The sequence below is a fragment of the Lampris incognitus genome, chromosome 10, assembly GCF_029633865.1.
Source record: "Lampris incognitus isolate fLamInc1 chromosome 10, fLamInc1.hap2, whole genome shotgun sequence".
NCBI classification, from domain to species: domain Eukaryota; kingdom Metazoa; phylum Chordata; class Actinopteri; order Lampriformes; family Lampridae; genus Lampris; species Lampris incognitus.
In genome coordinates this window covers 5,184,686-5,256,774 of record NC_079220.1, presented here as the reverse complement: position 1 = coordinate 5,256,774, position 72,089 = coordinate 5,184,686, and the positions used below count along the sequence as shown (strand labels likewise).

Here is a 72,089-nt window from a genome sequence, read left to right as displayed (position 1 = left end):
AGGGAGACAGACTCCAGAGTTTGGGGGTCAGACAGCCAAACGCACACAAACACATACACACACTGATGTAGGGATGTGTATGGACACAAACACACTGTAGAAGTAGGAGGACACACACCACAGGGGCAAAAGGCAGACTGGATCAGGCCAGATGTGTACTCTGGCCAGACAGACAGACACACACACACACACACCGCTGAGCAGAGGAAGCTGGGGAAACTATAGGAAGCTATAGTGACAATCCATTTCCCCTTTTAATAATTACCAACCACTCAACTTTGCACAGAACTCCATTATACCGTCCGGCCCCTGAACGACATTTGGAAGTGCTTTAAGGGCCTGTTCAGGACGGGACTCTGTTGTTGTTACTGTCGTTTATATTGCTGTCATTTACCTCATTCTCCATCCTCTCTCTCTCCAGCTCTTTGCATGCTGGGAGCTGGTGTATGAGTGAGTGGGTTTGGGTGAGAGCGACCTGCTGTTAGTAAGTTTAATTTATTCGTCCGTTATTATTATACTTTTTTTTTGTCTTTAGGGCTGATGGTGCTGGATTGAGTTTGTTTATTGTTTGTGGGCAACTTGTGTGTTTGTCGTAGTTTGTTGTTCATTGTGAGAGGGACGGTGTCTTCCGAGACGCCTTCCCTCTCTATCCGACATGGAGTGTGGGTTCAGCCCGATCCATCTGTTCTGGTAGAGGCCGTTTCTCCTGGCTGTGGGAGACCATGTGGGACATGCCAACCTGTCCTATGCCTCCAGGATAAACAGAAGTGTGGTTGTTTTCCTGAAAGAGGAGGGTTTTGTGGCTGAGCCAATAGCGAGTGGCGTCTGTCTGAACGGCGTCTATCTGCAGGTTTCCCCGCTCACCCTGCCCTCCGTCCAGGGCATCGTCTCCGGCGTTCCCCTGTTCATTCCCAATGAGTAGTTTTAGAATTGTGTGGTTAGGCTGTAAAAGCGATAAACTGAAACATGTCTAATCCCTCCAGGGACAGGTGTTCATGTTTCTGATTTGTCCATCACAGATACTGGAGGCTCCCTTCAGAGTGAAACATGGGGAGGGACATTACATGGCAGCATTACACGCCAACATAGGCAGCATTAAATGCTTCGAGTGTGGGGATGTGGGGCACAAGCGGATCGCTTGTCCTAACAGGCTGGTCGAGGGGTGCCCCGAGCCAGGGGCCGGTCCGGCTGAGCTGTGTACTAACACTGGTGCTTCGCTGGATGCAGGGATGTGGCGCCCCACCGACTGAGCCCGAGACAGGAGAAGGATACAGCAGCCAGGCACACAGTCAGACAGGGGAACAGTGAGCTGATTCAAGCAGCGAGAATGTAATTGATGACAGCTCGGCTGTCCCGATTGTCCCAACAGAAGAAAGGAAAGGAGCAGAGGAAGCACCGGCAGCAGGAAAAAACAGCGGAAAAGGATCAGCAGCTAAACCTGACCAAAATCAAGCTCGTGGTGCAAAAGTGAGAGAGGGAGAGCCGTGTGTTATGGAGAATATTGCTGGTGAGGATAAGGTGGAGGAAATAGAGTACGACACTGACTCTGTCTGTATCTCTGTTACTGACTCACAGTCACACAGTGGAGATCTGTACATTAACGGTTACCTAGATGAAAACTTTGAAAAATCTGTGAAAGCATCTGAGTATTTTCCAGGTAAAGGAAAATTTATTAAAAGCATGTTCACTTGGGGCATCTGGATAATGTAGCAGTCTATTCAGTTGCATACCAACACTGGGATTGACGGTTCCATTTCCTGTGTTACCGCCGGCTTGGTCAGGCGTCCCTACAGATACAATCGGCTGTCTGTGGGTGGGAAGCCGGATGTGGGTATGTGTCCTGGTCGCTGCACTAGCGCCTCCTCTGGTCGGTCAGGGCACCTGTTGGGGGAGAGGGGGAACTGGGGGGAATAGCATGATCCTCCCTCGCGCTACGTCCCCCTGGTGAAACTCTTCACTGTCAGGTGAAAAGAAGCAGCTGGTGATTTCATATGTATCGGAGGAGGGATGTGGGAGTCTGCAGCCCTCCCCGGATCGGCAGAGGGGGAGGAGCAGTGACCGGGATGGCTCGGAAGAGTGGGGTAATCATCCAGCTACAATTGGGGAGAAAAAGAGGGAAAAATCCAAAACAAAAAAAAAAACAAAAAAAAGAAAAAAGCGTGTTGACTTTGCAGAAAGTAGCTGGTGTTGATTTGTTAGATGAAAAAAAACCGTTTCCATTTGAAAAGACGCATAACAGATCAGATAAATGTTTTAAGACTAATAAAGGAAAAGGTTCAGAAAGATTAAAGACTTCATAAGTAAGGTCATGAGTGTGTTGCACTGGGTGATCTTCCTCTTACTGTTTTCTCCAACTGTTTATGGACAATATTTTTCTCATGAGAGATTTATTTAACATTTGTAAATTTTGGATTTATATCATTAGATCAGGAGAAAGCATTTGATGGGGTTGACCGTGGTTTTATTTTTCCATTTTAAGAGCTTCTGGATTTTGGAGATGGTTTTGTGTCACTGCTGGGTTTTTTGGATAAGGAAGCTTTCTGTTTGGTGAAACTGAAGGGTGGGCTGAGCTGTCCAGTACAGCACAGGTTCAGAGAAGCATTAGACAGGGATGTCCTATCGCTGGACAGCTATACTCTTTAGCAATTGAACCTCTTCTGAATAGATAAAGATCCAGGCTATCAGGACTTATGCTACCAGGGTTGCCTCAGCTCCCCTTGCTGGTGGTGTCAGCATATGCTGATTACATTACTGTATTTGTCAGAAACCAGAGAGATGTGGGGGTTCCTGGGTAGTAGTTTAGACATGTATGAAATGGCATCTTCAGCAAATTAACTGGGAAAAAAGTGAAGCTCTGCAGGTTGGGCAGTGGGCAGACAAGGACAGGCCAAAGTTACCAGGACACCTCAGATGGGGAAGGCAGGGCATGAACATTTGGGGTGTTTTTCTGGGAACAGAACAGTTTCAGAGGAAGAACTGGGAGGGTGCTATGGACAGAGTGCGTGCCAGACTTTCTACATGAAAATGGCTGCTACCTCAGCTTTCTGGCAGGGGAAGGGTGCTGATCATGAATAACTTGGTTGCTTCGACCCTTTCGCACAAACTGATAGTCTTACCTCCACCAAGGGTCATGACTGAAGAATTCAGAGGGCAGTTGTGGATTTCTTCTGGTCAGGGCAGCACTGGCTGAGATCAATAATACTGTACCTGCTGGTAGAGGAGGGAGGACAGGGCCTGGTAGACATCAAATCATGGATCAAAGCTTTCAGGCTGCACACAGCTCAGAGACTGCTTTACAGCTTTGGCCTGCAATTGACAAATACTGCCTATTTGCTACCAAGGAGGGTTGGATGCCTAGGATACGACAACATTTGTGCCTGCTTCAGCCCCAGTCCATGGATTTAACTGGTCTGACACCTTTTCACCAGTCTGTCTTACAGGTGTGGCAGGTTTTAACATTCCATCGGGAAGCTGTGATGACACCAAGGATGTGGTTCTTTGAGGAGCCCTTGTTTGGAAACAATCTCATCTCTTGTTTTGCCTGAGATCCAGACTGAGAGAGGCCGGCTGTGTTAAGCTGGGTCATCTCAGGAAGACATCCATCACCCATCTAGCTAAACTGCTCAACATCAGATCCAACAGACTGCTGCTCAGGCTGGTGGAGGAGGTCTGTGCCTCCCTGCCAGAAGCCCTTAGACCGTTTGCTGAAGATCGTACTCTATCTGACCAATGGGATAATGAATGAGTAAGTCTTTCCTTCCCTGATTGCCCATCCTGCCGTGAGACAGTGGCAAGCTAAGGAGGACATCCTGCTGTCTCTAAAGGCCCTAGAGTTGGGAGACTTTGAGACTCTAGAGAAAAAGGCAGCCAATTAACCTTGTTTTAGAAAAGTGGTAGATAAATAGTTATTAATTATTATTATTATTATTATTATTATTATATCAGTGTGGAGGTTTCAAACCTGCACTCCGTGGCAGGGGTGAAGGTGTCGAGGTAGAGATTTTTTGGTGTGGGATCGTCACCAAGGGGCTATTGGTGGTCACTGTACAAACCTTCTGTTAACAAACGGACAGGTGACCTCCAGTGGAGGATTATACATGGGCCCGTAGCTACAAACAGGTGTCTGGTGTGCCTCAATCCTGGCACAGGGGACGGCTGTCCTTTCTACTTGCAGACAGAAACAATATACCATCTGTTTATTCAGTGTTCTAGACTAACTAGACTATTCAGCCTACTACAGACATGGTTTCAGGGTTTAGGAGAAAATTTTTCTTTTTGTCTTTTTATCTATGGTCCACACAACTCTGCAAAGAAAAAAATCTGTACACACATTAATGAATTTCACTTCAGAACTGGCCAAATTAGCTATTTGGAAAAGAAGGAAATACTGTGTGAGGGGCAAGAGGTCATAAGACGTGGTTCTGATGATGACAGGGCTGCTGGCAGCTCGGCTCAGAGTGGAGTTTGAGTTTTACAGACTGACAAAAAAAGACAGAAGTTTCTGTGAACATTTGGGGTGTGCAGGATGTGCTGTGTTCAGTCAGAAAGAATTCTTTGGTTCTAAATATCTGAGATTTTTTCTTTGGTATTTCGTTGTGGGTTTTTGAATTAATTTGATTTGTTGTAATTTTTGATATTGGATAACTTGTGTAAGTGGAACCAGATAGAAATAAAGGTCTGTTTTAAAAAAAAATCTCTCTCTCTCCCTACTCTTGCACCTTTCTAAAGGAACAGATACAAAATAAAGTCCTGGCCAAATCTGGTATTTGTTTCTGACCGGTGTTACATCTGTATGAGAAATCAGAAACCCTGTTGATAGCACTTTTCCCCTTTTCACAAAGAGCTGTCTGTCATGATGAACTCCCCAGTTAACAAATATAAAAGTCAAAGAATGAGTGTAACGTATGCATGTCTCTTCTTTCAGCTTATTCCCTGTTTCCCAGGGGTCGCCACAGTGGATTTTACAGTTTCCATCGCTACACTGTGAGGGCACGGCACCAATGGCGGCTGTTGTTAACCAGGGCCTTGACCAATCTGGTATGTAGCCTCAGCCGATCCGGTATGGTCTTGTCAAGCTGCATACTGATTTGGCAAAATTTTACATCGGATGCCCTTCCTGACACAACCACTAACCTTATGGCCGGGGGCACAGGTAAAGCGCTGGATGCCATCCCAGTATTCATGGACTTGTGCCCATGTCTGTCGCTACCTAATGTATGCATGTCTAAAGCATACAAAACCTTGTCAGACAATTAGTCCTTAGGTAGGGAAAACAAGGCAAAATATTTGCCTGTAAGACAAGCCTCTTAATATGTTTCAAAAAAAGTTAACATGTATTTACAAGACAAGAACAAGAGTTGCTATACATTGAAAATGATTACTCGCTATTCAGAATTCTCTTTGAACCGAATCCATTACAGACAGTCCTAAGAAAACAGAAATACGTGAGATAGAAAAGATATATGAGGTATCATAGATAGAATAGAAATGGATGTAGCATTTATCTGTGAAACACTACAGTTAACAGGAGGGAAAAGGAACACTCCATTTGTCATTTCACTTCATGCACTTGTGTACATGAAAAGAAACAAAATACCATTTCCCCCAGTCTACAGCAGTACAACACTGACAAAAACGCATCCAAAAACTACAAGAACACACATATCCAAACTAACACATATATCAAAAGGGAATGAACACCAGCCAGGATGACTGTCGGAACTGCCGGTCTGCATGGGCTAGCAGTTAGCTTAGCCTGCCCCGCTTCCGTGCCCTGTCAGACCACCCTCGGCGTTTCCTCCTCGGGCGCAGCTCAAGGCAAGGGCCGTGGTCTCCAGGCCCACCAGATGAAGCAGACCAAGCCCTCCCAGCCAATCCAGCACTAGCTCTCCCAGCCAGACAACATCGACACACCTCCCCGCACTCCTCACGACAACATCAAAAACACCACAGGTAAGGCCAGGTGTTATCCGAACTGCTGGTCTGCATGGGCTAGCAGTTAGCTTAGCCTGCCCTGCTCTCCCAGCTGATCCAGCGCCAGCTCTCCCAGCCATCAAATGAAGACAAAACTTTAGATGCAGATGTGGATGAAGACACTGCATGGATGGTATTGGGTGAGGCCGCCACAAATGGGAATTTGCGCCGCCATCTTCCGACACCAGAAGCGGAAAAGTAGAACAGCATAACTATCTGCCCTGACAAGTCCTTGGGACTGCTTTGGAGATAAACGTTGATGAAAAAGGACATTTAGAGGGCTTTACTAGTCCTGATGCCACCACAAATCTAATATGTGGATAATATGTGGAAAAGGGATAGATGGATTACAAAAACTGTTTCATGATGAATATGGACACATATAAGTGGTGAAAAGGGGGTAGCTATATTTTCAACTATATGATAATATTAAAGAAGGGACCCACCAAGAAGAAGCCCAGTGTCACATCTTGCCCCCAGACCAATATTTGCCAGCAGCAACCCTGTCGATGAAATATCCGTTTAAGTATGTATGTACTTATTTTGTTTGTTGGTTGTTCCTGATTTTGGCAGTTGTTTTATCTTTTGTGTCACTACAAGTTGCTTGGCTTCATATTCTGAATGTAAAAGCTGAATAAACAGCTAGCCAGCCCTACAGGCATCCAGCTGTAACCTGGTGTGATGGGGAATGTCTAGTAATGGTTTCTAACGAGCAGCTCAGCTGTGCGTGTGCACTTCTGTCTAATGGTGATGACGGATGTAAGCGGACATCTTTTTGGAGAGTCTGGTTAACAAATGGAAAATAAGCTTTTGTAGACTTGTGAAATGTCATTTCATATTTCACTACAGTGTTTTCAAATATCGCAAATTTATGTAAGCCCCTTGCAGTCCAAATACATATCAGCCCTTTAATAAAAGCTCAGGAAATACATTTCAGATTGAAGGTTGTTTTTTTTTTTCAAATAAATTATAACTACATAAGCAAAATCTATAATTTGACAAGAGTATTTCAGCCAGGGTTAACATATTATAGTTATGGATTGGGCCTAAAAACATGTAGGTCCGGTGAATCGGCTATACTAAATTGTCCCTAGGTGTGGATGTGTGTGTGGGCCCTGTGATGGCCTGGCCACCAGTCCAGGGTGTCCCCCCCACCTGCCACCCAATGACTGCTGGGATAGGCTCCAGCATCCCACAACCCTGAGAGCAGCATAAGCGGTTTAGATAATGGATGGATTGGGCCTATTCTTTTTTAAACTGAAATCCGCAATTTTTCCTCCATTAATTAATAGCTAATTCCTCCATGTGTATGATGGAGTCAGGTTCCATTATACCAGCAGTCATCTTTACCATGGTTGGAGACATTCTCCAGTCTCTGTATACTGCTGCTGAAATGTTTTGACTGGGTAGGACGAACACTGGTTCAGCGGTAAAAACGTTCCTACTGAAACAGAAAAAAAGACTGACACGTGATGCTGATGTGGTCATGACAATTAATATGACTGTACAACAGTGTTCCTATATAGTCTGATGTAGTTTGTAATACATTAGACTGTCTATGTTAGCTTTGGTTCCAGGATCCATTTTTTTACAAGGGTGGGAACTGTTTACTGCTGAGCTGATGGCACACCAGCCGCAATGGCTGCTACACCTGGTTTGTAGTCCCAGAGAATCAGAGTCCATCCATCCATCCATTATCCAAACCACTTATCCTACTCAGGGTCGCAGGATGCTGGAATCTATCCCAGCAGTCATCTGGCGGCAGGAGGGGAGACACCGACAACAGGCCGCCAGTCCTTCACAGGGCCAACACATTCACACCGAGGGACAATTTAGTACGGCCGATTCACCTGACCTTCATGTCTTTGGACTGTGGGAGAAAACCATGGCACCTGAAGGAAACCCAATAATAATAATAATTAGTAGTAGTTGTAGTAGTTGTTAACCCAACAACCGAGGATGCACAAGCCAGTGCATTCTTAGTGCCAGTCCCAAGCCCTGGTAAATGGGGAGGGTTGCGTCAGGATGGGCATCCGGCGTAAAATCTTTGCCAAATCAAATATGTGGACCGTAAATCAGATTTCCATACCGGATCGGTCGAGGCCCAGGTTACCAACGACCGCCACTGGTACTGTTGGCCAGCGCGGTACCGGTGGAAACTCTACTACTGTTGGGCGAAGGAGACGGAGAGAGGGAAGGCATGTCCAGAGGCAGCGGGAGAGGAGGAAGGGTAGGAGTGTGGAGGTGAGAGTCGGAACTTTGAATGTCGGCGCTATGACTAATAAAGGGAGAGAGCTGACTGATACCCCCCAAAAAAAAAAAAAATCAATGATGATGAAAATCAGTCAACGGGTCTGTTTCTCTCTGCCTCCTACATCCAACTATATCACAACACTGTTCTACTGGAATAATGACTGTCTGTCCAGCAGAACAGACACATAATCATCGTCACGATTATGGATAAAATAACCACTTATTAATGCAGAAAAGTTGCATATTTCAGTTTTAACACTGTTCATTGCTTTCTCTCTGTCAAGATGGAAAACGTGAAAATGGCATCTTTACTCACTCAGAAAAGGTCGACTCCACATGTATTCTGACTGACGGAAGTCCTTCCTCATATTCTCACTGGTCGGAAGAAGCTTGGTTCTTTCAGTTGAATCAGTCAGGGTGTCTCAGGGAATCCAACTTTTGAGCCTTTTTGCGTTCGAACCTTTCACTGCCCACAGTTTTTCAGTTGGCCCAGGACATGTGCATCGATGCATGGATTTTTTTTTTTTTGGGGGGGGGGTCTCCAAATTGTACTTGGCCAAACACCCCACTCTTCCGAGCCGTCCCGGTCGCTGCGCCACGCCCTCTGCCGATCCGGGCAGGGCTGCAGACTACCACATGCCTCCTCCGATACATGTGGAGTCACCAGCTGCTTCTTTCCACCTGACAGTGAGGAGTTTCACCAGGGGGACGTAGCGCTGGGGAGGATCACGCTTTTCCCCCCAGTTCCCCCTCCCCCATGAACAGGCACCCCGACCGACCAGAGGAGGTGCTAGTGCAGCGATCAGGACACACACCCACATCTGGCTTCCCACCCGCAGACACGGCCAATTGTGTCTGTAGGGACGCCCGACCAAGCCGGAGGTAACACGGGGACTTGAACCACCAATCCCCGTGTTGGTAGGCAACGGAATAGACCGCTGCTCTACCCAGATGCCCGTACAGACGCATGTTTAACACCGATGTAAAAAGACATTGAACTAAATTTTGATTCCAATATTTTCTGCTGAAAACAAGGGTGAAAAGGGAAGCATAGATTTGTGTTAACGAGCAAAATTACACTTGTTACTGCCAACAGGAAGCTTTACCAAAGTGTTATTATGCCACTGACTTCCAATCCCTCTCTCTCCTTCTCTTTCTCTTGCTCTCTCTCCCACACAAACACACACACACTGGCACAGGTCAACGACACCTCGGGAAAAAGAAAAAGGTGAAGCCCGCCAACCTTTTGTGTCTCGGGCACTCTTTCTTTCTCTCCCTCCCTCCCTCCCTCGCTCTCTCTCTCCCCTCCATTACCCAGATAAGTGGAGGCCGGCGTGGGGAAGGGAGGCTGTGGCTTCCAGCACTCACTGCCTCTTTTATGGGAGGAAAAGTGTCAGAGATTCCCCCCAGCTCTTTCCACTGGTCGCAAAAACACGGGGCCGATGCAAACCGCAAACGAGCAGCACACACACACACACACACACACACACACACAAAACACAAACATGTACGTATACACATAGAAGTACAAAGAAACATGCATAGTATATGCAAACCTACACACACACGACACACAAGCATATTTATAATTCCATTATAATTGTGTTATCCTCTTTCAATGTTGCATTGTGTAAATTGTGTAAACACAACATCCACTGCACGTTGTCCGTCTTGGGAGAGAGAGCCCTCCTGTGTTGCTCTCCCTGAGCTTTCTTCCTATTGTTTGTCCTTGTTAAAGGGTTGTTTTTTTTTAGGGAGTTGTTCCTTATCCGATGCGAGGGTCTAAGGACAGGATGTTGTTTTTTTGTTTCGTTTTATTTTTTCCGCCTTTTCCCCCCCGGTTGTACTCAGCCAATTACCCCTCTGAGCTGCTCCCGGTCTCTGCTCCACCCCCTCTGCCGATCTGGGGAGGGCTGCAGACTACCACATGCCTCTTCCGACACGTGTGGAGTCGCCAGCCGCTTCGATTTCACCTGACAGTGAGGAGTTTCACCAGGGGGATGTAGCGCGTGGGAGAATTACACTATTCCCCCCCAGCGGGATTTGAACCGGCGATCTCCGTGTTGGTAGGCTACGGAATACACCGCTACACTACTCGGATGCCCCGGACAGAATGTTGTCTTGCTATAAAGCCCACTGAGGCAAATTTGTAAATTTGTGATAATGGGCTATACAAATAAAATTGACTTGAAATATACACATGCAAACAAATACTCTCTCTCTCTCTCTCTCTCTCTCTCTCACTCACACACACACACACACACACACACACACACACACAAGACACAAAAAGCATGCACACAACACCCAAAATAACACATAAACACACACAGAGTGCTGAAAAGCAGCTATAGGAGAAGTATCAGGGTGCCACATCAGGAGTAAAATGAGGTCAGAGTCAGATTTCATCTGGGTTCTCCGATGCAGTTCCGGTCTGTTGGCTGCATGGCCAGAGGGACGTGGTGTCTCTGTGCGAGTTTATTTATTTGATGTGTGTTTTTTGTGTGACTCCAATCTGGACAGTGGCTCCTTGTGTTTGCACACGTTTCTATATACATGCCTGTGCATATGTGTGCATGTCTATATGTCTGTGTGTGAGATTTTATCTATGAAAGTCTCTATCTGATTTTCCATGTGTGTGTATGTGTGTGCGTGTGCGCACATGCGTGTGTGTGCGTGTGTGTTTGCTGTCTGGGTGGTCAGGCAATACATTAGCCAGACCAGATGTATACCACAGCCAGCTAATGAGGCACAGTAGCCAAAAAAATGCTGTTTGTTTGTATGCTGATACATCACAATCAAGTCTTCAGACGCACTACCGTAAAGTCTCGTTCTAATGTCAATCCAAAGTACACATCCTCTGTTGCCAGCCAGCTCATTGTTGAAAGGTTGCCAGTACGAGTCCCAAGATCCCTGCGAAGATCTGGGACCTGGAAGAGGAATTGCTCTCGCTTCCTTCGTCATTTCATCACTGTCACGCCAATAAGACTCAAACAGAAACATGAGGTCTGCAGATCAAGAATGTTTAGTCATTCCTTGGGCTCACCTAAAATCCAAAGTAGGTTGTGCTTTCCTTCTGGTTGCCCCTTAAATTATGGAATAGTCCTTCCCTTGTTGTTAGACGACCTGTACCAATGGCAAACTTGAAAAATTTCCTGTTTAGGGTGTCCCCTTGCCTTACACCCAATGCCTGCTGGGAACCCCCATGTGATCCCAAACTAGATTAAGCGGGAATTTATGACTAAGGCCGGGCATCGTTTGGATTTTAACGATTCTGATTCCAATTCTGCTTTTCGATTCCGGTCCTTAACGTTTCTCGATTCCGGTTCTTTGAGAGGCGGGGTCAAAACAGGTCACGTGCTTATTTCCCAGAAGAAAAATGTATTTAAAAAAAAACTTTATACGAGCCATTCTGTTTTAACAACGGATCATTCATGTGTGTCTCGTTCTTATATTTACAACAACTGTCTTCATACATGAAGATGAAGAAATAAAGACACAGTCACACCCTGGTCCGGACTACCAGGTATTAAAATCCTTAAATTAGAAACAGTTCTTGTTTAGAAAAATTAGCATATCTGCCTTCTTCTCAGGCTGTATACGCGAGCGTTCAGTGTTGTGTCCTTTAACGTTTATCTTGTAACGCCGCTAGGAGGCGCTGCTGGAAAATGAGAGGTGTGTTCTACGTTAATACAGTGAGAAGAAGAGAATTTACTGCAGCGAATGGGGGGGGGGGCACACACAGGAACTGCCGCGGCCGGGACGCGAACCCGTATCGCCCGCACCGCAGGAGACATCGGGTCAGACCCGCCAGAGAGCGGCCAACATATCCATACACCTCACACTACCCTCCTCCTTCGGGAAGCGCGTCCCCGCGCTTAAGCATATCAGCTTCTTCACGCCTCTGGGCGCATGCGCTTCCGACGGCCTTACGATCCCACCATCCTACTTCTGACACCAATGTAGCGAATTCGGGGGGCGGTCTGGGAGACCGTCGCCACAGCCGGGGCGCGAACCCGTGTCTCCCACTCCGCAAGCGACAACGTTAACCAGTCGACTAAAGGGTCAGATCCCCTTAGTCAGCGGCCAGCGTGTCTACTTATCCATGCACGTTACAATAAGATGGTGGCTACGCACGTAACGTTGAACGCTTATCGCTCTCAGCAAACCTTGTCTTAACATTCCCGGCTGTCCTCACTGAGATCTACTACAAGACCACAAACTGGCGACGAGGACCCCCCAGCGTGTCACCGCTGATTGGCCGACAAAACGTCACATTTCAGTATTTGCATACAGTTTACAGCAGTTCGCTCATGTACAACTTGTTCGCTGTTGCGAAGAAGACAAACGTTATTATTAATGTTCACCTACCCAGTCGCGACGAGGCGCTGCTTGCTGCTTGCTCAGGGCGGCTGCAGAGGACGCCGAGGCGGCACATGGAGACCGGCGCAGCGTGTCCAGCACGGCACACCGGTTCATCTGTACACCGTGGGGGCCAAGGTGTTTGGCCGTATTTGTTGTGCCTCCTCCCACGCACGACATGATTTTGCCACAGGCGTCGCACTGCGCCGCCCCTTCACTTTTCAAGGCAAACGAGGCCACACTTCCGACCGCCGCTTGCTCTGGTCCACGATGGCGCACGTTCCACTTGCGGAGGCAGAAACTACGGAAGCTGCACGCCGCCACCGCGGAAACTAACTTTAGCGCTAGTGACATTTATAGGAACCAATAGGGCAGGATCGAAATCGAATTCCCCTTTGGAATTGGAATGTTGGATGCCCAACCCTGTTTATGACCAATAATGGAATTAGGAAATTAATTATTTAATTGATTAGTGTGTATAACTGCTCATCAGAATGCTGTATTCTTTCTTTGTAAGTTTATTGTCCATGGGGTCAAGATACAGGCAGACAAGTCTAGCAGCGTGTTTATTCAAAGGGATAGTAAATGCAATGTAAATACATGCATGGGTTGGTAAATTATAATACTGAGATCCTGCAACAAAAGTGAGTCCTGTTTGTCCGTTAGCGATATAGTGAGTGTTTCTGTATGTTTGTTTTAATGCCACTAGGAGGCGCCATGCAGTCTGCTGGAAGAGCGATGCGAGTCGTCTCATACTTAAATGTGGCCCTCTCTAGTCTCCTTGATTCAATTGCACCTCTCACTACAGGAACTAGGCGAGTAAAGGGGCCTACACTCTGGTTTAACGACAAGACATGTGCTCTTAAGCAGGCCTGCAGGAGCCTGGAACGTAAATGGCGAAAATATAAATAGGAAGATTTTTTTTACCGATCTTGGCGTGAGTGATTATTGACATACAAGCATGCTTTAGCTGCTGCAAAAGCAGCATATCTCTCACTTAGTCAATATTAATAAATATAATCTCAGATTTCTTGAAGCTGTAGCTAAATTTACTAAAAACTGGAGCATCCGGGTATTGTAGCCGTCTATTCCCTTGCCTACCAACATGGGGCTCGCTAGTTCGAATCCCCGTGTTGCCTCCGGCTTGGTCAGGCGTCCCTGCAAGACACAATTGGCCGTGTCTGCGGGTGGGAAGCCGGATGTGGGTATGTGTCCTGGTCGCTGCACTAGCGCCTCTTCTGGTTGGTCGGGGCGCCTGTTTGGGGGTGGGGGGATAGCGTGATCTTCCCATGCCCTACGTCCCCCTGTTGAAACTTCTCATTGTCAGGTGAAAAGAAGCGGCTGGCGACTCCACATGTATTGGAGTAGTAGTCTGCAGCCCTTCCTGGATCGGCAGAGGGGATGGAGCAGCTCGGAAGAATGGGGTAATTGGCCGGATACAATTGTGGAGAAAAAGGGGGGGGAAAATCAAAAAGAAAAAAAATACTAAGAAGCAGCCGTCTATTAGCCGCTCGCCCTTCACGGCCCACGAGTTTCAAGAATTTCAATGAGGTTGATGAGATCATAAACAAAGTTAGTTCTTCAACTTCAGCTACTCCTGCAGATCTTGTCTTACCAAATTCATATCTGTACAATGAGTCACTGATAGTCCCTGTTAATACAGCTCTTGATACTTGGACTAAGCTCGTATCAGCCTCTAAACCAACTACTTGCCGCATCGAATACGGAACAACTCCCTAAAAAGAAAAAACATTTTTCCCACCAATTGACCTTTCGCAAAGTCCCATCCCCCTTAGTTATTGTTGCTATGCCCGTCAAGCATTCAGAACTATCCAGGAAGTAGCCGGAAAACACCAAAACATGAAGGAAGAAATCAGTGCATTGTGTGGGTAAAAGTAACAGCAATAATACGTTAGCTGTATTAGCTATCAATAATAGCTAGTAGCTAGCTTAGCTTGGAGCAGCCAGGTATTTTTGTTGATCTTGGATGGATTAAGCTGGCCATGGGGTCTGCTATACTGCCAAATCTATTGCTGACACTGCGCTTCTTGCGTTCTGGGTTTCGGGAAGGGAAAGAAAATGACACCCCCTCCAAACTTTTCACATATCTAGTATCCGATTTGCAGATCCCATAGGCACACCGTTTCAGCATTTTGTTGTGTGTTTGAAAGCTTGACGGACCGTTGCTAAGGTAGGGTTGGACAAGCACCGTTCTGGGGCGGTACTTTGCGAAAGGTCAATTGTATCTGGCCAATTACCCCGAGCCGTCCCGGTCGCTGCTCCACCCCCTCTCTGCTGATCCGGTGAGCACCCCGACCGACCAGAGGAGGCGCTAGTGCAGCAACCAGGACATATACCCACATCCGACTTCCCACCCGGAGACATGGCCAATTGTGTCTGTAAGGACGCCTGATTAAAAAAAAAAAACCCTTTTAACGGGGCAAAAAAAGTAGGAAGAAACCTCAGGGAGAGCAACAGAGGAGGGATCTCTCTCCGAAGACGGACAACGTGCAATGGATGTTGTGTTTACACAATTTACAGAATACAACATTGAAAGAGGATAACAGAATTATAATGGAATTATAGAATTTATGAAGAATATGATGCACAGGATGCCAAGCAGTATCCAGATGCCACCAGAACAGCCCAGAACCCGAGCCACACGACCAGTATTACCATGTATATATAAATAAAAAAAGAGATCAAGAAGAGAAGAGATCAAGAAAGCGATTTGTCTCGTGAACAATGGCAAAACACCTTGCCCAGATGGGATCTCTACGGAGGTGATCAAAGTACACCGGAACACTTCCACCAACATACCGTTTGGCCTATTCAGGAAGCTCTGGCAGGAGGGAAGAAAGAACCCCAGAAGCCTGGAAAACTGGAATTATCATCAAAATTCCAAAGAAAGGGGACATACGGGAATGCAGCAACTACAGGGCGATAACACTTCTCCGAAGACGGAAAGGTCTTCAATAAAGTCATCCTTGGGAGACTCAAAACAGCAGTGAAATCCAAGTTGAGAGACCAACATGCAGACTTCTGCCAGAACCTATCCTGCACTGACCAAATCGCCACCCTCCGCATATTAGTTGAACAATCTTTTGAATGAAACTCACCCCTCTATGTCAACTTTGTGGACTACGAGAAGGTGTTCGATAGCCTGGACAGAGAAACCCTGTGTATGCTCCTCCAGTACTACAGGATACCTGACAAGCATGTGAAAACGATGAGAACCAGCTGTAAGAAACCAAGATGCAGAAAGGTACATGCTTACAGGCTCTCCACATCTTTCAAAGCGCTGATGGGGGTTAAGTAAGGCTGTCTTCTATCACCACTCCTCTTCCTGATTGCCATCTACTTAGTAATGAGGGAGACCACCGAAAACAAAAACAACAGCATCCAGTGGTCCTTGTGGACTCAACTGGAGACCTCGACTATGCAGACAACCTGGCCCCTCTGTCACATTACCATCAATAGATGCAAGACAGGACAACCAATCTAAACGACATATCATCATACCTAGGACTGAACATACACAGAAACAAAATCAAAATCATGCAGCCAAATTCCAAGTCCAACAACCCAATGACCAACCACTGGAGGATGTCAGCTCCTTCGCCTACCTTGGGAGCATCGTCACAAAGCATGGTAGATCTGAGGAATACATCAAGGCTAGCATCCAAAAAGGATGAATAGCTTTCATCTCACTCAGAAACATCTGGTGTTCAAGGAAAACCAAAACGCAAACAAAAATCACACTATTCAACTCCAATGTAGAATCAGTGTACATCTATGGCTCTGAAACATGGTGGTCAACAAGAGCAACAACCACAGCAACACAAACCTTCATCAATAAGTTCCTGAGACAGATCCTCCAGATATGGTGGTCAGACCAAGTTAGCAGCATGGACCCATGGGATAAAACCAGCCAGGTTCTTGCTGAAAAGAGATTCGGAAGAAATGGTGGTGGATTGGTCATACACTCCAGAAACCTTCAAAAAACATAACAAGATAAAGCTTGACCTTGAACCCACAAGGGAAAAGGAAAAGAGGTTGTCCACGGAACGCCTAGAGAAGAGGAATAGAAGCAGAGGCAGAAAGAACTGGAGTGACCTGGAGAGGGTCACTCAGGACCAGCTGTGATGGGGAGAAGCTGTCAATAGCCTATGCTCCCCCAGAAGCAACGGGCAAAATAAGTGAATGATTAGCTAGCGCTTCATTTTCAGTCTTAAAAATCATTAATTTATAACAAAATCTAGTGTAATCTAGCATAACTGTATCTTTACCATGGCTTTACTTTTCCTTTCAGCTATTTAGACTGCTCTGTGTGTGTGTGTGTGTGTGTGTGTGTGTGTGTGTGTGTGTGTGTGTGTGTGTGTGTGTGTGTGTGTTAGGGACAGCTATAAAAGCCTTAGAAATAAGATGTTCTGAAAAAAAGATTAAGACATCCAGTAACAATACTGAATGCCAACAACAAACGTTTTGTACAAGCCATGAATAGAAGCAGTTAAAGGTGAGCTTACATGAGAAATTACCTTTCAGTCTTGTGGAGATTGGGAGAGAGGCAGAGAGCGAGAGGGATTCAGGGATTCTCTCTCTCTTTGATAAACTTTGCTAACCACTTGATTAAGAGATTAGAGGAGGAGAGGTGGGATTAGAGGTGATATGGAGGATTAACGTGTGTAAAGATGAGTGTTAACTAAGGTAAAGATTTAATGAAGATAAAACAGCTTTGCTGTCCAACTTCTTTACTGGAGGTGAGGTGCATCAAATGGGCTTTAACTCCTCTAGATGGGGAAAATATTTTACATACATTTGATCGTCTGTAAACCCTTCGGAACGAAAACAACCAACAAACCATACATTTTAGTTAACCATATTCACGCTACTCAATACAGTACAATAAACGGCAAATATTGCTTCCGTTCACAGTACATCAACTTAATAAACTGAGTACACCTGAGTATAAATAATGACAGAGCAATGGAATCAGGAACACTTTGTCATGAAATGAAACGAAATATCATTTCCCCCAGCCCACAGCAGTGCAACACAAAGACAAAAACACATATCCAAAAACTACAAGAACTTCAAGAACACACATATCCAAACTAACACATATAGCCAAACTAAACTTGGGCCCACCGGACGCAGCACACCAAGCTCTCCCAGCCGATCCAACACCAGCTCTCCCAGTCAGACACCCTCGACACACCTCCTCACACTCCATATGATGACACCAAAAACACCACAGTCAACGCCAGGCGAGGCCGCCGCTAGACCACCCTGGGTGTTATCGGAACTGCCGGTCTGCATGGGCTAGCAGTTAGCTTAGCCTGCCCCGCTTCCACGTCCTGTCAGACCGCCCTCTGTGTTACCTCCTCGGTCACAGCACCAGGCAGGGCCGTGGTCCCTGGGCCCACAGGATGCAGCAGACCAAGCTCTCCCAGCCGATCCAGCGCCAGCTCTCCCCGCCATCAAACGAAGACAAAACTTAAACACAAACGTGGACAGACATTGCATGGACAGTACTGAGTGAGGCCTCAGCAAACGGGAACTCGCGCCACCATCTTCCTACACCGGTACTGGGTGAGACCGCTGCAAATGTGAATTCGCACCGCCATCTTCCCATACCGGAAGCAGGTTAATGGACACCATTTGTCATACTGGAACATTAAATAATCCATCCATCCAGCTTCTTGTGTCTGGAGCAACTTCAAACTTCAATCTTGACATGGATGAAACGTATTCATTCAAAATAGTGAACATGTTTCTAGTATCTAGTATGTCACGTTTGGCCCATAGAATGGTAAATGCTGAATCAACTGTATATTTTAGGTTATTATAAATGGATTGTGTAATTATGAGTGTAGTCTACTCTCCATGTCATATCTTGACACTGTCTTCTTTCAATCTCCAACGACATGGACAGTTCTACGTGACATTTATAAATCATCGGATACTGGATGTCGAGTTACGTGTACATGTGTTATCTTGTCCGTGGCATGTCTTGCACCGTCTCTTTCCTGTTTTTCTTGTGTCAGCGTATACTGTAAAAAGTATGTCAGAAGTCAGTGTCTCTGCAGTGGTACCAACAAGACAAACTGCTGTACATTCCTTTTTACCTGACAGGCAAAGTGATTCCGATTCAGATGAATGTTTCGTCAAAGTCTGTCTGTCTTTCCCTGTGTTTGAAAAGGGTTTTGGTTATATTTTGGATTGGAATCTCCTTGATGACGCACCGTCGTGTAAAACAAAACAAAACAAAAATGTTGAGAAAGGGAAATATTTGAAACTGTGTTGAGCTATTGTATATTTTCCCCCTGGTGTGAAGGCTATTCTCACCCCCAGACAGCAGACAGGCCGGGTCTTGCCTCCTCTTCTTCCCAACCCTTTACTTTAGGATTTAAAAGGTGACTGCGCCCATAAATTTTCCCACAGATAGACATAAGAATACACGCACAAAGACACACACACATGCACACGCATACATGCAAGCACACACGCCACACGCACACAGATATTCAAAAACAGGTACCTGCATACATGATGCATGAAAACACATGTAAAATACACATGTCAACATTTATGCAGCCCTGAACTTCTGACTTTAGACACATGACATTATTACAATAACACACACACACACAGACTTTAAATGGTGACAACTAGTGGAAAAAAAGCATGTAGACATTACAGTCAAGATGCATCGATTAATGTGGACAAACAATGCACCTATTGGGGATTTCTTTAGAATCATGTTATATCTTTTTCATCCATTTTGCCAATTATCCATGTCCCAACGTCTCTCTAACAATTTATGTCACCAAAAAAAAAAAGAGAAAAAACCTCAGGCCCGCATTTTACATCAATTCAAAATTCTTCTCCTTCCTGAGCTGTCCCTCTAATACACTTGTTCCTAATCCTGTTCTTCATCACTTCCAATGAAAATCTTAGCATCTTCAACTCTGCCACCTCCAGCTCCGCCTCCTGTCTTTTCATCAGTGCCACTGTCGCCAAACCATACAACATAGCTGGTCTCACTTATAAACCTTCCCTTGGTCTTGCTGGTACCCTTCTGTCACAAATAACTCCTCACACTCTTCTCCACCCTCTCCACCTTGTCTAAACCCTCTTCTGAACTCCTTGTTACCTCGAACAGTTGACCCCAAGTATTTAAACTCATGTGCCTTCGTCACCTCTACTCCTTGCATCCTCACCATTCCACTGTCCTCCCTCTCATTCGTGCATATGTATTCCATCTTGCTCCTACCGACTTTCATTCCTCTTCTCTCCAGTGCATACCTCCACCTCTCCAGGCTCTCCTAAATCTGCACCCTACTCTCACTACAGATCACAATGTCATCTGCGAACATCATAGTCCACGGACACTCCTGCATGATCTCGCCCGTCAACCTTTCCAACCATTGCAAACAAGAAAGGGCTCAGAGCCGATCCTTGATGTAATCCCCCCTCCAACTTGAACCCATCTGTCACTCTTGCATACCTCATCATTGTAACACTGGCCTCATACATATCTGGCACCACTCTTACATACCTCTCTGCCCCTCCCAACTTCCTCATACAATACCACACCTCCTCTCTTGGCACCCTGTTCTGTTCTTCTGTATATGTGAATGGTGTGATATGAGTCTCCCCTGTGCGCACGTGTAGTCTGCCCTCCTCCCAGGTCTCCATGGTAACGGTGGTCACCACCTGGATGCCTCTTGGCATCCCTCTCATCACATTTGTTTTTTATATAGCTTATAGTAAATCGATATAATTTTGTTAGCCTGTTTCAATGTTATATCCTTCTCTCACTCTGACTAATGCTTTTTTCTTGTCTTTTCTCCCGCATATGTGAATGGTGTGACACGAGTCTCTTGTGTGCATGTGCACTCTGTCCTTCTGTCAGGTCTACATGGTGACTGTGGTCACGTGGCTCAGGTCCTCCTAGGCTGTTCCGGTGGAATCTGGACACTGCTTGGCATCCTCCTCATTATATTCTTCATATATCTTATAATTCCATTATAATTTTGTTATCCTTTTTCAATGTAGTATTCTGTAAATTGTGTACACGCAACATCCATTGCACGTCTGAGGTTGCTTCCTATTTTTTCTCCCTGTTACATGGTTTTTTGAGGGAGTTGTTCCTTATCTGATGCAATAAGGAACAACTCCCTAAAATTCCCTGTGTGCACTTTCCTACAAGAGTGAAGGAAAGTGCACACAGGTGGACTATATCTTGTGTAGAAGGCGCGATCTAAAATGGTGGTCTGTAGGATGACTTTGGAGACCAAGAAGAGGAAGTGAGTGAAGGCAGAGCAGAAGATCAAATGGTGGAAGTTGAAGAAGGAAGACTGCTGTGTGGAGTTCAAGGAGGAGTTAAGACAGGCACTGGGTGGTAGTGAAGAGTTGCCGAATGGCTGGGCAAGCACTGCAGAAATAGTGAGGAAACAGCTAGGAAGGTACTGGGTGTGTCATTTGGCCAGAGGAAGGAAGACAAGGACATTTGGTTGTGGAATGAGGAAGTACAACAAATTATACAGAGGAAGAGGTTGGCAAAGAAGAAGTGGGATAGTCACAGAGATGAAGAAAGTAGACAGGAGTACAAGGAGCCACAGCGTAAAGTGAAGAGAGAGGTGGCAAAGGCAAAGGAAAAGGCGTATGGTTGTATGAAAGGTTGGACACTAAGGAAGGAGAAAAGGACTTGTACCGATTGGCTAGACAGAGAGACCAAGCTGCAAAGGATGTGCAACAAGTTAGGGCGATCAAAGATAGAGATGGAAATGTGCTGACAAGTGAGGAGAGTGGGTTGAGAAGGTGGAAGGAGTACTTTGAGGGGCTGATGAATGAAGAAAATGAAAGAGAGAGAAGGTTGGATGATGTGGGGATAGTGAATCAGGAAGTGCAGTGAATTAGCAAGGAGGAAGTGAGGGCAGCTATGAAGAGGATGAAGAATGGAAAGGCAGTTGGCCCTGATGACATACCTGCGGAGGCATGGAGGTGTTTAGGAGAGATGGCAGTGGAGTTTTTAACTTGATTGTTTAACACAATCTTTGAAAGTGAGAGGATGCCTGAGGAGTGGAGAAGAAGCATACTGGTACCGATTTTCAAGAACAAGGGTGATGTGCAGAACTGTAGCAACTACAGAGGTATAACGTTGATCAGCCACAGCATGAAGATTTGGGAAAGAGTAAGAGAAGCTAGGTTAAGAGGAGAGGTGACGATTAGCGAGCAGCAGTATGATTTCATGCCACGAGAAAGCACCACAGATGCGATGTTTGCTTTGAGGATGTTGATCAAGAAGTATACAGAAGGCCAGAAGGAGTTACATTGTATCTTTGTAGATTTAGAGAAAACATGTGACAGGGTGCCCAGAGAGGAGGTGTGGAATTGTATGAGGAATTCGGGAGCTGCAGAGAAGTATGTAGGAGTGGCACAGGATATGTACGAGGGAAGTGGGACAATGGTGAGGTGTGCGGTTGAAATGACAGATGGGTTCAAGGTGGAGGTGGGATTACATCAAGGATCGGCTCTGAGCCCTTTCTTGTTTGCAATGGTGATGGACAGGTTGACGGACAAGATCAGACAGGAGTCTCCATGGACGATGATGTTCGTGGATGACATTGTGATCTGTAGTGAGAGTAGGGTGCAGGTTGAGGAGAGCCTGGAGAGGTGGAGGTATGCACTGGAGAGAAGAGGAATGAAAGTCAGTAGGAGCAAGACGGAATACCTATGCATGAATGAGAGGTAGGACAGTGGAATGGTCAGGATGCAAGGAGTGGAGTTGACGAAGGCATATGAGTTTTAATACTTGGGGTCAACTGTTCAAAGTAACGGGGAGCGCAGGAGAGAGGTGAAGAAGAGAGTGCAGGCAGGGTGGAGTGGGTGGAGAAGAGTGTCAGTAGTGATTTGCGACAGAAGGGTACCAGCAAGAGTTAAAGGGAAAGTTTACAAGATGGTTGTGAGACCAGCTATGTTGTATGGTTTGGAGACAGTGGCACTGACGAAAAGACAGGAGGCGGAGCTGGAGGTGGCAGAGTTGAAGATGCTAAGATTTTCACTGGGAGTGACGAAGAAGGACAGGATTAGGAATGATTATATTAGAGGGACCGTTCAGGTGGGACGGTTTGAAGACAAAGCAAGAGAGGCAAGATTGAGATGGCTTGGACATGTGTGGAGGAGAGATGCTGGGTATATTGGGAGAAGAATGCTGAATATGGAGCTGCCAGGGAAGAGGAAAAGAGGAAGGCCAAAGAGGTTTATGGATGTGGTGAGGGAAGACATGCAGGTGGCTGGTGTGACAGAGGAAGATGCAGAAGACAGGAAGAAATGGAAATGGATGATCTGCTGTGGCGACCCCTAACGGGAGAAGCTGAAAGTAGTAGTAGTAGTAGTAGTAGTAGTAGTTCCTTATCTGATGCGAGGGTCTAAAGACTGGATGTTGTTTTGCTGAAAAGCCCACTGAGGCAAATTTCTAATTTGTGATAATAGGCTATACAAATAAAATTGTCTTGACTTGCCTCCCTTTCATATGCCTTCTCCAAATCCACAAAGACACAATGTAACTCCTTCTGACCTTCTCTATACTTCTCCATCAACACTCTCAAAGCAAATATCGCAACTGTAGTGCTCTTTCATTGCATGGAACCATACTGCTGCTCACTAATCGTCACCTCTCCTCTTAACCAAGCTTCCACTACTCTATCCCATATCTTCATGCTGTGGCCTATATACCTCTCTAGTGGCTACAGTTCTGCACATCGCCCTTATTCTTGAAAATTGGTACCAGTATGCTTCATCTCCACTCCTCAGGCATCCTCTCACTTTCCAAGACTGTGTTAAACAATCTAGTTAAAAACTCCACTGCCATCTCTCCTAAACATCTCCATGCCTCCACAGGTATGTCAGTCACCTGGACCAACCGCCTTTCCACTCTTCATCCTCTTCATAGCTGCCCTCACTTCCTCCTTGCTAATCCACTGCACTTCTTGATTCACTATCACCACATCATCCAACCTTCTCTCTATTTTTCATTCATCAGCCCCTAAAAGTACATCTTCTAACTTCTCAACATACTCTCCTGCCCTAACAGCACATTTCTATCTCTACCCTTCACCCTAACCTGCTGCATATCCTTCCCAGCTAAGTTCCTCTGTCTAGCCAATCGGGACAAGTCCTTTTCTCTTTCATTAGTGTCCAACCTATCATACAACTTGCCATTGTCCTTTTCCTTTTCCTTCATCACCTATTTCTTCACTTTACACTGCATCTCCTTGTACTCCCGTCTACTTTCTTCATCTCTCTGACTATCCCACTTCTTCGCCAACCTCTTTCTCCATATACTTTCCTGTACTTACTCATTCACCACCAAGTCTTCTTGTCTTCCTTCCTCTGTCCTGATGACACACTCAGTACCTTCCTAGCTGTCCCCCTCACCACTTCTGCAGTAGTTGCCCATCCATCCAGCAACTCTTCACTAACATCCAGTGCCCATCTTAACTCCTCCCTGAATGCCACACAAAAATCTTCCTTCTTCAACTTCCACCATTTGATCCTTGGCTCTACCTTCACTCTCTTCCTCTTCTTGAGCTCCAAAGTCATCCTGCAGATCATCATCCAATGCTGCCTAGCTATGTTCTCCCCTGTCACCACCTTGCAGTCTCTAATCTCTCTCAGATTGCACCTTCTGTATAAGATATAGTCCACCTACCTGTCTGTAGCTCCCTCCACTCTTGTATGTCACCCTGTGCTCCTCCCTCTTCTTGAAATACGTATTCGCCGCAGTCATTTTCATCCTTCTTGCAAAATCCACCACCATCTGTTCCTCTACATTTCTGTCCGACAACACACCTACCCATCACCTCGTCATTGCCTCTGTTCCCTTCACCAACATGCCCATTGAAGTCCGCTCCAATCACCACTCTCTCCTCCTTGGGTACCCTCTCCACCACTTCATCCAACACACTCCATAATTTTTCTTTCTCTTCCATCTCACACCCAACTTGCAGGGAATATGCGCTGACAATATTCATCATCACACCTTCAATTTCCAGCTTCATACTCATCACTCTGTCCCACCCTCTCTTCACCTCCAACACGCTCCTGACATACTCTCCCTTCCGAATCATGCGTACCCCATTTCTCCTCCCATCCACATCACTGTAGAAAAGTTTGAACCCGTCTTCGACATTCCTGGCCTTACTCCCCTTCCACCAGGTCTCTTGCATACACAGTATGCCTACCTTTCTTCTCTCCATCATATCAGCCAGCTCTCTTCCTTTACCAGTCATAGTGCCAACATTCAAAGTTCCGACTTTCACCTCCACACTCTTACCCTTCCTCCTCTCCTGCTGCCTCTGGACATGCCTTCCCCCTCTCCTTCTCCTTTGCCCATCAGTAGCATAGTTCCCACCGGCACCCTGCTGGCCAACAGTACTGGTGGCGACCATTGGTAACCCGGGCCTTGACCGATCTGGTATGGAAATCTGATTTATGATCTGCATATTTGAGTTGGCAAAGATTTTATGCCGGAAGCCCTCCCTGGCGCAAACCTCCCCATTTATCCGGGCTTGGGACCAGCACAGGAATGCATTGGCTTGTGCATCCACAGTGGCTGGGTTTACTGTGAGCTAACAATTCGAGTGGCAAAGTGAAACGGTCAACAGTCTGTTATCACGTTCACACACACACAGACAATTGACTACAAATACACACGGCGTTCGTTCTCAGTCACTTTCTCAATACGTACCAAAATATCTCATCCATTAACTCACTCGCTAATCAACTCTGTTTTCTCAGCTATGCCATTCATTCGGTCACCGTTTAAATCACCTTCACATCTCCTCAAATATTCTCTCACTAAGCCATCTACCAACTGACCTACATACTCCCTCATTCACCTGCTAGCTAACTCACTGACCAGCTAGTAAATACCAAACTTACCAAATCACTATTGACTCCCTAACTTTAAAGTACAATGTGTGTGTGTATATCTATATATATATATATATATAAAACTTTGTTAAAAGAAACACTCAACGGTAAGGACAGTGCTCAACAAATAAGGAGCAAAATAATCCAGTGAGTCAAGTAAATTCTTTATGAAGAATTTATAACAAATTTACTTGACTCACTGGATTATATATCCATCCATCCTTTATCCAAACCGCTTATCCTGTTCTCAGGGTCACGGGGATGCTGGAGCCTATCTCAGCAGTCACTGGGCGGCAGGTGGGGAGACACCATGGACAGGCCGCCAAGCCATCACACAGGGCTGACACACACACACACACACACACACACACACACACACACACACACACACACACATTCACACCTAGGGACAATTTAGTACGGTCGCTTCACTTGACCTACACGTCTTTGGACTGCGGGAGGAAACTGGAGCACCCGGTGGAAACCCACGCAGACACGGGGAGAACATGCAAACTCCACACAGAGGAAGACCCCCAAGGTTGGACTCCCCCGGGGCTCAAACCCAGGACCTTCTTGTTGTGAGGCCACCGCACTAACCACTGCGCCACCGTGCCGCCCCATATATATATATATATATATTCTACCTGAGTGCTGGCCTCTACTGTCCAGTGGTACAAATCACAATTACAAATTGAAATAGAAATGCAACTTGGTGCCTCCTCAAAAAAAAAAATTATTCTGAGGTTTGGTTTTTTTTTATATAGAAATGAGGAATTGTGTGTGTATGTGTATGTGTCTGCCACTTAACAACCTTGATATTCACGAGTCATATTATGTTCAAGTACAGCAGATATTTTACACGTTGCACCTTTAACTCGGCTGTCCCGGTCCTGCTGACAGTATTTGAGACAGCCTTGTTTGTATAAGATCTGTGAGACTCCGGGTTCAACTCCTGACAGGCTGACGAATGATGGCAATTAAAGCTTTCTCATTAATGTTATTTTTAATTCAGTCCATCCACGTAAGACATTCATCAACTCCTGTGTGTGTGTGTGTCTGCATGCATTTGAGCAAGTGTGTTTTCATAGTAGCAAAAAAGACAGGAGGAAAAGAAACAAAAAGAGGGAGAACGAGTGTGAGAGAAAATCTACGAAAGAGCGGCGGTATCCGTCTGACTCCACAGCCTTGTTTCTTTTGGCCTCACGTCTGTTACATGAGTTGAGTGGGAGAGGGAAAGTGTGAGGAAATTGCTCAACTTCAACGGACGCACATATGGTCACATGTGTGCAAAAACACACACACACACACACACACACATGAACACAAACACACACACATGTATGTTCACACATGCACTTATACATATTAACAGATGATCATGTCCACACAAACACTGACACACACTGATACACACCAAGCACACAGACACACACCTGTTAATGTTGTGTCTATGTTATGGTTGCAAAAAGAAGGCCATGTTTTCTTTTCCTCTCCTCTTCACGGGTTTTCAGTCATCTGTTATTTTGTGAAGGTGATTCATCGATGAGTCACAAATGATGATGATGGTGATGATGATGACGGCAATCTTTAAATTTCAACGAGAAAGATTGATATGCAAATAGAAATGAGTTTTCAGTACTTTCTATCGCTGACATATTTATGACATAAACTAATCTATAAATTTTGAAAACCTGAACACTTTTGTACTTGCTCATTTGAATGGGGACTGTTGGGTAGAACATTTCCAGTAAAAATGATACGGTGCAGGGGCGTCCGGGTAGCGTGGAAGTCTACTCCGTAGCTTAGCCAACACGTGGATCGCCGGTTCGAATCCCCGTGTTACCTCTGGCTCGGTCAGACGTCCCTACAGACACAATTGGCCGTGTCTGCAGGTGGGAAAATGGATGTCGGTATTTGTCCTGGTCGCTGCACTAGCGCCTCCTCTGCTCAGTCGGGGTGCCTGTTCAGGGGGGGGGGGGGGGACTGGAGGGAACAGTCAGGTGAAGAGAAGCGGCCGGCAACTCCACATGTATCGGAGGAGGCATGTGGTAGTCTGCAGCCCTCCCTGGATCGGCAGAGGGGGTGGAGCAGCAACCGGGACGGCTTGGAGGAGTGGAGTAATTGGCTGGATACAACTGGGGAGAAAAAGGGGGAAAAATCAACAACAAAAAAGGAACATACAGAGCATTCTGTCTTACATCATCACCACAGCAGCCAAATGAAGAGGAAGAAGAAGAAGGAGAAGAAGAAGAAGAAGACAATCTAACCAGGTTTCTGTGACTGAGGTCATATTTGAAGTATTAATACTGTAATTATGTGAAAGTTTGCAGACTAAGCCTGTAGGTTATGATGAGATGGCCTGTTTGCTTTAAACATTTCAGACTTTTAGACGAAGCCCTCATCCAGACCGAGTTACTGTACCCTTTCACATGTTGTCCAACTTGAGTGGAATACCTCGAGCAGTCAATCATTACAGCCGGTTCTGTTTGCGTGCAGCCGTACCGCCAGATGGGCGTTTCTTGCGGCACATTAGCAATGCACATAATCATCATAATCATAATATCAAAGAAGGACAAGCAAAGGCAACGGGTTGCCTATCTACACCCATTATGTCAAGCCCTTTCCCCTTTTGTGAAATGTCTCTTTATCCTGTCCTCGGAGTCATCGTCGGCTTAATCCTCTCCACCGGGCGGACGCGCCCTGACAGCCACCATGGTGCATTGTTGTGAACGTGCTCACCATCGATGATCACACACACACGTGCATGGGTGTAAACGGGAAGGAGCAAGTGTGTGTGCTCGGCCTATGGTGTGTGCACACACCTTGACCTGTGACGATGTTAGAGACGTAAATAAACAGCAAGAGCAGGAAAACCCCACACACGTGAACACACAAACGGGCAAATACGAACAACTCAGTGCAGAGATTTGACTTTTGGCTGTGTCTGATATGAAACGGAGACCTTAGGGGAAATGCTGTTTGTTTAACGTTACATTTGGTACACTCATATAACCTGGGAAAGTAAACATCATGACTGAACACACAAGTGAGAATAACGGCCATCATGCACAGAACAACTATTTGATCTATTCTGTCCGAAGACATGTAGGCCAGGTGAATCGGCCGTACTAAATTGTCCCTAGGTGTGAATGTGTGTGTGTATGTCAGCCCTGTGATGGTCTGGCGGCCTGTCCAGAGTGTCTCCCCACCTGCTGCCCAATGACTGCTGGGAGAGGCTCCAGCATCCCCGCGACCCTGAGAGCAGGATAAGCGGTTTGGATAAATGATGAATCGAGGTTATAAAGACGAGCACACGTGACGATATGTTCGAATTTGGGAATCACTCTTGACACTTGTTCAAACATTTGGCTTGATATGGGGCAGAGATGAAGATAGATATCTAATGGAATGTAAGCCCTCCGCAAAACAGTCTCTCAGAGCCACAGACTACATGCAGGTCTATAGGAGAAAATCTGTTACTAGTATTTTGAAGTTGACCTCTTCGTGCTTCTCTCATTTTGGTTAATCTCTACTGCCTAACCTGCGGATGTTTGACCCGCCACACATCTACTGCACCTGATTCTGAAATCACCTGTGATAAAGTGGTGGATGCCTCTAAGTGGGGTTCTTCTCCTGTTCTGTCTAATGTAAAATTTGTAGTACAATTCCAATCTCCCCCCATCACTACACATTTGCCCTGATCACGCTGTTTTAAGAAAACCTTTATTTTCTAAAGGATGTCTAGTCTGTCTGAGCCCTAATTTGGAGCATACAGTGCATCCAGAAAGTATTCACAGCCCTTCACTTTCCCCACATGTTGTTGTGTTACAGCCTTATTCCAAAATGGATTAAATTCCTTTTTTTTCTCATCAATCTACATACAATACCCCATAATGACAAAGCGAAAAAGGTTTTGTAGAAATTTTTGCAAAAAATAAAAAACGGAAATATTGCATGTACATAAGTATTCACACCCTTTACTCAGTACTTGGTTGAGGCACCCTTGGCAGAGATTACAGCCTCAAGTCTTCTTGGGTATGAAGCTACAAGCTTGGCACACCTATATTTGGGGTATTTCTCCCATTCTTCTCTGCAGATCCTCTCGAGCTCTGTAAGGTTAGATGGGGAGCGTCGCTGCACAGCTATTTTCAGGTCTTTCCAGAGATGTTCAATGGGGTTCAAGTCTGGGCTCTGGCTGGGCCACTCAAGGACATTCACTGACTTGTCCCGAAGCCACTCCTTCATTGTCTTGGCTATGTGTTTAGGGTCGTTGTCGTGTTGAAAGGTAACCCTTCGCCCCAGTCTGAGGTCCTGAGCGCTCTGGAGCAGGTTTTCATCAAGGATCTCTCTGTACTTTGCTCCATTCATCTTTCCCTCGATCCTGACTAGTCTCCCAGTTCCTGCCGCTGAAAAACATCCCCACAGCATGATGCTGCCACCACCATGCTTCACTGTAGGGATGGTATTAGCAAGGTGATGAGAGGTGCCTGGTTTCCTCCAGACGTGACGTTTGGCATTCAGGCCAAAGAGTTCAACCTTGGTTTCATCAGACCAGAGAATCTTGTTTCTCATGGTCTGAGAGTCCTTTAGGTGCTTTCTGGCAAACTCCAAGCGGGCTGTCATGTGCCTTTTACTGAGCAGAGGCTTCCGTCTGGCCACTCTACCATAAAGGCCTGATTGGTGGAGTGCTGCAGAGATGGTTGTCCTTCTGGAAGGTTCTCCAATCGCCACAGAGGAACGCTGGAGCTCTGTCAGAGTGACCATCGGGTTCTTGGTCACCTCCCTGACCAAGGCCCTTCTCCCCCGATTGCTCAGTTTGGCTGGGCGGCCAGCTCTAGGAAGAGTCCTGGTGGATCCAAACTTCTTCCATTTACGAATGATGGAGACCACTGTGCTCTTCGGGACCTTCAAAGCTGTAGAATTTTTTTTGTACCCTTCCCCAGATCTGTGCCTCGATACAATCCTGTCTCGGAGGTCCACAGACAATTCCTTTGACCTCATGGCTTGGTTTCTGCTCTGACATGCACTGTCAACAGTGGGACCTTATATAGACAGGTGTGTGCCTTTCCAAATCATGTCCAATCAATTGAATTTACTACAGATGGACTCCAGTCAAGATGTAGAAACATCTCAAGAATGATCAGTGGAAACAGGATGAACCTGAGCTCAATTTTGAGTGTCATAGCAAAGGGTGTGAATACTTATGTACATGCAATATTTCAGTTTTTTATTTTTAGTAAATTTGCAAAAATTTCTACAAAACTTTTTTCACTTTGTCATTATGGGGTATTGTATGTAGATTGATGAGGAAAAAAAAGGAATTTAATCCATTTTGGAATAAGGCTGTAACATAACAAAATGTGGGGAAAGTGAAGGGGTGTGAATACTTTGCGGATGCACTGTATATGTTAAAGAAACAGAAAGACATGTCCTGGATTTTTGCTCTGACCACTAAAGCCCTATCTGTGACTATCTCTTGGTCGAGATATCAACATCAAGCCCTGGAGAAACTAGAGTGGCTACACCAGCAGAGAAAATACCAGCCCTTCAGCGTCTGGGTAGCGTGGCGGTCTATTCCGTTGCCTACCAACACAGGGATCGCCGGTTCAAATCCCCGTGTTACCTCCAGCTTGGTCGGGCGTCCCTACAGACACAATTTGCCGTGTCTGAAAAGCCAGATGTGGGTGTGTCCTGGTCGCTGCACTAACACCTCCTCTGGTCGGTCGGGGCGCCTGTTCGGGGGTGGGGGGACTGGGGGGAATAGCGTGATCCTCCCACGCGTTACATCCCGCTGGTGAAACTCCTCACTGTCAGGTGAAAAGAAGATGCTGGCGACTCCACATGTATCGGAGGAGACATGTGGAAGTCTGTAGCCCTCCCCGGATTGGCAGAGGGGGTGGAACAGCGACCGGGAGGCTTGGAGGAGTGGCGTAATTGGCCAGATACAATTGGGGAGAAAAAGGGGGGAAAATCCAAAAAAAGAAAAAATGTTTGGTATGGATGATAGTGGTCGGGACTCAAGTAGAGCCACACATGGAAGCTTAAAGAGAGACAGAAGCAGGAGAGAGAATGAGAGGAGATGACATGGAAACTTTGAATTATAAAGGACATTGGGATGTCTGAGACCCCCCCCCCCAAGAAAAACCCTGAATCCAAAACTGATGTTCATAATGTGATTTGTATGTGATTCATTCTGGTTGAGGCAATAATAAATAAATAAATAAGTACAAAATGCCCCCCCAATCCTCTTTATGTTGCAATGAACTCATGAAAAATGACAGATGTGTAGACGGAAGCCACAGTTTGTTGAGTTTTGACAATTGCTTCCATGTTCTTGCACATCTTAAGCAGTGATGGATTTTGTAGAAAATATTGCAACAGCAGTATATAAGAAACAAAACACTGTAGGTATTTTTATTGATTTACGTAAAGCATTTGACGCAACTGATCATTCCTTACTCTTGCAGAACTTGGAATACTATGGTATAAGAGGTGTCACACAATGCTGGTTAAGAAGTTATTTGAATAATAGGTTTCAATATGTGGAAATTGAAAACACTAAATCACATCTAAGAAGTGTAACTTGTGGTGTTCCACAAGGTTCACTATTGGGACCTAAGTTTTTTATACTTTATTTAAATGATATTTCTATGGTATCTAATCTGTTGAAATTTGTTACGTTTGCTGATGATACAAATTTACTTTGTTCTGGAAAGGACATGAAAGAATTGTTGGAAACAGTAGAAAGGGAATGGAGAACGTTAAAAAATTTGTTTGATATTAGTAAGTTATCACTAAACGAAAATAAACCAAAATGTATGGTGTACGGTGGTTTTAGGGTTAATTGTAAAATAAAACTGAAGTTAAATGGAGTTGAAATTGAAAGAGTATTTGAAACAAAATTCTTGGGATTGATTATAGATCATAAACTCTGTTGGAAGCCACATATAGAATATATTAAATGGAAATTATCTAAATCTATTGCTATTCTTTACAAAACAAGGGATCTGCTGAATAGGAAATGTTTGCATATATTGTATTGTTCATTGATAATGTCATATCTGTCATACTGTGTCAAGTTTTGGGGAAATGTTTATAAAACAAAAATAGACCCTATAATTAAACATCAGAAAAGAGCTCTTAGAATAATAAGTAAAGCTTGTTACCATGAATCTACTAATCCATTATCTATATGGCCCTGCACCTTAAAATTATTAGATATTGTGTATTTAAAAACATTAGAAATACTTTTTCGAGCTAGAAGTAAAAGCCTTCCTGTTTGTATCCAACAATTTCTTAAATTAAGAGGAGGAAACTATACCTTAAAACGGTTGTGTATTTTTGAAACGTGTAACGTGAGAACCAAAGTAAGATACAGATGTGTTTCAGTTTTGGGAGTCAAGCTATGGAATGGTCTTAATGATGAGTTGAAATTGTGTAGCTCGCTGTTGAGTTTCAGAAAATCTTTAAAATGTAAAATAATTAAGGATTCCAATTTAGTATAAATTCTTCCTTTTGTAATTCTGATATTCTAGGTTAATTTAAGGACTGTATACGATAGGCGACAATAAGCCTTGGGCTTCAGCCTATTCCTTTTTTGGTCATTGATTGATTGAGTTTTGTTGTGTGAAATGGATTGATAAAAATATGTACGACGTTGCATATGAACACAAACGTATGACCGAAATAAATCATTCATTCATTCATTCATTCATTCATTCATTCATTATATAGACTATAGAGATATTGCCAGTGAATATATATTGATTCTCACTACTCTTAACAACATTTACTAAAGAGTAGCTGGCACAGGAACACAAGTTAAATGACAACGGCTAGAATAGAGCAAGATTGTGGAGAACAAACAACTCAACAGTCACAAACATACAATCAGAGATAGATATACTCTAGGTTTAGATGGAAAAAAGAACCTTGCCTATAACAAGCACTAAGAGAGATGTTTAGGGAAAGCAGGGTGGCCTACAAACTGTCCCACAACCAGACAACCTCTGGATAAACATAAGCAATGTTTACTAAAATGCACTTGACAACACAGTGAAAATCTGCCCACTCACCCAGTACAGTTTGTTTTGGACAAGAGTGTTCCCTGGATTGTTAAAATTATGTACTGTTAAATAGTGTCATTACCAACCCAGTCCAGGGCCGCTCATAAAATGTGTGTGTGGGGAGGAATACCAGCCACTGGGGGGGGGGGGGCATGGAGGCCAGTAATAATCAAGTTCATCCTAAATACGATGATGATGCCAATACTTACCACTGGCAGTGAACTGGCTAAACAGATGGACTTGAAAGACATTACAAAGGACTTTACATCCAGTAAGACAAGAGAGAAGGCAGTATAAGAGGCAACGATGAAGCCTTAAGCTAAGAAATTACATTTTCTACTAAGAAATGTGTAGTGCAAGTGTAGCAGAACTTTGTGGATCTTGGTATGTTTAAGTATGTCGAAGAGTTCTATTATGGTGTGCGTGTCTGTGTGTGTGTGTGTGTGTGTGTGTGTATATGTGTGCAGCTCCTGTTACTAAGTCTGTCTCAGTTTACATGTGTGTGTTTAGTAGTAGAGAGACAGCATGCACATGTGTTGTTGATATGAGTAAAGCAGGTTGGGGGGGGGGCTTCACTGGACCTTTTCAGGGGCCCAGCTATTACTGTGAGCGGGCCTGCCCCAGTCTCACAGACAGTCAGCATACAACCTATTTGCAATTCCTGAAACTACATGTATGTACTTATATAAAACTAACCTCAACATAACAAATCAAATTCTGACACAGAGCATTTCAATTCGTCGATGAATGAGGACATCTGCTGAGATCATCTACTTTAGTACTATTAGACTAAAGATGGGTAAATTTAGGTATAAGGGTAGAAATAGTTATGTTGGGCGTCCGGGTAGCGTAGCGGTCTATTCCATTGCCTACCAACACGGGGATCACACATTTGAACCCCTGTGTTACCTCCGGTTCGGTCGAGCATCCCTACAGACACAATTGGCCATGTCTGCGGGTGGGAAGCCGGATGTGGGTGAAACGCCTCACTGTCAGGTGAAAAGAAGCTGCTGGTGACTCCACATGTATCGGAGGAGGCATGTGGTAGTCTGCAGCCCTCCTCGGATAGGCGGAGGCGGTGGAGCAGCGACCGGGATGGCTTGGAAGAGTGGGGTAACTGGCCACATACAACTGGGGGAGAAAAAGGGGGAAAAATTTTTTAAAAAAGAAGAAAGAAAGAAACGGTTATGTTTAGGTGGTTAAGGTCAGGGTAAGGATCTGGGAGGCCGGTTTAGCAACACAATCTGGGTTGAGTGTAAATCAAGATTAAAGTCGATCTCTGCTGATGTCCTTTATTACTTCTCCATTCGTTGAATGGTTGGCAGTCAACATATTTTGGGACCTGCAAATAAGTTGTACACATAAAGGTTTGGTTGGTAAGACTGGGCTGATCATTACCAGTGGGTCGGTGCCCTGTTGGTGTGTATGCATCTCCATAGTCACAAGTGTGGAACAGAAGGCTGGGGCCCAACCGGAGCGCTAACACAACAACCAATAAACCCCTCATCAGAGGCTCTCTCACGTTTGGAGTCACATCGCAACGATAAAAGGCGGTGACAGAAACTTTCTGTTATTGGGGGTCCCATTAACAACAGCTGGCATTCCACGGCTGTGGAGGTGCTGCATCTGCACGGCCTCCTCTGTCAGCCGTGCACAGTGACAATTAAGACATACATTAAATTTCCCCCCGAGAACCCCATGAGTAGATGAGTTTAAATGGGATGATAAATGCTCACAGGTCAACCGGAGGGTAAGACTTAGATCTGAGAGCGCAGCTGGGAGACGGAATAGTCTGGGTTTTCTTTTTTTTTTACTCTCTTTCTAGGGCTGCTTTTTTTGAACTGTTAAGTTCAGCTGCTGGTCATCGTGAAAGGTCAGTGAAGAGACATGAAGAGGAGAGAAAAACAACAAATGCAACGTCACAATATGTTTTAAAAAAACAGGGAGATAGTGTAAGGGATCAGATCCCTTGGTCTCTACACAACTCTGATACTGAGTTTTGACTGTCAAGTCATCTGGGGCTCTTTTTGCAATGAGGAATTGTGTCCAACACAATAATCAAAAAGTGAAATGCCTGGCGTCCGGGTAGTGTAGTGGTCTATTCCGTTGCCTACCAACACGGGGATCGCCGGGTCGAATCCCCGTGTTATCTCGGGCTTGGTCGGGCATCCCTACAGACACAATTGGCCATGTCTGTGGGTGGGAAGCCGGCTGTGGGGTACGTGTCCTGCTCGCCACACTAGCGCCTTCTTTGGTTGGTCGGGGCGCCTGTTCGGGGGGGAGGGGGAACTGAGGGGTATAGCGTGATCCTCCCATGCGCTATGTCCTCCTGGTGAAACTCCTCACTGTCAGGTGAAAAGAAGCGGCTGGTGACTCCACATGTATCGGAGGAGGCATGTGGTAGTCTGCAGCCCTCCCCGGATCGGCAGAGGGGGTGGAGCAGCAACCAGGACGGCTTGGAAGAGTGGGGTAATTGGGTGGATACAATCGGGGAGAAAAATGGGGGGGAAATCCCCCCCCAAAAATTGAAATGCCAATATAGGCTTCAGTTTAACTTTAGAGGCCCCCACCCACCCACTCTTTGTTAATTTTTTTGCTTATTTAGGGGAGTAAAAAGGTCTTTCTGGGGTGCGTAGTGCCCCCAGACCCCCATAATTCCCACCCTGGACAGATCTGATAATGAAGCCTACGGCCTTTGAAACAAGTACTGACTTTAGTTAGTGCGTTTGTCAGATGACGAACCCTTTGGCAAGGTTCACTTTTACCACCCACTGCATGTCTATCCATCCTGGAAGAGGACTCCCTCCTCTTGTTGCTTTTCATGATGGTGCTACCATTTTGGTTTGTTTTGGAAAGTTTTTCTTCTGTGGAGTCTTTACTCGTCTGAATCGATGGTCTAAGGATTTGGGGGGGGGGTCGTACATTGCACTTACCGTAACTGTGATTGTAAAGCCCTCTGCGACTAAATAGTAATTTAGGGCTTTATAAATAGAACTGACTTCACTTGACTGTCGGACATCAGCAGGGTCGTCACGGGGGGTGGGGGTGGGGGGGTGGAGGCCCTGCTCATTGACATGCATGCAATGGAATCACAGTCACATAGCTATTTTAGTTCTACTGCACATGAAATATGGGTGCAATACATTTTTAACAAGTAGAATAATACAGCATCATCATGCACACTGTCTGAGCTATGAGGTTTTGCTATTCTAGTCTTTCAAAGGAAAATAATCAACTGTAAATCTATTGACTTTACCTCATCAAGTCAGCTCAGCTGTCACTTTAGTTTGGCATGTTGAGGTATGACGGTATGTTACAACTCAATATTTCTGGTCTATAGCCTCCATGTAATTTAGATTTTACATCATTTTTCATCATACAAGCGGCTGAAATGAGTTTCCTCCGTAGGGTGTCTGGGTTCAGCCTTAGAGATAGGGTGAGGAGCTCGGACATCTGGAGGGGGCTCAGAGTAGAGCCGCTGCTCCTTCGCATCAAAAGGAACCAGCTGAGGTGGTTCAGGCATCTGATCAGGATGCCTCCTGGGTGCCTTCCTTTGGAGGTTTTCCGGGCATGGCCTACTGGGGGGAGACCCCAGGGTAGACCCAGAACTTGCTGGGGGGACTTACATGTCCAATCTGGATTGGGAACGCCTTGGGATCCCCCCCCCAGGAGGAGCTGGAGGGCGTTGCTGGGGAGAGGGGATATCTGGAGTGCCCTACTTAGCTTCCTGCCACCGCGACCCGACCCCGGAGAAGCGGCTGAAGATGGATGAATGAATGAATGATTTTCATCCACCCATTCCATCCATTATCCGAACTGCTTATCCTGCTTTGAGGATCGCGGGGATGCTGAAGCCTATCCCAGCAGTCCATGGGCGGCATACATGGAGACACCCTGGACAGGCCGCCAGGCCATCACACAGGGCGGGGACACACACACACACACACACACACACACACACACACACACACACACACACACACACACACACACACACACACACATACATTCATACCTAGGGACAATTTAGTACGGCCGATTCACCTCACCTACATGTCTTTGGACTGTGGGAGGAAACCGGAGCACCAGGAGGAAACCCATGCAGACACGGGGAGAACATGCAAACTTCACACAGAGGACGACCCGGGACAACCCCCAAGGTTGGACTACCCAAGGACTCAAACCCAGGACTTTCTTGCTATGAGGAGACCGCACTAACCATTGCGCCACCATGCTGCCACAATGATTTTCATCATTTTATTTTTTTACATGGTGATGGTGGTCGCATGGCTCGGGTTCTGGGCTGTTCTGGTGGCGTCTGGACACTGCTTGGCATCCTGCTCATCATATTCTTCATAGATTTTATAATTCCATTATAATTCTGTTATCCTCTTTCAATGTTGCATTGTGTAAATTGTGTAAACACAACATCCACTGCACGTTGTCCGTCTTAGGAGAGAGATCCCTCCTCTGTTGCTCTCCCTGAGGATCCTTCCTATTTTTTCTCCCTAATAAAGGGTTTTTTTAGGGGGTTGTGCCTTATCCGATGCGAGGGTCTAAGGACAGGATGTTGTGTTGCTGTAAAGCCCCTTGAGGCAAATTTGTAGTTTGTGATATTGGGCTACACAACTAAAATTGACTTGACTTTTCAAAGGGGTCATTACACGTAGCCTACGGTCACAGTCACGTGCAGCCGCGAGCTTTGGACACCTGCTCAGCCACCACATCTCTGGAAGTGTTGACAAATTTATCCAGCCATCCTCACACTGACTTACGAAATTCTTCCTTCTTTTTCATTTCTTTTGCTTTTCTCAGCACCCAACTAGTGTTTACGAAATTGGTCGCGATCTCGTTCAGCCGATGTTGTTCCCCCTTCTTCTTCTTCTTCCTAGCAGTGAGCAGCGAGATGGAGCATGCACTACGTAATCACACAAGACTGAAAATGGAAAAACCTGAATAATTTGTCAAGATTTTTTCATGTGACCTTGGCTATGCATAATGGAATTGACAAATAGGAATTTCATTTTAGAAGCATGTTTGATCAAGAACAGTCATGGGGCGTCCGGGTAGCATGGCGGTCTATTCCATTGCCTATCAACACGGAGATCACGGATCGAATCCCCGTGTTACCTCCGGCTTGGTCGGGCGTCCCTGCAGACATAATTAGCCGTGTCTGCGGGTGGGAAGCCAGATGTGGGTATGTGTCCTGGTCGCTGCACTAGTGCCTCCTCTGGTCAGTTGGGGTGCCTGTTCAGGGGGGAGGGGGAACTGGGTGGAATAGCGTGATCCTCCCACGTGCTACGTCCCCCTGGTGAAACTCCTCACTGTCAGGTGAAAAGAAGCGACTGGCGACTCCACATGTATCGGAGGAGGCATGTGGTAGCCTGCAGCCCTCCCCGGATCGGCAGAGGGGGTGGAGCAGCGACCGGGATGGCTCGCAAGAGTGGGGTAACCGACCGGGTGCAATTGGGGAGAAAAGGGGGGGGGGCAGTCATAAAAATATTATACTTTTTTTTTAAAAAACCTTGCAGGATTGCGGGCCAGGCGCGAGGCCTTGTGCAGTCACACACATGCTCAGCCCGTGTGACACTTCTGGACATCAGCAAACCATTCATCTGTCACACGTATGCAACACTTCCAACTGTTTCCCCCATGCTAGCTATCAGAAAATTAATCAAGTTATTATTGAGTTTTAGGTCCACGGTGGTGTAGCGGTCTAAGCATCGGCTTTGTGTCAATGAAGTTGCCCACTGGGGACCGGGGTTCGTGCCCCAGTCTCGTCAGATCCGACTATGGCCGGACTCGACAAAGCAGCAATAATTGGCAACGCTGTCTTTGGGAGGGGGGCGGAGTCGGCGTGTGTTCGTCACATGAATGCGTCTGTGTATGTGTATGTGTGTGTGTGTGTGTGTGTGTGTGTGTGTGTGTGTGTGTGTGGGGAAAAAGCAGTGGTTCGGCCTGGATTCACCTTGTCACGAAAGTGGGGAGGCGTCTCCTTCCAGACTGCCGGCCGGAGTGATGCAGTTGGCGAACGCATGCAGTACGAGGGTGGGTGTTTGAATTAGAACAGGTAGCTATTGGCCACTAAATTGGGGGATAAAAAGGGGAAAATCAGAAATAAATGTATATATATAAAAAAGTTATTATTGAGTTTTGACCACTCAAAAATTAAATTAGAAATTTGAGCAGAAATTCAATTCTTGGTGTTAGAAATTCCATTTTGGATATCCAGAATTATAATTCAAGTTGTGATATCAAATGCGAATTTCATGCAATCAACAATTGGCTATTTAACTTGCCTTGAAATTAAATTTCTGGTCAACAATTTGCAATTTACCTAGTCTCGTTAAAAAGCGAATTTCTAATTAACAATTGGCATTTTACTAGCCTAGTTAAAAAAGAACTTCTAATTACAACAATTGGTATATTCTAGTTAGTTAAAATAAGGAGTTGTAAGTAGTATCAGTAGGATCTGTAATATAGGTAGTATCAGTAGTATAAGTAGTAAGTAGTATCAGTAGTATCAGTAGTATAAGTAATAAGTAGTATCAGTAGTATAAGTAGTATCAGTAGTGTAAGTAGATGTAATTGGGAATGGGGGGCTTTGGTGTTTGGTTTTGTTTCAATCACTACCACTCAACAACCCATGTATAGTTTCTATAGTCACGTTATGCAGGTCAGCTGACGTGTTACACATAAAAAGACACTTATTCAACCCTAAAACCAATCTAAAGTGCACCTCAACCTTGACGTTTTTGCCAACTGAGCTGTACAGTACAGCCGATATAAAGGCCATGGACCTGGACTGGGCCCATAGCCTTTCTCGACTCCCGACTCCTATAGCCTCATGCCTTCAAATCCACGTGAGATCAAACAACCTTAAAACACAATTGTATATTACCATACAATGACACGCTATTGCTCGCTCTCTCACTGACACGCACACATACGCATACATGCATGCATACACACCCATCCCAGTCTCGCTCTCTCACAAACACTCACACACACCCTGTCACTCCGTCACTCCCTCCTTCACACACACACACACACACACGCGCGCAGCAGGGTTGACGCCACGGTGTCTGCATTGCGTTGAGGAGTATTGTCATTAACAGTGAAGTGAATAGAGGCGGCGGCAGCGCCGGGGCACATCCCCTTCTTCTCTGGCTGCTCCAGGGCTGCAGGGCTCGGCTTTGTTCTGCGCTCCATAATGGCACGCCATAATTACAGACTTAGAGGAGAGTCACAGGCAGCGTCCGCCTCATCCCTCTCCTCTCCTCACCTCACCTCGCACAGCAGCAAGGGAGGGAGCACACGAAAAGCAACAGACCTCTCCGCCGTGCATGACCCCCACCCCCACCCCCACCCCGTGCACGTGCTCACGGTACTGTGTCATCTGTCCAAATAGGTGCAACCTCGGAGAGACCGTGCTTCTTGTCCGCTTGTTGTGCCCTGTGATTCCAGTCAGGCCCGCCTCCGCACATCTTCTGCACCCCCCCCCCCCCCGCCCCCCGCATCCTCTCATGTTCTTCATCTTTCATCACTTGTCCTCCGTCAGTTTAGTAGTCCCTATTTGTGTTCAGCCCTGATTGGCCACCTCGGCGGTTCCTCTCTCTCTCTGAAACACTCCAGTGTCCAAACAGCCTCAGCTGCTGGAATCTGTTTTTTTTTTTTTTTTTGTGCAGCCCAGTTAACAGAGTTTAGTCTCGGTACACAAAACTTCACAGTGACGACACCATCTATGGACACAGATTAACAACACACAGCCACTGCAGCACAATGTCACATAGGACAGGACTGAGGCACCTTCTGTCGACGAGACACAAAACAGAATGTAGGCTAAAATCCAGAGATGACGGCCTTCTCCTTCATCTAAAGTCATCCTCTAAGTCGGCACTCTTCCTCCAGTGTAACCACAGTGACACTTCTCCACTAAGTATTTACATACATACAAACACAATCAAACAAGATTTAATGTCAGACATCTGAATGATTAACGGAGTGATACGTCTTCATTTTCTCGTTTTCTTGTCAAAAAATTAATACAAAAATGATGAAATTTGCTCAGGATCCCAGTTTTTTCAATGTCCTGACTGCATGTCATCTTCTCACGTCATCTCCTACCTGTCTCCATGCCTTCTGCGTTCTTTTGGCCTACAGACGCCGGGTTTCTAGGACAGAGGTAGGCCTCCATCTTGTTTGGAACGAGTCTCGGAGCTTTCGCTGCAGCGTTTAGACTGGTCAGAAACGTCGGCGCAGGACGATGAGAGAGTTCTCCGGGGTCGGCGTTCTGAAATCTGTCGAGAGAGGGAAGAGAAGTGAAAAATGATGAAAGCAGAAAAGGAACGGGGTGATATCAGGTTGTGTAACATTTTTTTGTCTGTTTAATTTCCAAACATCTTGGCAGAGATAACAGATAAAAAGCAATTTGTCAAATTCAATGAGTCAATTAATCACTCGCAAACATAAAAAAAAGGTTTAAAATCCAGTGAAATGTAGGATGAATATTCTCCAAGGCTCTTTTTATCCTTTCTCACAACTCAAGACTGCTCTCTCTCTCTCTCCGCCAAGTTGACCCGCATGCCTGCTGAGGTCAGATGTATGTTTTGCCCTGTGCTCATCTGCCCCGTCATGTGTTGACTAGTTGACTGACCACATTTCAACTGCTGCAGGTTGTTAAGCTGTGCAACAGTTCAACCTTGCCGCTTTTTACATGCCGTATGCAGCAACCTTGGTAAGGGAGCGATGTAGCCACTGAAGAATCCCAGAACGTTTTGCACCGCTCTCCACCCTCGAGTGGAGCCGTTTGTAAAATCCCCGCTGTAATAACGCAGAAAATCAGCATCGCCGTGCGCTGCGAGCTGTCGGAGCTCTGCAGATATGATTGGCCTTGACAACGCTCGGCGAGGCGGTTAGTTACCCATTGTGTAAAATTCCACAAGTAGAGGCTTTAATTCAAAATTAATGATTCATAATCGGCACCACATTTAGTCAAGGCCGGCCATTTCTGCTGAGACAAAGCTTCTATGAGGTGAAGGCATGGAGAAGTGATTGGTTCACTGCAAAGAGTCATATTTACAGTCAAGCGTCGCAGTCTGAGGTTGTTTGGTGTCTGAGCAAGAGTTGTACATAATTTCCATCTGTATATGTAATCATTTATTTATGTTAAATTTCATCTTGCATTGCTCAGTACAATTTGCACTTGTTGCCGTCAGTGTTCTTATGGTGCAATAGCTGTTCATATCACGTGGTGCATAATTCATTCATACTTCACAGTAACCACTGTGGTTTGTGTGAACGCCTCCCTGACTGCGGCTATAGGTAAGTATGCACGTACAGCTATGTATGTATGTACAGTATGTGTGGATTTACAGAATGTATGTATGCATGTATGTACAGTACAACCTGGACAGATCGTTCATTACTAACGATGTGTCCAGGTTGCAACACATTGTGTATCAAAGAACTAACCTGTACATATGTATGTATGTAGGGAAGTCTGCATGCATGTATATATGTAGGTATGCATGTACATACAGTATGTCTGCATGTCTGTATGTAGGTATGTGTACGTACATTACAAGAGTTGTAACAGCCAAAGGCAAATTCCTTGTATATGCAAAAGCACATGGCCAGTAAAGCCTGATTCTGAGTGTATTTTGCTGAAGAAAGAAAGAAAGCAAGAAAGAAATGCTATCAGCAATGCCACATTGAGCCATCAATTTTCTGACTTGCACAATTAACGTTTCGACAACAACGAATTATTCCTGTCTACGTGCCCGTCTCTCAGCCCTGCTAGTCGCCCGTCGTTACCGTTTGGGTTTGTGTTTGAAAAAGTGACGACTTGGCAAAAAAAAAAAGAAAAAGAAAAAACTGTCGTTAATAACACGATTCATACAACGGGAGGAGGGCGTACCCGATGGTGAGAGAGGTGAAACGAGGGAGTGGAAGAATGTTGGCTGCAGATTAAAGCGTGCACGCAGGCTGGGATGTGTAATAACTCTCTGACACATCAGCCCCGTCGGTAGAATAACGCAGATCCACAAGATCTGTAGTCCCTCAGCAAGAGACGTGCCAAAACATCTCTCTCTCTCTCTCTCCCTCTGTCTGTCTGTCTGTCTGTCTGTCTATCTGTCTATCGGTCTATCGGTCTATCTGTCTATCTATCTATACGTATCTATCTGTCTATGTGTCTGTCTATCTGTCTATCAGTCTATCTATTTATCCGTCTATCTATCTATCTATCTGTCTGTCTATCTATCTATCTATCTATCTATCTATCTATCTATCTATCTATCTATCTATCTATCTATCTATCTATCTATCTATCTATCTATCTATCTATCTATCTATCTGTCTACTGTCTACTGTCTACCTGTCTATCTATCTATCTATCTATCTATCTATCTATCTATCTATCTATCTATCTATCTATCTCTCTGTCTGCTTATCTATCTATCTGTCTATCTATCTGTGTATTTATGTTTTCCATTTATGTTTTCATCCGCTTCCTCTTCTTCCCTTTTCTGTCTCTTTCTCACCTTCCCTCTCTCTCCCTCATGTCAGACAGATCAGACAGATCATTCAAAAAAAAAAAAAAAGACCCAATCCTTTTTCGTCACTTTTTTGTGCAAGAATTTTCAATGACGTTCTTTTTTTAAGCGAGGCCTTTTGATTTATTCGTTCACCTCAAAGCATGAAGGCCTGAACATGGTCGTGACAGCAGTTGTGTCTAATTACACAGAACTATTAATTATTTGTAATCAGGACCTACCTCGTATTATTATTGATTCCCATTTTCTCTGCAGCATTCCTGTGGAGCATGCAGGGCCGCTTGGCGCCGGGCGCGTGACAGGCCCCTCACAGCAGTTGTCACGTCAGAAGATAAGTTGACTGACTTCAAGGTGAACCCAGGAGGCCTGAGGGATCACGTGTAATCCCGGCTTTGTCCTCTCCGTCCATTATCGCTCCCCTAAAACTGACACCAGAGAACCCGTTTAAAACACACACAACACCCGTAAATCAGAAAACAAAAAGGTCCCAATATCAGTGGTTACATTGTGGCCGGTGAGCCTTTTGAGGAACAAAAAAGACTGGCATCAAAACCACCAAGGCGATTTATGATTTCAAATGTTGATTATCTATCTATCAATCAATCAATCAATCAATCAATCAATCAATCAATCAAATCTTACTTTATTCAGACACATAGGTAGGTCCATATCAAATGTATAATTAATAATTAATGTAATAATTAATTAATTAGAATCCAAACTTAAGCTTCAAAACTAATAGCCATCCTTCCACACACTCTGGGTCTAAGGTTGATGTATGATGACGATGATTATTATCATTATCAATCAATCAATCAAGTTGCATTTTATACAGCGCTTTTCTAGCTGCAACAGCCTCTCATCATTATTATTATTATTATTGTTGACGATGATAATAATAATTATTATTATTATTACCACATCATAATCATTTTATTGTTATTATTATTATTTTAATATGGACCTACCAATGTGTCTGAATAAAGAAAGATTTGATTGATTGATTGATTATTATTGCTATTATTATCGTTATTATTTCTATTATTTCTGTTGCTTTTCTTATTTGTTATATGTTATTGTTGTCTTATATGTTGTTGTTGTTCATGATGATTTTCATCTGCCTTTTCTTCTTCTTGACGCTCATCTGCACCAATGGTGTAGCCTAGTTTTGTAATATATTCTTATAATAATTATAATGGACCGGACATAAAATTGTGGCTCATTATTTTTTTTTAATTGCGTCCCAAACTGCGTTCAAAACTTGATGGAAATTAAGGTTGCGGTCGCGTCGTTCACGTGCGCGCGCCCCCGCTATCGTACACGCGCCTGACCTCTTCCCCTCGAACCCTCGCGCCGTTTGGCGTTCCTTGAAAGCATCCAGGGATTAAGTGTCGGCCTTCCCTTCCAACTCACTTCAGATGTCATATCTGATGATGACTTGAAAACCTACCCGGGCCGCGTTACCCGGACCGAGTCCCGCCCGACCGATTCTCCCCCAAAAAAAATCCCAAATTCGAAATTAATTTCCAGGGACGGCGTTCCAGACCACGTGCGGCGGACGATCACGTGCGCCCGCGCGCGTGAGTCGTTCTAATACTTCTATACGGCTTTTTTTTTAATGGTGTCCAAAAGTGAAAGTCGGTCTCGTCCAATTGATGCCATTAAATCCAATTGGTCATAACAAGTTTATGTAAAACTCCGCTTAACGGGGCCGCGTCTGGGAACGCGGAGGCGATCTCGGCCTCGAGTCATGAAGCTAATTCCAGCCGACCGGCCTAATTTCACACCGGGCGAGCGGGGAGACATTGATTCTGAGTTGCATGCGGTCGGCGGCGCAATGTGCGCGTAATTGTGCTTTCCGCTGCCTATGCGATCAATACGCGGCACAATTACGCGCACGTTGCGCCGCCGACCGCGTCGGGCCGCGGCCTCGCCAAATCTGCACGTTGCGTGCAACGCGTGCGCCAAAATCCAATTTGGCGCGCGGACGACACGCCAATTTCGTTTGAAACGACACGTGTGGGCGTCACAAAGAGCACTTTTATTCCCTCTTCTCGAGTGGATCGCACTGGAGGGACAGTTTGCTCCCCTCGCTCTCCCAACGTGTCGCCCTCCCGTTTATTATTTATGGCCTGAAACAGCTCCGGTTATAGGATCGTCGGGCTGGTAGGTTTTTTGGCCAAAGCCAAGTGGGGCTGAGCGCGGCGTGGTGGGGCTGGGTATGGTTTGCGCCCCGGGCCACGGTGACACGGCAAACCGCGGCAGCCAATAGGAGGCCGCGCGCGCCCTGCGCCAAGTTGGAGGCAGCGCGAGGTGCGCTCCCCATATGCGCAGTGCGCTGCTGGACGACGGGAATACACTCCTCTGCGCTCGCCCGTCGCCATCGACACGCTGAGCACCTCCGACCCTGTTGAGCTCGGCTGTTCTGGGGGGGCTATTCCGGCCGTTGTTTCGGGACGGGGAGGATTCGCAGGATTCGTAGGATTCGCAGGATATCTGGTGTCGCCTTTCCCCCCCCCTGTTTTCCCCGCGGAGCTTAAACCTTTTGTTTCGCCATGCGCCGTCTCCGTCTCTAGGTGGGCTCCATGAGTTCGGGGATTTATGGACCCTTCATTCGATGATGACTATGAGTTCAATGTCGGACAGTCTGGTCGCCCCCGATCCTTCCAAATCGGCGTTTCTGGAGTTCAGCGGACACGGCTACCCGGGCCACCCCGGCCACCAGCAGCCCTCCCCCGGTTTGTCCCACGGCCACTACCCGGTGCACGGCTTGCACGCCATCGGCCCCTCGCAGCACGACAGCCCCTTCTCCGCCGGCACCCCGTCGTACGGACGCCCGCTGGGGTACCCCTACCACGGCCCCGTGAACGCGCACCACCCCGGCGCGTATCTGCCCTACCAGCAGGGCGGCCACGGCGGAGCGCTCGGACACAGCAGATTAGACAATGCGGGTAGGTTTTGTTTGCGCACTAGACGTGGCGGTAGAAGCTCAGGTAAGAATGTAGAAATGGACAGAAAAGGAGAAGAAGTGATGACCTCTTGCATCCTGGTGCCCCCCCCCCGCGATAAAGGCTCCGTGGATGAACACACGCGAAAAAAAAATAGAATAACCCCCTCCAGCACAAACTGGCCTCCTTTTCAGAGATCACGTTGTAGGGCAGCTATTTCCTTTGCCTTATTTTCTGGTATAGTGTTGATCAGTTTTCTTATTTTCTGGTATAGTGTTGATGAGTTTTCTTATTTTCTGGTATAGTGTTGATCAGTTTTCTTATTTTCTGGTATAGTGTTGATCAGTTTTCTTATTTTCTGGTATAGTGTTGATCAGTTTTCTTATTTTCTGGTATAGTGTTGATCAGATTTCTTATTTTCTGATATAGTGTTGATCTATTTTCTGGTATAGTGTTGATCAGTTTTCTTATTTTCTGGTATAGTGTTGATCTATTTTCTGGTATAGTGTTGATCAGTTTTCTTATTTTCTGGTATAGTGTTGATCAGATTTCTTATTTTCTGGTATAGTGTTGATCTTTTTTCTTATTTTCTGGTATAGTGTTGATCAGTTTTCTTATTTTCTGGTATAGTGTTGATCAGTTTTCTTATTTTCTGGTATAGTGTTGATCTATTTTCTGGTATAGTGTTGATCAGTTTTCTTATTTTCTGGCATAGTGTTGATCAGTTTTCTTATTTTCTGGTATAGTGTTGATCAGTTTTCTTATTTTCTGGTATAGTGTTGATCAGTTTTCTTATTTTCTGGTATAGTGTTGATCAGTTTTCTTATTTTCTGGTATAGTGTTGATCAGTTTTCTTATTTTCTGGTATAGTGTTGATCAGTTTTCTTATTTTCTGGTATAGTGTAGATCAGTTTTCTTATTTTCTGGCATAGTGTTGATCAGTTTTCTTATTTTCTGGTATAGTGTTGATCCCTTTTCTTATTTTCTGGTATAGTGTTGATCAGTTTTCTTATTTTCTGGCATAGTGTTGATCAGTTTTCTTATTTTCTGGTATAGTGTTGATCAGTTTTCTTATTTTCTGGTATAGGATCCTTTTTCTTATTTTCTGGTATAGTGTTGATCCCTTTTCTAATTTTCTGGCATAGTGTTGATCAGTTTTCTTATTTTCTGGCATAGTGTTGATCAGTTTTCTTATTTTCTGGTGTAGTGTTGATCAGTTTTCTTATTTTCTGGTGTAGTGTTGATCAGTTTTCTTATTTTCTGGTATAGTGTTGATCAGTTTTCTTATTTTCTGGTATAGTGTTGATCAGTTTTCTTATTTTCTGGTATAGTGTTGATCAATTTTCTTATTTTCTGGTATAGTGTTGATCAATTTTCTTATTTTCTGGCATAGTGTTGATCAATTTTCTTATTTTCTGGTATAGTGTTGATCATTTCTCTTATTTTCTGGCATAGTGTTGATCAGTTTTCTTATTTTCTGGTATAGTGTTGATCAGTTTTCTTATTTTCTGGTATAGTGTTGATCAGTTTTCTTATTTTCTGGCATACTGTTGATCAGTTTTCTTATTTTCTGGTATAGTGTTGATCAGTTTTCTTATTTTCTGGTATAGTGTTGATCAGTTTTCTTATTTTCTGGTATAGTGTTGATCAGTTTTCTTATTTTCTGGTATAGTGTTGATCAGTTTTCTTATTTTCTGGTATAGTGTTGATCAGTTTTCTTATTTTCTGGTATAGTGTTGATCAGTTTTCTTATTTTCTGGTATAGTGTTGATCAGTTTTCTTAATTTCTGGCATAGTGTTGATCAGTTTTCTTATTTTCTGGCATAGTGTTGATCAATTTTCTTATTTTCTGGCATAGTGTTGATCAGTTTTCTTATTTTCTGGCATAGTGTTGATCTATTTTCTGGTACGGTGTTGATCAATTTTCTTATTTTCTGGCATAGTGTTGATCCTTTTTCTTATTTTCTGGCATAGTGTTGATCAGTTTTCTTATTTTCTGGTATAGTGTTGATCAATTTTCTTATTTCTTGGTATAGTGTTGATCAATTTTCTTATTTTCTGGCATAGTGTTGATCTTTTTTCTTATTTTCTGGCATAGTGTTGATCTTTTTTCTGGAATCAAGAACCTCAAGTACGTAACGTAAAAAATGCTATAGAAAATAAACATAGCATAAACTTAGCATTTTCTTAATATTTTGCTTTTAAATAAATCTCAGCTGAATTACCATACATTTTTAATTGGCAGTCATAAATAGTCGTCTGATGCTTTGATTATATGCTCTGGCTACTCGGGTAATGACCTTTTTTAATTGTAACTGGACTCAGTAAATACTGCTGAACAATTGAATTAAGAATCCACCGACTTCAACTGAATTCTTATGAACAGTTTGTTTGCAGTACACGGGGCTCAATACGCAAACCCCCCCAGAGTCGTCTTTACCGCATTTCGGAGGACGCTACGCCGCAATAAGAGCGTCCTCGTCCACCCTGAAGTGCAGATTCCGGAGAAACCGCCACACGTCAAGCCTCCGGTTCAGCACCGGGTTCTTCCATCAGCGCGTCCACGTGTGCCGCATTTTACAGGAAACGGGCGAACACGAGGCCAGGACAGAGTGTTAATCACCGGGTTCGAGTATGTTAAAATCCAAACAAAACGGCGCCAATCTGCAGAGGGGGGGGACGTATTTCCGGGGAAATTCAAAGATGGTCAATTGTAAAGCGTGAACCACGTGTACGATAAAGTGGTCGATGGCGGGAAACTGACCCGGGACGAGTGATAGATGCCTGCTTCAAATGAAACCCCACTAAATACAGAGAACAGTTCTGTGTATTTGGCTCAGTAGGCCTCGGCCCTGCTGGGCAGCCCGTCTGCCCTAAAGCCGCAACATTTAACCGCCATGTTTTGATCCCACAAACCGTTTATTTCTTAAATCAGGTGAAGGAAAGGTCGAATGGTTCCCATCTCTTCTGGCTGGCGCCTAAATGGAACATGAAATATGTAAATATGTCACACGTCACAGACGGCTCTTCCGTCACTTAGCAACCACACACGTTATCTAGGGCCCCGAGGATAGTGTGTGTGTGTGTGTGTGTGTGTGTGTGTGTGTGTGTGTGTGTGTGTGTGTGTGTACACACACACACACACACATATATATATACACACATATATATACACACGCACATATATATACATGTGTGTATATATGTATACATATATATGTGTGTGTGTGACACACACACACATAATGTTGACCGTCATGCTTTATAGTCGTCGCAAGTGAAAACGAAAGCAGGTCCAGCTTTAACAAAGATAATGTAACAAAAACAGCAGTAATAACAACAATAATAATAGTAATAACAACAATAACAATAATAATAACAATAATAATAATCGAGTATGAGTGATTCGAACTTTTCTCTTTGGCGTGAAGGCCGCGAGCTCCTCTCAGCTATCGATTTAATGTCTCTTATTTGTTTTTAGCCGTCTTTTGTTTGCCTGCTCCTTTTTCTTTCTCACCCTCCTTATAAATGTTGGCTAGCACACATGTCACAAGGACGGTACATCACCGGCCCCTTGTTTACCCAGCAGCTGTGAGGTCCTGTTAGGGGGGGGGGTGGTGGTGGTGGTCTTCTTGGGGGGCCTCGACTCGTCCAGCTGTTCTGTCATGGACGACAGCTTATGGAGCGAATGTCACAACACAGATCAGACTGCAGACCAGACACAGTTGTTCTAATGGGCCTTCAACAAAACAACAAAAAGAGCTGCCGGTCCGGACGTGTTTGTTTAGGAGAAATCACGTTTTACGTAGGCCGGATCTAATTGCTCAGACGCTGACCCGACGAACCGGCATCGCTTTCAATGCAGATTGCTAAATAGAAATGATTACTCCCATGTTTATAGGACGACGATATATCTGCATATATGCGCCATTCATTCCCTCATAGACACACGACGCCACATGCACGCTTGGCTATGACCACGCTTACTTGCATCGTGCATTTGAATGCAAAAATTGTAAGAGTAAATATATATATATATATATGTATATATATATATATATATATATACAAAACGATTGCTGGGATAGGCTCCTGGGAGCAGGATAAGGGAGCGGATGTGCATGCAATGCCCTTTTTGCAGGAGTTACTATACCAAGTCTATATTATAGGGACTTTTATCCCCCCCCCTCCTCTCTCTCCCTTCTGCCTGCAGACCAGGAGAAGCCCACGGCGGTAATAGAGAACGGGGAGGTTCGGCTCAACGGGAAGGGGAAGAAGATCCGGAAGCCGCGGACCATTTACTCCAGTCTGCAGCTGCAGGCCCTGAACCAGCGCTTCCAGCAAACCCAGTACCTCGCTCTGCCCGAGAGAGCCGATCTGGCGGCCAAACTGGGACTGACGCAGACGCAGGTGAGCGGTGGGATGAACGGGAACGAATGAGCAGACGGGTCGCCCGCGCGCACGACTCGGGAGGCGCGGGTTCGCGCATGCGCAGTGACGGGTGGGATGCGTAACGGACGTTTATCGTCCCCCTCGCCTTTACTTAAAAGTCGCATGTGGAGGGGGAACTTTAAACCAGAAAATCACAACGTATCCGCCATGGTTACCAACCACCCTTTAATAAAGCCGTCATTTTGTGTGTGAAAGGATTTCAACGCCTTTAACATCTTAAAATCCGAACCGTAACCCTGAATCTGTTCCCGGTTAATACCCTTGATCGCTTGCGTACAAATATATATAAAATAAAAGCGTTTACTTACTTTTCCTGAACGTTTTTGTAGGCAACTCTGAGCTGAAAGGCTGCCGGCAACCAAGAGCTAGCTTAGCTTTAAAAGCTCACACCGTTAAACGTTCATTTGACGGGCTCGCCGGCTCGTTGTCATGGTTACGGCGCGCGCGCATCTGCGGACGGGTTATGGGCGCGCGGGTCTCCACCCGCCAGCCAATCAGGAACCGCCGTGCTCCTCCGTTCCCATGATATAAAGGCATTCAGCCGCGGCGCACTTTTGTTTTTTTGTTTTTTTTTCGGTACGTTTTCGGCCAAATAAAGCGTTTCGAGGCAGAATCTGATGGAGCTGTGTTTATTTTTAAAGACTCCTAATCACGGGACGGGAGAAAACAGATTCCGAAATGTGGGCCGTAATGAACCGGAAGGCATTGGCATGAACGGCCAAAACCTTTTTCTTTTTTCTTTTTTTTTTTTTCATAGCTGAAGCTGAAATAGCCACTGCAGCCACTGCAGCCACTGCAGCCACTGCAACCATTGCAGCCACTGCAGCCATTGCGGCCCTTGCAGCCCTTGCGGCTAGTCACAATGGATATGGACGTGATTTGAATATGAAACAAGGGTCGGTCAATAGGCCCATTATACTGTACACACGTATTTGACGCGCTTGTAAAGTGTGTGAAGCAAGCAAGTCTGCGGAGCTGCCAACGTCAAAACACTTTTCATAAAATGAAAATACAAACGTGCCTTTTCTCGTCCGGCGCATTATTTGGCAGATTGATCAGTTTGTCTAATCAAAATGTTCCCGAGTCAGATACAGGAGTTTATCAAGATCAAATGACGTTTATTATCATTGTTATTATTATTATTATTAAGAATCCATTTAACACACAACAGGATTGTAAGCAAACGGCCCTCACAAAAAAAGCACACAAAATGGAATGAAAAACGGGAATAACAACATTTTAGACAAAGAAACAACGTTAAATTGTAACCAAATCCTGTTGCGTTTGTGTGTAAGTGTGTGTGTGTGTGGGGGGGGGGGTATTTGTGTAAAGTGCATGTGTACGTGATTATGTGTGAAATAAGCCTTCATCATGTCAAGGCAAATAGCTGTGGAGACGAGTGGCGATTTCAGAACAGGGTTTTTTGATCAATCAATGAAGTTGCACTGATTGCGCCTTTCTTGTGTACAAATACATCCCAACCTGCGAAAGGGTGCTTTAAGGCAAATTTTAAAGCTACACTGTACTTTACTGATACACAACTCCCCTTGAATGTAGAGTTTAAGTGGACAAATGAGAGACAAAATGATTTAACCGTGGACCATGTCACTCGCTATGTTCCTGCTGTGGTTTAGCATCTTTGTCTCAATAGATTAGACGTACATGTGTGTATTTGTGTCAGCTAGTTTGTATTTGTGTGTGTGTGTGTGTAGGTGCGTCCATGCCTGCATGCACCCATGCACATAACGTGCATGTGTGTGTGTGTGTGTGTGTCGACACGGAGAGGAGGGTCGAGGCAGCCCCTCGAGAAAATGGATCCCTTGTTTAAGTGCGATTGTATGTCTACGCACGGTGTGTGTGAACGCATGTGCAGTCGTTTGCTGTGGGTGGGAGTCCTGCTAGTGTTTGCACGTCTAGCTCCGTGAGTGTTGGAGCGTGTCGGAGAGCACACGTCTTACTCATGCATGTAGGCACAAGTGTGCGTTTCAGCGAGGATACAGCAGGGTGTGTGTGTGTCTCGTTTTTGCTTCCAAGCTTATTTGTGCTAAACAATCCCGTCTTGTCTCTCAACTCTCTCGATTCGCTTTATAGCGCCCCTTGTCTCGTCTCCTCCCCGAGGCGGTTGAGAAATCAAGATTCACACAGATTTGCAAGAATGACGGCTGACGGCTCTGACGCAGGGCGAGTTTGCATTGTGTTGCATCTCCGCTCTGGCCTCTGTATCTTTCCTCGCTGGGAAAAAAAAAAAATGAAAGGAATTAAAACCTGATGGAAGGGTGTATTGTTGCCAAAAGGGTTATGCTATAACGAGCCGTATAGACAGAAACCTGGACTATCATGGCATTATGTATAACGTTGTTTTTATTACCTTGTTGTTCTGAGAGAACTCACAGCCCTACAGTGGCCTATTATTTGGGAAAAGGGGGGAGTCGGGTAGAGAGCACTCGGTTAAGACACAAACACGAGGTGCGTTTGGCACTCTGTGCGCATGCCGGCGTGTGTGCGTGTGTGTTGTGTGTAATGAGAACAGACAATGACTCGATGTCACCACATGTACCCTAATCCCTTATGAATCTGCCGCCGCAGCAGCCATGTTTGCACTGGGAATAAGGGATCAGCCCGTCATTAGCCCGGTTGGGCCTTTGAAGTGGAGGCCGCCCTGCCACGGCGGCCTCTTGAACGCGGTCTGTGGGAGAATCTGCAGAGGAGACAGACAAAAGACATTGTGTTCAATTTCACGTTACTCTTCAGCGAGGTGCTGTGTGCAGGAGGAACGAGGGGACGCCCACACCTCCACTCAGGTTTGGTGCTGCGTCGGGGTAAGGATGGCGGAAAAGAGAACTTTTTTGTTTCGGGTCGGCGCTCGTACGTACGAGGGCCGGAGCAGACCAGCTGGCATTGGGGGTCCGGCCCGCGGCCCTTATCTGCAACACGGCGGTGAACCTCAGCAGACGTTTGTGAAGTCTTTGTTCCGGATCGTTCCATTCCATTCTTCATATCTAGGGCCTCCAAGTTGTTTTTCGAGTCTTAGATAGCTGCAGCGATTTCCATTTGGCCGTCCCGCCCCGTTCCGTCTGTACTGTTTTATGTATCGGAGACCACCATGGAAGACTTTATCTTTTTATAACTTTTCTGGTGAGATATGAGTTAGGATTAAAAAAATATGGCGGGTTTTATTATGTGGGGCTAGGAAATGGTGGAGGGAGTGAAATCAGCAATCATAAAAGTTATTTGAGTCATTTTATGGTGGATAAACCAAAAAAAAAAAAAAAGGAAAATCAGACTCATTTTCTCAGGCATTCCCCTGGAACCCACCTCAAAGATAGTCGAATAATCAACTAAAAAGAGCATTTTTTGCATTTAAATTCAATGATACGTGTCAAATTGAAGCTATTATTCTGATGAAAACAATAATTCTTTGTTATGAAGTCGGAGAAGTGTTGTCTTGTAAAGTACAGCATCTCCATTAAAGTACAGCATCATCAGCATCTTCTCGTGTAGAGCAATCCGTTTAGATCCAAATTTAAACTATTATTCTTACTAAAACTGCCTCTTTTTTTTTCTTTTCTTTTTTTTTTTTTTGGTCCGGAAGACTTGGATCAGACTGGGAATGCCAGAGTGTATGGTAGGACAGGACGGGCCAGTGGTGTAAATGGAAACACAGCACATCTTGTGTTGACACACTCATGTGGCTGGCAGTTGGGTTCTGTGGATTGTAGTCGGGTGTAATCAGCTTTCATTTGCCAGGCCGGCCTGTGTGCATAACTGTATAAATATATGCTTAAGCATGCATGCACGCACGCACGCACACACACACACACACACACACACACACACACACACACACACACACACATAGATAGACACAAACACACACACACATACAAAGAGACACACACACACACACATACAAAGAGACATACACACACACACAGATGTGCAGACACAAACACATATACAGAGAGACACAAATACATGCACACACACACACACAGATGTGCAGAGACACACAGATATACAGAGACACACAAACATGCACACACACACACACATACGTACAAATAGACACACATACAAATAGAGACACACACACAAATGTGCGCAGACACACACAGATATACAGAGACACAAACACATGCACACATACACACAGATATACAAAGATACACACACAGATGTGCAGACACAGATAGACACAAACACATGCACACACACGCACACACACACGCACACACACACACACACAATGTGCAGAGAGACACGAACAGATATACAGAGAGACACACACACACACTAAGACATAATGAGATATTGACACACACTATAAGATAGCCATCAAATGACACAACATCAAAGTCGCTCTTGAAGAAACAACATCACCGTTTCAGCCAATCAGAGACCTCGTTACTCATCAACCTCGTTATCTTCTTTGTTTCTTTCCCCTCAGCGCAGCAGAAAAACATGTAAACCACCGACTCTCCTTCCAATAACCCTAATCTGTCTTCCTGTCTGTCTGCCCGCCTGTCTTTCCATCTGTCTGCCTGCCTTTCTGCCTGTCTGTCTGCCTGCCTGTCTGTCTGTCTGCCCATCTATCTGGCTGGCCGTCCATCTGGCCATCTGTCTGTCTGTCCATCTATCTGTCTGTCTGTCTGACTACCTGCCTGCCTGTCTGTCCATCTATCTGTCTGTCTGTCTGACTACCTGCCTGCCTGTCTGTCTGTCTGCCCATCTATCTGGCTGGCCGTCCATCTGGCCATCTGTCTTTCTGTCCATCTATCTGTCTGTCTGTCTGACTACCTGCCTGCCTGTCTGTCCATCTATCTGTCTGTCTGTCTGCCTGCCTACCTGCCTGCCTGTCTGTCTGTCTGTCTGTCCATCTATCTGGCTGGCCGTCTGTCTGTCCATCTATCTGTCTGTCTGTCTGCCTGCCTGCCTGCCTGTCTGTCTGTCTGTCTGTCTAGCCATCTGTCTGTCTCGGTCTCTCTCTCTTCCAGTTTGGCCCTGTCTTCTTCTTGGCTTGACTTCACGTATCTCGTCTCCCTTCTTCTGGGTGAGAGACCAGACTGACACTGCTGTGTGCTCCTAGTTCCGTCTATTGAGGCTTATGATAATAGTTTTGTGCTCGAGAGTGACGGGGATGCCACCCTTCCTCCGCCGCCTCTTAACGCCAGTCACATTACGGCAGATCTCAGAGATGCCCTGTCATCTCCATGTCGCCGCTGGAACGCGAAACCAATAATTACAGGAAAACGACTCTCACCGGAGCCGCGTTCACTTTCACCTGCCATTGATTGACTCGCATGTTCACGTCTTTGAGCTGGTGCAGAGTGGTTATTAAGAAACGTGTTGTTGTAATAATGACACAGGGATCGTTGATATCCAGCGGGTCATGATTCCTGAATGAGCCGCGGCTACGACGAGATGAGCCATCTCTGATTTGGGTGCGACTAGGAAGCTATCTATTACAGTTGGGATTAACGTGATGGAAGTAGTTATTGCGGCGGCACGGTTGCACGGTGGTTAGCGCAGTCGCCTCACAGCAAGAAGGTCCCTGGTACAGTCCACAGACATGTAGGTCAGGTGAATCTGCCGTACTAAAATGTCACTATATGTGAATGTGTGTGTGTGTGTGGGGGGGGGGGGGGGCCCTGTGATGGCCTGGCTGCCTGTCCAGGGTGTCTCCCCGCCTGCCGTCCAATGACTGTGGGATAGGCTCCAGCATCCCCGTGGCCCTGAGAGCTGGGTAAGCGGTTCAGATAATGGAAGGACGAAAGTAGTTACTGCTACCCGTGCTCTTAATGAATAAGCCCATGCACACGTCCTTAAGGTCCGAGGGTCGACACGGCGCAACAAGTTTACTCCCAAATAATCTGAAAATTGGGTAAAGCGAAAACGACCTCCGTGATTCATCAAACAACGGTTCGAGTTTGGATGTGCCAGCCCTGACAGAAATTGCCTTATCTCATACAGGCTATAGGCTATTTTACATCAGACGTAATTGGAACAGTGCAGATCAAATAAATATTGTCAAGTGTTGCATTGTGTCTCCGTATGAGGCAACGTTTCCAAACGGGGCCGGTTGTGCGAGTGCCGGGGCTGTTTTGCAGGCCTCATTACGGGCAAGACGGATCAATTGTGAGAAGGCTACAATTGTCTTTTTATGAGAATATACGTATTTCACAATTTTGACACAGTGGGTGCCACGGCTCCACGAAACCACTTCAACCACCTCCAGAAAAGAAAAAAAAAATCCCGTTTTGGAAAACGCCAGCGTTCCCGATGCAATGCGGACCACATGCCGAAGCAGAAACCGTTTCTGTCGCACATTTTATTTTCTTCTTTTATCTCTCTGTGTGTCAACACGGAGGCCTATTTTTCCTGGCAGCGCCAGGCCTCAGCTGTTTATTGTCCTTCATAATGCCGTTGAAACCTGATTTCGGATCAAAGAATCACCGAATAAGCCATGTGTAATGATGATTAAGTCTGATCATTTACCACCGAGCAGCCGTGTTGCCCCTGAGGCAAATTCACTCAATTTGACACTCAATTTGCAAGCGGACTGGAAACACAGGATTAACTTATCATTCGCGCCAAAAAATGTTGTATAATCCATACCGTAAAGGAAAACTGTTGGCCTGATTTGAATCCTTATATTTTATGGATGCCATTGAGGCCGGCCCTATCCTATCGGTAGTATTCGGAATATGGCTGTGTTTGAATTTTGGGCACCTGGCCTACCTATACAACCAGGCCTGCTTGAAATGGTGAATTAGCATTTTGTATGTGATCAATCAATCAATCAAACTTTATTTCAACAGCACATTTTGTACAATGCCATACACTTTCACATTAAGGAAAAGTACACAAGAGCATAATAAAAGAAGAAATAGGCAGGATGGACAGATAGTATTAAAACCAGGCTATCTACCCCCATCAAAAGCCTCATTCATCCGCCTCGCCATTCATCACTGATGTCTCATTTCCGTGTCATATTTCTTTTCTTCTCTGCCTTCTCTCAGGTGAAGATCTGGTTCCAAAACAAGCGGTCCAAATACAAGAAGATCATGAAGAACGGGCCGTGCGGACCGGACGGGGACCATCTCCATCCGCCATCCTCGGCCTCGCCCTGCTCCCCCGGCATGCCTCCGCTGTGGGACGTCTCCATGGTCAATAAAAACCCGCCGGGACACTCCGCGGGGTACATGAACAATTTCGGACACTGGTACCCGGGACACCCCCAAGACTCAATGCCCAGGACTCAGATGATGTGACCGTGCGACCCCAGGGAACACTTTCGGCACAAAGGATTGAAAAATGTGTTGGGCCTTCACTTCCGCTTCCCCCACATTTAAATTCTTTTTTTCCCAGCTTCCCCCTTCTGGATTTTCTTCTTTATTTTTTTTTTTTCCCCAAATGTCCAAAGAATGACTCCAAAGATTTGCTCTAAGCATCTGGATTTGTTTTATTCTGCTTTTCGTGGTTTTTCTGCTTGGTGGGCTAATGGCCGGTCGAAGACTTTATCTTGACCCACTTTCATGACTCCTCGTGTTTACAATGTTAGAATCCAAAAATCTGACAAGGACTTATCTGTGAGCATCATAAAACATTAAAATTATTATTTTTTTGCCAATGAAACATTGGTCATGGGGTCAGGGTATTCTTCGAAATAAAGCGCCAGTGATTAATATGATAGGCCTCGTTGTATTTTTGACTTGGAAATCCAAATTATAGTGGTGCAACGCAGACAACAACGGAGGCCTTGCCTCCCTGCACCGAGAGTTTTCCTTTCTTTCACAGCTCTGTTTATTGAGTGAGTTAAGGGAGATTTAAGGTTACGCCTCGATCTGTTTCTAAAAAAAAAAACAGAACAGCCTGTTTTAATCCCATTCATTTATAGGTTATGTAATAGGCCATGTAAATAACTGGTGAGCTCGGTCTCCATAATCGCGGCGAGCGTGATTCATTGTGAGTCACGTCAGCGGTGTTTATTGCAGAAATGAACTTGTTAAATGACCTTTTCCCTCCGAAACGTTGACGGCACACACTGTGCGAAGACACCGGCTGATGACTCTCCATGCAAAATACTGTCATTCCCGTCGTTTCGGACACAGCATCGGTAGGGTTAGCATCCTAGCATTACCCAATTTCCCCCTCGGAGATGAATAAAGTATTCGGATTCGGATTCTGATCCAGCGGCTGTCCTTGTTTACAGCAGCATGGATGTGATGACGTATTGAGGGTCAGATGGTTTCTTGGTGATCGAAGTGGGCTGTCAGCAGATCCACAGAGGCCTTTCAAGGGTTAAACGTCTTTGGGCCGACCCACAGTCATTCCGGGTAGTGCTGAATCGATTAGCCGATCGACAGAAAATTGATTGCAATTGCAAACCAAAACCAAAAGTTTGCTGGTTGCGGCGTCATAAATGCTATGATTTGCGTGCCTTCCTCCGATTTGTATTATGTATTATTATGAGATGAATACTTGAAGATTTGTACTGTTGGCTGGCAGTCAAGACCGAGTAAACCGTTTAAAAACGTCATTTTGGACTCTGGAAACATAAGATGGCCTTCATCAGTGTTTTCTGACTCAACAGACTAAATGATGGATAGATGTGATTGGAAAAATAATCAGTAGATTCATCCGATTATGGAAATGATTGTTACTTTGCGGTTATAAGGGAATGCCCATTATCCCAGGAAAATGGTCCGTCACGTGGCGTGACGGCATTTTATTCTACATAATGAAGGTTAACATGCAGCTACTGGCACGCCGAGACGTTAACGCCGCCCCAGAAAACATACCTGCGAGTGTTATATACGTCTCGGGCCTTTGTGCCGTTCTTCTTCGGTTTGGTTTCACGGCGGTCTTCTGTTAATCTTGCTATGAAGGTAAACTGAGGAAGACAAACATAAACGAATATAAACTTTTCATTTATATCTACATAGTAATGGTTTGCAGACAGTTTTCCCCTTTCACCACGACGGTTCGGGCTTCATTCTGTGCGAGTCTCCGTGTGTCTGCGTGGGCCCCCGGGGGCGTTTTGTTTCATTTCGCCAAAAGTCGTAAACTTAGAAGGAACGGGTCATTTCTCTCACCTACCAAACATCTGGAAAAGCAAAACGAGTCGTCAAATATTGTCAATGATTTTACAAAATGACTAAGGCAATTAAAGGTAATTTGGGACACAGCTTGTTAAATAAAGCTTTCACTGACGCTGTAATTATTTGTAATTTGCAGCCGAGGGAATATCCCGCCGCCATAAGGCCCCTTGAAAATGTCGGCGAGCCCAGGGTAACGTGTACCGGGGATTACCAGTCGGTAGCCTTCGGTAGTTTCTAACGAATAAATAGCTGCAAAATATTCTCATTGCAAAGACAGGCGTTGTTGATGAGTTTATGATCACCTTCTGGGGAAAACTGGGATTGGCTGCTGGATGGTAATATTCAAGGAACCATGTCTTACTGAGATAATTTGACTGACTGTTTCATAAACTTCAGTCTTTGGAGCAAAGTGGGCACGTGTTCACATTTTTGGGGATTTGGGGCTTTTGGGAATTCACAGATTTCGGGGGGGGGACAAAAAAGAAAAGAGCTTCCTTAAATTGTAAGAAAAATAAAAAATAAGGGGGACTAACATGAAGCTAATGACATTTTTTTGTAAGTCAGTCAATCACAATTTCGCATGAGTCCAAAGTGGGCGAAACCCCAAACTACCGGTAAATTCAACACACACCCAATAATCCGACATGTGTTTCTAATGTAGCGCATTGCTTATGGAATGTAGCATACCTGTTGTGATTTCACTGTATTTTCTGTGTTGTGCAGCTAAAACAACACTAGCCAAACTGTGCACCCCTGTTGAAGCAAAGGGTGCATTGCACAGCCCCGGTTTCCACAACATGGCACAAAATGCCATGCTGTGGAAATTCCACAACACAGCATTTTGTGCCATGTTGTGTCATGTTGTGGAAATTCCACAGCATGGCATTTTGTGCCATGTTGTGGAATTTCCATAACAGCATTTTGTGCCATGTTGTGCCATGTTGTGTGCCTTTTGTGCCATGTTGTAGCTGCACTTCTGCAAAAAAGATGTCCTAGTTCAACTCTCACCACATTAGCATCATCTCGTTGTGACGCTAACTGCAGTTGCTGTAAAGGCTGAACAGAAGGGATGAGGACACTCGTTTGCCCTCAGAGGTCATAAGGGGGAAAAAAAGGTGGGACGGACATTTGGATAATTACTTCCAGGTGTGCTCCAGTATGTTCACGTTAGATGGAGAAAAAAAAAAGCCTTGTTTGAATGAGGTGGGTCTCCGAACAATTGACCACCAGCAGTGTGCGAGTATGTGTGTGTGTGTGTGTGTGGGTGTCTGTGTGTGTGTGTGAGTGTGTGTGCACCTCGTCGGTCAGCTTTGAGGCCTTCGTGGTAAATGTGTTTTGAATCATTAGGGGGTTTTAATAGCCTTGGTGTGAGTCTGTGATTCATTAAAATGACCAAGGACAAACTCTTTATCTATTGTGACAGACGTGAAACAGTAACCTAGACTTGTGTTTATCCATTTGTGTGTATTTATGTGCACACGTGTGTGTGTGTGTGTGAGGTGGGATGGAGGGTTAACTCGGGGAGGTTGACTCTCAGTTAAACCTCCACAACCACATGTTTAATCTGTCTCTCCTATCAAGCTATCCGTCTATCTATAATTAAAGCATGCGGATGCTGTTCTTCGTCCATCTATCTCTCCCCGATGTCCAAAACCTGGGCATTACGATCAGAATGGTGGCCGACAGGAGTCAACTCAAACATCACAGTAAATCCCTCCACTACAACAAAACTCCTCCGTAGTGAATTTGAAAATGTACAGGGCTGATATTTACATTTTTAAATCCTCTAATTTTGCAGATTGTTTCATCCAAAGTGACGAACAGAGTCGGCGGATTGCAGATGGATTTGTGTGTCTGCCTACGGGCGTCTCAAGAGTAATTGATGATAGTCGTGTCACGTCAGGTGAAATCAGTGAAAGTGCGCAACAGGTATATTCACCAATAGCGATGAAAAGTCGCAGCAGAAGACTCAAATTACAACTTGGCCGACAATCGCCGCAAACCGGCCCCGCTGAGAGATGGTCTATGGATGAAGGTCGGCCTGGAACAGAGGAGAACAGACGACGTGAGCCACCCGGTAACATCTGGCAGAAGACGGGGCATTCGGTCCGCCGTTTTGGGGCCAGGTGAGAGAAAACCCTTGTTGCTTATGTATACAATATGTATTTCCATGCCGTCTTTCCCATCACCGACGTATGTGCTGTACCGCGTCCTCCGGGGTTAAGACGCGAGGGCAGCCAGTCAAGCCCGGAGGCCGGAGAGCTCAGATCACGTTCAATTAAAACCCGCCAATTAATTAGACCTACACCTCGTCGCCACAGAGCGTGGGATTGTCCCACGTGCGTTTAATGTGCTATAGGGAGCTGCAGATCGCGCCGCGTGCTTTTATGAAGCGCTCTCACGGGCTGCAGACGCCAGGTACCATCTTAATGACGTGACGGTACCTCGCCCACGGCGGAGGACGCGTAAGAACAACAGCCTGCTATGGAAGAAAGGGAGGAATGAAGAGATAAAATAGTACAGACGAAGAAGACTCACACTGGGAGAAAAATGGAGAGAATACGCTAAATGAGAGAGACAGAAGTAGAGAGAGAGAGACTAATGACAGCGAGGCAAACAAAGAAAAAAGGAGAGAAATAAAAGAAATGGGTAGACTCGTAACGAGAGGAAAAAGGAGGGGAGAGACAAATGAGAGAGCGAGAGAGAAAGATAGGGGCCAAGAGAAAAAAGAGGGAAAGAGGTGAAATGAAAGCGGTAAAGACAGACCTGGAGAAGGGCTCTCACGCAGAGCAAAGGGCCTCACACAGAGTTCTCATCTGGGATGAAAAGACGTGTTAATGAAGCTCACTCTAAAGTTTTGTCATCAAAAACGATCCTCGGGCCCGGCCTTATAGCGCCGCCGCTCAAGAAATGGTAATCTGCCTTCGTTTCTTATTGTTTTGGGGTTGTTGTTTTTTTTTAAATCTTACTCCAAACTCATATTGGATGGGACACACTGGAATTACAAATACTGCTCCCATACTTCTTATCCTACTTCCTATGAAGTATCTCCTCCGCAAAGGAGAGGCATAAAGGAGAATTGTAAAGGAGAAGTGTAAAGGAGAAGCGTAAAGCAGACGCGTAAAGAAGGCGGCAGCCCTGTTTGGTCTCATCAGAAATCAAGAGGAGGAACAAAAGGATCCGAGACCCTCCAACTGACCGATAATGGACGCCGCGGTATTTTGGACTGTAAACCGTGTTTGCGTTTAGCTGGGTGTGAGGATATGGCCGCTGTGATTAGATAATGTGTAAAAAACAGCAACAGACTGGGGGATTATAAACAGGAAGGACAGAATTGCAGACTGAACTATAAACTATGAAACAACAGACTTCATAACTCGCTGTTGCCCAGGGGGCTAACACACATAGTGCCAAACTGAAAGCAGAGAGGCAAAGAGACAGCAGAGAGCTGTGTGTGTGTGTGTGTGTGTGTGTGTGTGAGAGAGCGAGCGAGCGAGAGAGACAGACAGAGAGAGAGAGACACACGCAGATAGAGAGAGAGAGAGAGAGAGAGAGAGAGAGAGAGAGAGAGAGAGAGAGAGAGAGAGAGAGAGAGAGAGAGAAGGAAAACATATTAATTAAAACAAGTCCTAAACTGCAGGGGTCACTTTATATTTGCTCGTTAAAGCTGGCCCATGGGCTGTGCAAAAAAACACGCACACAAACGCACACGCACATGCTGGCACACACTTAAATGTGCAATAATGCAGAAATGTGTATTTTTGGGGTGTCGGTATATGTGTATGTGTGCACACATGCATGTGAGTGTGAACACGCCACACATGCGCCTGTGCGAGCCTGCATATTTCGGTAGGCGTGCAAGTTTCAGCTGCAGGCGGCGATGGGAAAGCATGACAGCACGACGTCGGAACAAACTTTCCTTCCCCTCTTCCAGGCTCCCTCCGTTTGGCAGCCCACCACTTCTTTTTTCCCCTCGCCTCACCTTTCCTACCTGCTCTCTGTCGCACACCTCTACGGTTTTATTTTGTCCCACTTCCTGGCTCCAACTGGTCTTCTTTTCTGCGGAGAAATGAACAGGACTCTCGAAACCCGTTCACCCTTCCCTCCGTTCCTCGAACCAGGGGTTCACCAAATATCATATGCAGTAAAATAAGCAATAAATCCTCATTACCTGTCACTGCACTGGCCTTCTTCACCCCAAGGGCGAAATCCTCACTCAGATTTCAGGGGGGGGGGTGCGGGTGGGGAGTGAGTGAGTGAGGGTGTGTATTAGTTTTAGTGAAGCAGCTAACCCTGAGAGAGAGAGAGAGAGAGAGAGAGAGAGAGAGAGAGAGAGAGAGAGAGAGAGAGAGAGAGAGAGAGAGAGAGAGAGAGAGAGAGACCTCAGGACAACAGCTCGCAATATGGAGGTGGCTGCCAGCCAAGTTCCACAAACTTTTTTTTGTCTCGTCCCGGACGAACTCTGAAATAACGAACTTCCAATACAACACGCGACATTATAATATTGTGATGCGAGTGTTGTTCGAGTAATACAATGTCTTGTTGCACACCTTGAACCCGCATCTTATCAGTCCACTTCCTGTCTGCCTCTTTTGTCTTTTTACCAGGAGGTGTGCTCGCACACACACATACACTCGCGTGCGCACATACATGCACGGAGTATCTTCTCCTTTTGTTTCTTTTGTGGTACGCCACTAGGTACGCTTAGACTCGATGCTGCCTCCACCCGATCGAGTGGAATTAAACACAGAAAAGTAACTGATTTTGCAGTTTCATGAGCTTGAGCCTACATTAATGGACGAGTTTTTTTTGGGGGGGGGGGGGGGTCAAATTTCCCTCTTCCGTACATTTGGGGGTGTGTGCAGCAGGTTAGGGCGGTGAAGGATGGAGATGGAAATGTGCTGACAAGCGAGGAGAGTGTGCTGAGAAGGTAGAGGGAGTACTTTGAGGGGCTGACGCAGAAAATGAGAGAGAAGGTTGGACGATGTGGTGATAGTGGATCAGGAAGTGCAGTGCATTAGCAAGGAGGAAGTGAGGGCAGCTATGAAGAGGATGAAGAGTAGAAAGACAGTTGGTCCAGGTGACATACTACCGGTGGAGACATGGAGATGTTTAGGAGAGATGGCAGGAGGGTTTTTAACTAGATCGTTTAACGCAATCTTGGAAAGTGAGAGGATGCCTGAGGAGTGGAGAAGAAGCATACTGGTACCGATTTTCAAGAATAAGGGTGATGTGCAGAACTGTAACAACTACAGAGGTATAAAGTTGATCAGCCACAGCATGAAGATATGGGAAAGAGTAATAGAAGCTAGGTTAAGAGGAGACGTGACTATCAGCAAGCAGCAGTATGGTTTCATGCCAGGAAAGAGCACCACAGATGTGATGTTTGCTTTGAGAATGTTGATGGAGAAGTATAGAGGAGGCCAGAAGGAGTTACACTGGATTTAGAGAAAGCTTATGACAGGGTGCCAAGAGAGGAGGTGTGGTATTGTATGAGGAAGCAGGGAGCGGCAGAAAAGTATGTAAGATTGTTGCAGGATATGTATGAGGGCAGTGTGACAGTGGACTATGATGTCTGCGGATGACATTGTGATCTGTAGCGCGAGTAGGGTGCAGGTTGAGGAGAGCCTGGAGAGGTGGAGGTATGCACTGGAGAGAAGAGGAATGAAAGTCAGTAGGAGCAAGGCGGAATACATATGCGTGAATGAGAGGGAGGACATTGGAATGGTGAGGATGCAAGGAGTAGAGGTGACGAAGGTGGATGAGTTTAAATACTTGGGGTCAACTGTCCAAAGTAACGGGGAGTGCGGAAGAGAGGTGAAGAAGAGAGTGCAGGCAGGGTGGAGTGGGTGGAGAAGACTGTCAGGAGTGATTTGCAACAGAAGGGTACCAGCAAGAGTTAAAGGGAAGGTTTACAAGATGGTTGTGAGACCAGCTATGTTGTATGGTTTGGAGACAGTGGCACTGATGAAAAGACAGGAGGTGGAGCTGGAGGTGGCAGAGTTGAAGATGCTAAGATTTCTGTTGGGAGTGATGAAGAAGGACAGGATTAGGAATGAACGAGTATATTAGAGGGACAGCTCAGGTTGGACGGCTTGGAGACAAGGCAAGAGAGGCAAGATTGAGATGGTTTGGACATGTGTGGAGGAGAGCTGCTGGGTATATTGGGAGAAGGACACTGAATATGGAGCTGCCAGGGAAGAGGAAAAGAGGAAGGCCAAAGAGGAGGTGTATAGATGTGGTGAGGGAGGACATGCAGGTGGCTGGTGTGACAGAGGAAGATGCAGAGGACAGGAAGAGACGGAAACGGATGATCCACTGTGGCGACCCCTAACGGGAACAGCCAAAAGTAGTACCAGTAAATATACTGTATGTATCCATGTATATAAGTGTGCAGACTGACAGGACACAGACTGGGTTAGCATGAAAGAGAGACAGGTTAGAGTTTACCTGGCCCGGGTTAAGAGAGGTGTGAATATGGGATGGTTGTTTTTTTTCCCCTAAAATAACGTTTTCTTTTCTTTACCTAGGAGCTCAGTGGGCTTGATGAAAATAATTTTCCCAGTGAGTGCCCTTCACAGGCCCCTGCAAGTCCCAGTTTGCCCTTTCCGTCTGTCTCTGGTGCTGCGATGCATTCTTCTCTGACACTTGGAAGCTGAGGGCTCAGCAAAGGAAAGGCAGGAGACTAACAGACTTCTGCAAACAAACACATGGTGGTGGCACTCAGGAGTACACACCCCACTACACCTCACAATGCTGGTTTGAGTCTGTCTACCCATCTGTGTGTGGATGGAAACTTTGATAGAAGTCCACCCATGTGCTTTCCATGCCCCTCCCCCACCCACACACCCACACACACACACACACACGCTAGATTGAATCCAGAGCTCATATCCACAAGATACTTGTCTCTTCATGTAAATCTGTCAGGATTTGACTCCGCATATTCAATTTTCTCAAATGAGAAGCAAACGTCACGTTAGAGCTGGACTGAAATCAGTAATCTGATTTAACCTTTTAATTTTCTAAAAACTTTGGCCACGGTATAATATGTTCATTAAGTTTTTTTCATTTGTAAATGACTAATATTGAACTGTTAGGGAATGGTCTAGTCCTCACTAATATTCATGAGCTGACCTTGAGTGACAAGTACACGCAAGGGTTGGCGGTTAGGGTGGGCTGGGTTTCACATTTTGATGATGTGATCTGATTGGCTGCATGTTAAACAGCGTGTGTCTGATGACGTCATGGGTATCAGAAATAAAAGACTGACTGAGAGAATCTGAACTCATGGGAGTTTTTTCAAAAACAGAAAAACTGAATTCTACCTCTTATATGCACGCCAGTTAAAGTAATAAGTGATATTAGAAAACATTCATATTTCAATTGCGCCCTGACTTTGAAGGAACGATTAAGATCATTTGAAATGGGGGCATCCAGGTAGCGTAGAGGTCTATTCCGTCGCCTACCAACACGGGGATCGCCGGTTCGAATCCCCGTGTTACGTCCGGCTTGGTTGGACGTCCCTACAAACACAATTGGTCATGTCGGCGGGTGGGAAGCCGGATGTGGGTATGTGTCCTGGTTGCTGCACTAGCGCCTCCTCTGATCGGTTGGGGCGCCTGTTCAGGGGGAAGGGCGTGATCCTCCCATGCGCTACGTTGCCCTGGTGAAACTCCTCACTGTCAGGTGAGAAGATGCGGCTGGTGACTCCACATGTATGAGAGGAGGCATGGGGTAGAGATCATTTGAAGTGTCTCTCCATAGACTGGTTTCATTTTCAGTCATCCATCCTTTCCTTCACACTTGGATACAGCTCCAGCTTGTCATCTACAGTTCAATGTCATTAATTAAACACAAATCCACAATCCTCCTTCAATGTAAAAACACTCCACAGTTCACACAATGCTAACATGATGCTACAGCAGTCTGGCACAGTGGACTTGAGAGCTCGTTTGCAAGTTAGTTGGGGTTTTTTGGTGGATTTCTGTTATCGCGTTACGGCCTACAAAAGCCTACCAAAGATTACCAGCAGGCGGCGCGCCACCACTGCACAGCAAAGCAAACACTTGAGAGAGAAGTTAATAAAAAACAATGTACATTTTTAAAATGATCTCTCTGATTTGCTGATAGGCTGCTGTAGCATCATGTTAGTTATGTCTGAACTGTTTTTTGATCTGAAGGAGGATTGTGTATTTGTTCTCCATTAATTACATTGAAGAATAGATGATGAGCTGAAGCTGTGTGTCCAGTATGAAGAAAAGGATGGATGACTGTGAAAATGAAACCTACCTATGCACTGCATGAACTGTGAGTGTAAAATACAGATAGACTTCAAATTATCTGAACTATTACTTTCAGTTCCAATCACTATTGATGGGACTGTAACGTTATTAGTGGTGGCTTCTCACCAGAGGAGGTCTACTGGAGCCCACAGGTCATGTGACTTGTGTGGGCCTGAAGAAGAACTTTATTAATTTTCTTCTACATTAAACTAATTTTTTTGCTTAATTTACCAGCAGCTGCTGATATGTGGCGATATGTAAATGTATTAGTGTTTCAGCAATCTAAATCTTAGAGATCCGTTCAAAATGAATGAGTCAGCAGTTCTGTTCCCCCAGCGCCAAACCAATAAACATGGCTGAACCTAAGTTTGACTCATTGATGTTAAACTATCTGTTGGCAAACAATTGTTCCCAGTAACATCATACCCGATGGCTACCACTCAAATGTGCAATGACGAACGCACTCAATGATTTGGATATTCATGTATTAGCCATTGTCTCAGAGATTATCAAACTTTTTTTTCCAAACATGTACTTCTTCAGGATTGTAGCTTTCCTTTCATTAACATGTCCATGCTGTTAGTTATTTTTATAATGCTATGGATAGGAAGGCCTATACTTCTTCCACTTACCAGGCAGCGGTTCCACTTGAACCGCTGCCTCACACCAGTGAAGCACATTAACACGAATGTTAATGAAAGTCGAGATTTTGGACATATTTATAGAATAGCTTCCAGCTTCCATCAAAATGTCATTTTGAGATTTAGAGCGGTGATCTCACACGAAACAATTAAGATAGAAATTGTAAACCACTAAATTGAATTCAGCCACATATGCATACAGTGGCGATTCTAGAGACTGTTGAGGCCCTAGGCAAAAATTCCCAGGGAGCCCCTCCAACCAGCGTTCATCACCATTATGTTATACATAATTTGACATCAACGATGTGGTCAAACCTTTTGTACTGGTGGTAATACTGCTGCTTGAAGTAGGGGGTGACGTGTCATCTTCATGATGGGCAGGTGTTTCTGTCTTGCTGGGGGTGGATGTTGACGGAACTGATATGACAAAAAAAAAAAAAAACAGGGTATATATTGTCATAAAGAATCTTTAGAGGGCATGTGTTATCAACTAAAGTGAAATTTATTGAACTCAATTATTAGTAACCTATCAGAAAGGGCGCTTGACCTGCCTGTGTTGGTGTATCTTCCTGCTCACGTTAGGCAGGAGGTGGAGTGGCCGTTACCCTGCTGAAGGTGGACATTGACTGAACTGATATGACAAAAAAACAAGGTATGTATTTTCATACAGAACATTTAGAGGGCGTGGCATATGTTATCAATTAAAGTGGAATTCTGAACTTACAGTCTTCATTATCAGCATTTGGAGGGGGCACTTTATCCTTCTCGTCTGCTGCGGTCAGAAACTTAAATAATGATCCTGAGGAGAGGTAAGAAAGTGATATAGTATGATACTTGTTACAGTGGTGTGTTAATAAAGTCAATTCAAAGTGCTTTTACAATTCCTCAAGTTCAACTTTTAGATGTTCTCCTTGGACATTGTATAGTAGTCCCACAACACAGACATATCTTTCATTATTCATAGATTTCATAGCATTAGTAGTTTAGCTCGGACACAGCTTTCATCAGTTACAGAAAAGATCTATTGTCTAACTGTTTTTCCCTACAAATCATCCCATTCCATTTTGTACCTTCAGTAATGGTAGTTACCGGTGTCCCATACGAAAGGTGTACTCTAGGAATGGCAGAGACGTTCATTTCGGCAACATTGCCCAAGATGAGCAGTTGTGAAGTTTCAATTAAACATTTTGAAATTAACCAAAAATTAACCATTGTAAAACGTCGAACCACGGTGGCTATTGTGTATGAATCAAACCGTTAAACAACTTCTGTACATCTGGACTGTCTAGAGCAGTGTTTCTCAACCGGGGGTCCGCGGACCCCTAGTGGTCCGTGGTGTAATTGCAAGGGGTCCGTGAAAATAAAATATCTTTAAAAAAAAGATCCTGTGACATTTATAGAAATAGGATTATTTTACTCAAATGTGACTGAGACCTTTATCTACCTAAACTATAAAAGGTAACAGGACTTTTTTCTCTAATTACATGTTTCACAAGTGTAATTTATTGTATTTTAATAAGAGATCTCGCTCCCGTTTGCACTGTTAAAAGTTACTGCATAAAAATTCTGTTGTTACATATATCTGAAAGTTACTGAATACATATTCTGTTTTGTTACATATATCTGAAAGTTACTGAATACATATTCTGTTTTGTTACATATATATCTGAAAGTTACTGAATACATATTCTGTTTTGTTACACATATCTGAAAGTTACTGAATACACATTCTGTTTTGTTACATATATCTGAAAGTTACTGCATAAGAATTCTGTTTTGTTAACTATATCTAAGTTACAACTGAAAGCTCTTATTTTTGCCCCAAAGAGTGAATAAATGCTATAATGAAATTTAAAATGCAGTTTCTACTGTTTCTACAAATTGCAACCCCCCTCCCCCAACATCAGATGGAGGGGTCCTCAGGGTAGATCAAAAATACGCAGGGGGTCCAGGACCCCAAAAAGGTTGAGAAACACTGGTCTAGAGAACGTTCAGTATCGCGCAGTGAGGGCAACAAAGTATCCTGTGGATCGGAGAGCGGATGTCGTTGTCCTCCAGCATGGCGGATGTGTTGCCGTCACGTGATATGTGACGTAACACGAGACCAACCCATACTGCACTAGCTTAGCAAATTAGCTCTTGTACCTTTTGTAAACATAATAAAGAAACCATCTCGCGCTTATTCTTTGATTTTGGGAAATATCCCATACTGATCTAGAGTCTCGTTTTTTGACTTTTGACGCTGCTAACTCTGTCTGCTCCTTTCACATCAGCGATATCATCTGTTACTATGATAATCCAAAAGATGGCGCTCTTGAACATCTGATTAATTTTATCATTTTATATGCAAAATTTTAATTCTCAAATCCTCCAAATCACTACCTAAGGTCGCTCCAGTTCTCGAAGAACTGAACTCTACTTAAATCTCTCAGCCTTGTTAAAAAGAAAAAGAAAAAGGCAATAAAGTTGTTGAATTAATGTTGTAGCCGGTTATTTTCTTGCCCGGTGCG

The 72,089-nt window shown here is 45.2% G+C and overlaps 1 protein-coding gene across 1 annotated transcript; it reads left to right on the top strand.

Annotated features, from left to right (window-relative positions):
* Positions 1–46,769: 46,769 nt before the first annotated feature.
* On the top strand, positions 46,770–58,823 carry LOC130119924 (homeobox protein Dlx4a-like). Its single transcript, XM_056288521.1, has 3 exons — positions 46,770–47,103; positions 51,314–51,510; positions 58,572–58,823. The coding sequence occupies exons 1-3, from the start codon at positions 46,770–46,772 to the stop codon at positions 58,821–58,823; spliced, it is 783 nt and encodes a 260-aa protein (XP_056144496.1).
* The last annotated feature ends 13,266 nt before the right edge of the window (positions 58,824–72,089 follow it).

Bases quoted from the DNA above. Each gene is read 5' to 3' on its own strand.
- LOC130119924 (XM_056288521.1), top strand. From the start codon at position 46,770: ATGATGACTATGAGTTCAATGTCGGACAGTCTGGTCGCCCCCGATCCT. The intron at 47,104-51,313 runs GTAGGTTTTGTT...TTCTGCCTGCAG, and splicing joins CAGCAGATTAGACAATGCGG to ACCAGGAGAAGCCCACGGCG. The intron at 51,511-58,571 runs GTGAGCGGTGGG...GCCTTCTCTCAG, and splicing joins TGGGACTGACGCAGACGCAG to GTGAAGATCTGGTTCCAAAA.